Source organism: Rattus rattus, chromosome 2 (genome assembly GCF_011064425.1).
Source record: "Rattus rattus isolate New Zealand chromosome 2, Rrattus_CSIRO_v1, whole genome shotgun sequence".
Lineage (NCBI taxonomy): Eukaryota > Metazoa > Chordata > Mammalia > Rodentia > Muridae > Rattus > Rattus rattus.
Window position 1 is genome coordinate 33,389,554 of NC_046155.1, and position 72,089 is coordinate 33,461,642.

The window sequence follows — 72,089 nt, forward strand, 5'->3', positions numbered from 1 at the left end:
TTATAGCCAGTAAAGACCAACCATTTAGGTAAGGTGTGTGAACACATGGAAAACTTAATACACAGGGTATAGAGTTGTGGCACTGTCTTAGTTTGTTTCTTATTGTTTACTGCTGTACTAAACACAGCAATGTAATTTTAATGTAATTGCAATAATGGAAAGCTATTTGCTCTCCCTTGGCTATTAAGACATAGACAGTGAGTGTTTCTTGTTTGTTTACTTTTTTATCTTTAAAAACATTTTAAATTAAAAGAATTATATCATTTTCTTCCTTCCATTTCCTCCCTTCCACCGCTCCCAGGTACTCACCCTCCAAACTCTCATGGCCCCACCCACTCTCAAACTGAGAGCATCTTTTTCTTTGATTTATTATTATTATTATTATTATTACATGCATACATGCATACATATATGTATATATATGCACAAATATATAAATACAACCCAGTAAATCCCTTTTCGTTATTTGTATGTATATGATTTCAGAGCTGACCATTTGTCTAAAGGCAGTCCCCCCACTCCAGCTCAGTGTGTGTACTGATACTGGAATTGCTGCATTCTAAACCTTATGCCTCTAAGCACAAACACGTGTGGCTGCTATCTATCATCAGAGAAGCTTCTCTTTACAGAAAGCAAATGGATCAACCACAGAAAACTGCACGTGAACATGACAGAGACCAGCAGACCCTGCAAAACCCAGCCCTGATGGCTACACCTATATCATAGCACCTGCACCATGGCTCAGGGAACATTACAGAAGAAGGGGTGGAAAGAGTGTAAGAGTCAGGTACCAGAAAGTCCCATAGGAAGCAATCTCTGCTAGAAATGGTTACATAAACAAAATCTCATACTTTCCTGTTATATAGTTTACAATTTAGATGCATCAATAGGATATCTGGTAATTGAATTCACAATAAAAATTTATTATTTTTAAAATGACTTGTTACAGAAAGTAGAAAAGATTGATAAATGCCAATTTTCCAAACTGGTAGGACTTGGATGGAGAAGCTACTTATGATACATATCCCATTCTGCAGTGTATCTAGATGAATGATATGTTCCAGGCACACTACAGAATGCTCATTATCTAACAGATACAACTTTATATTTGGTTTTATACCTAATAATAAAGTCAACTGTAAATGCATCAAAATATTTTTAACATTGTCGCCCATTGGAGACACTTTCCAACAACTGTAAACAGTTGTAACTGTTTTGCTGGACTTTTCACCGGGTTGAACCAGAAACTAAAAGTCTAAGATTCTAAGCTTATGGCTGCTAACACTTCTGAACAGTTAACATAAGGACAGTTCAATGATGTATGCTGCAAGCCCCGAAGTGCAGGATGAGGTTCTGCCCTTTTCCCTCACCAGGAAGAGATGCTGTTTTCTGGCTTTCCTTTGTAAGCCATGGTTCAGCCACTGCAGACAGCAGCACGGAGGCCCTGCTGGTAATGATAAGGGTTAAAAATAGCCCCAATTACTGGCTTCAGGTAGGAAAAGAGAAATTGTGTGCTCTAATTTATGGTTCATAAAATTCCATGATGTCAGTGATAAATGGGAACTATCTAAGTGGGAAATGTTGAAAATCTTCCTTAATTATGTCATGTTATTATAGAGTATGTTAAATAAAATTTCTTGCTGTTAACTGTAAGAAAACCCAACAAAACCGCTTTAAACTTTAAAGGCTTTAAGTACTGACTTAATTAACTTCTCACCAAGAAACCAAAACAACGGTTAGATTATAGAGAGGACCAGGCAAACAACAAAAGCAGCAGCAGCAGCAGCAGCAGCAGCAACAACAACAACAACAACAACAACAACAAGATGCATGCCAGACCTACAGTGCACTCGGTGCTGGTGTGCAGCGAATGCTCGCAGAACTAGATTCATGCCTCACATCTGTGCCTATTATTATGTTGAAATGGAAGGTTACGGAGAAAGGAAGACCAAAGTGTGGATGCTTCAGTCCTACCTTGAAGGGGGAACAAATTAATCATGGGAGGTAGAGGGTGGGAGGAACTTGGGAGGAAGAGAGGAAGGGAGAGGGAAAAGAGAGAGGGCAGGATCAGGTGTGGGAGGAGATGGTGGGGGGTAGATGTACAGAGGGTCAGGAAATTGAACAGAGGTGTGTAGCAATGGGGGATGGGGAACTGAGGGTAGCCACCAGAAAGTCCCAGATGCCAGGAAAGCAAGAGGCTCCCAGGATTTAACAGGGATGACATTAGCTGAAACACCCAACAAAGGGGAGAGAGAACCTGTTGTGACCATATCCAGGGGTTAGGCAAGACCCCCGGTTGAGGGATGGGACCGCCCACCCTTCTCAAAATTTTAACCCAGAATTGCTCCTATCTAAAGGAAATGCAGGGACAAACAGTGGAGCAGACACTGAAGGAAAGGCCATCCGGAGACTGCTCCACCTGTGGACCCATCCCCTCTGCAGACACCAAACACAGACACTATTGCTGATGCCAAGAAGTGCGTGCTGACAGGAGCCTGATACAGCTGTCTCCTGAGAGGGTCTACCAGAGCATGACCAATCCAGAACTGGATGCTTGCAGCCACAGCACAGGGACCTTAATGAAGGAGTTAGGAGAAGGACTGAAGGAGCTGAAGGGGTTTGCAACCCCATAGAAAGAAGAACAATATCAACCAACCAGACCCCCAAGTGTTCCCAGGGTCTAAACCAACAACAAAAGAGTACACATGGAGGGACCCATGGCTCCAGCCACATATGTAGCAGAGGATAGCCTTATTTGGCATCAAAGGGAGGGGAGGCTCTTGGTCCTGTGAAGACTTGATGCCAGTATAGGGGGATGCTAGGGCGGTGGAGAAGGAATGGGTGGGTGAGTAGGGGAGCATCCTCATAGAACCAGGGGGGAGGGGATGGGATAGGGGGTTTTCAGAGGGGAAACTGGAAAGGGGGATTACATTTGAAATGTAAATAAATAAAATAACCAATAGGGTATGCGGGATAGAACAGCTAAGACATGGCTCATGGATTCATGTGGTCTGGATTCCACTTAGAAACCTCAGCTTCGTAACCTTAATCTGTAATCATCATCTTAAAATTCTTATACAGAGTAAATTCCTCACTGCATGTGGAATAAATTGTGTTTATTAGATTCAGAATAGAACATTTTATGATGTATATGTACATCAAAACACATTGTAAATCTTAAGTATAAATACTACTTTTTCAACCATACTTTTCTTAGTAAAGTAGATGAAAGACAATAAATCATTTTGATTAAAAAAATCATCATGACAGCCAAAGTATATTTAGGTTGATCATGGTGTCACATGTCTTTCTGCTCAGCACTCAGGAGGCCAAAACAAATATATTATGAATTCAGAGCTACTTTGTATTATATAATGAGCTCTACACTTCCCTGGCCTTCAGGGCAAGATCTCTCACAAAAGCATCATGTAAGTCATGTGTTACTTATAACACAGGGGTTGTGAGGACACAGATTCTTAGAAATCAACAGTCACCACTGTGAAAACATGCAGGAATACACACATACCTAGATAAGCTAGGTATGCGATACATGTATATATAATATACATGTAGCTAGGCTATGCAATACATGTATATATAATATACTTGCATATATATATATATATATATATATATATATATATATAGAGAGAGAGAGAGAGAGAGAGAGAATGTATTGTTCCTGGAGCCTTGAAGGACAAGACAATACAAGAGAAAGTCAAGAGTAAGAGAATAAAATGCAATCAATAGATGTAGAAAAGCCTAGAGATAGCAGATGATTGCAGTGCATTCAGTGCTCTGAGTTTAATCCCCAGCAATGTAGTACTGCAAATAATATGTGGTGGCAATGCATGCTTCCCTTTAAAAAGTTCTTTATTTTATGTGTATGGATATTTTGTCTGCATTTAGGCTTGCTAAAATTTATTTATATATATATTTTTTTTCTGGACCTGAGGACCGAACCCAGGGCCTTGTGCTTGTTAGGCAAGCGCTCTACCACTGAGCTAAATCCCCAACCCTATTTATATATTTTTGAATATGAATGTTTTGTTTACACACCAGATGAGGGGATCAGATCCCATTACAGATGGTTGTGAGCCACCATATAGATCCTGGGACTTAAACTCAGGACCTCTGGAAGAACAGCCAGTGTACACTCTTTAACTATTGAGCCATCTCTCTGGCCCACAAATGCATCCCTTTACTGCCAGCATTCTCGAGGCAAAGGCAGGATGATAGGCAGTTCAAGGCCATAGTGGGTTATAGAGCAAAAAACTATCTTAAAAAATAACTGGGGGCGGGGAGGGCAGAGGGAGAAAGAAAGGAAGGAGAGAAGGAAGGAGGGAAGAAAGCAAAAAGGAAAGAAGGGTTAAGAGAATGAGATAAAGGGGAAGGGGCAAAATAAGAGAGTGAGGTAAAAAGTGAGGTAAAGAGAGAGAATGAGAGAGAGAGAGAGAGAGAGAGAGAGAGAGAGAGAGAGAGAGAGAAGAGAGAGAGAGGGAGAAGAAGAGGGGGAGGAAGAGGGAGAAAGAGGGGAGGGAGGGAGAGGGAGGAGAGGAGAGGAGCGACAGAATGAGAGAGAGAGACAGAATGGGGGTGTGCAGTTAACATGTTTGAGGCAACTGCAACAACATCAAAATCCCACAAACCATAGCATACTACTTAGAGGAGAAAACTTACTTAGTTGAAGTACTTTCTCAAATAATCATATAAAGTATAGTTTAGAAAATAAATAAGACAGCAAGAGCTATTTATTATCATTACAAACATTGTTATTGTCTACAGCTATATGTTCTGTACTTTCACATGACTTAGAGAGGGGGTTTTGGGTTTATAATTGCCCCATCACCTACATGGTAGTAAGGTATGGAGATTAGCCTGGCTACAATGCTAGCAGTTTACAGAAACTATTCAGCTCCACTACAGTCCTGTGGAATATCATTACATATGCAGACAATTATCAATCAAAGGCACATGATTCTAATATGAAAATTGATATGTTATCTGTGGAACTCTGGATCAAACCTTCTCTCACCCTGCTAGGCAAACACTGTACTGAGCTACGACACCTTTGGTATATTTTACTATGAAACACTGCCATTTCAGGAGGTTTTAGCACTGTAGATCATAGTGGTTTGTTTCAATATTGGACAGTTTTGCTTATGCTGATGATATAAAATGTCTTGAGAAGTGCCTATATAGGACACCAGCATTATCACCCAATTTCAGTGCAATTTACCAATAACTATTATACTTTTTATGGATTCCAATAATGGAAGCAATAGATTTAAATGAAAATATACACAGCTATAATCTTGGCACTTGGTATAGACTCACTCAGGTAGCTTGCTGTGAATTTGAGGCCAGTCTTGTCTTCATAAATGAGTTCAAGCCAGCCTACTTGGTAAAACGCTACAACAAAGGAATATAAAGAAATAATCAAAGTAGTAGTAATGATAATAGTAAATAAAATTAATTGAGAAGCTTAATTGGAGAGTGATATTTATTTTCTTACTTCAATACTTTTAGCATAATACAGCCACAATGCTCTTCAAACTGACCGTGTTGTCTTCTAATGCATTTGAAAGACCAGTGGCTGTGAGGAAGACTTTGCTAAGACCTCATTAATGTTCACACAGTTCTGATTAATCACATCTTGTTGATCTAGTCTCCATTGGTTCTGTATTGTCTGCACGGTTCTGTTTTTAGGACAGACACTGTACCTAAATAAATAATATACCATGTGCTTCAGATGCAGGGCTTTTAACAGATACTAAATATTACATCAGTTTCCCCTGCTGAGAAGCTTATGCAGTGAATGTTATCATAACTTTTAAAATTTTTTTCTGACTAAGCTACTATAGACAAGGTGGAAATAAAAATCTGATCCTTTAAAAATGTCTCCCAAAGCTAACATGTATTTTTCAATACCTTCCTTAATTTCAGCACACTCTAACACTGCTGGAAATTATTCATGTGGCTTCCATTTCAGTTCAAGAGGCATCAAGTAAAATTATCTGTATTTTCTAATTCTCTTATAATTTCACTCATGGCCCTAAGCCAGTTTCATCTGGTTTTGTCTCCACTTTATTTTGTCACGTGTCTGAATGGATGTTTCCAGATACCAACAGGTGATTATTTGTTATATTGATATGAGCAGGCCAATCTCCAAATGTAGAACAAGCATTTGAGGTCAAGAATTTGAGGACTTGGTGTCATTTCGTAAATATAGGCTATTCAAACAGTTAGTTAAAGCAAGTTTAAAACATAGTAAACTTGGTGAGATAACCAGCTGTGTTCACTTTTAAAGAATTACACATATAATCAATCACACCACACACACACACACACACACACACACACACACACACACACACACACACACACACACACCCCTATGTATTGGGTTTTGTAGGAAGAGTCTTACTATGTAGCCCAGGCTAGCCTTGAACTAATAGCACTCTTGCTCAACGTCCTAAATGCTAAATAACAGGAAAGTCACTTGATGGCAACTTACACATTGTTCTCTATAACACGCATGGAAAGAACAACAGATTACAGAACTGCATTCATTACATAAGCATGTAGTATCTATCATTCTGCTGGTGGGTAGAAATGCAAACTTGAAGGACAGTTCCCTGATGTCAAAGTTCTATTGTCACCAGTGGTCTCTCCACTATTGATCCTATTTCTGGACTGGTGCTTCTAGGACCAATCCAAGCTCACTTGTCTGTGTTTGCTTTTGTTGTCTGTGCCTTTGGAATTCTAGCCAAGAAACTCTCCAGACTGACATCATAGGGTTTAAGTATTTCAAGTATTTTAACTGTTCTGAATTAGTGTCTATCTATGGATGAAGACAAAGAAGCAAAAGCAGCAGCAAACCTGGAGAAAATCCCTACCCTGCTTCCTCCTGTTTCTTAAGTGACTTTATTGAATAATAGTAACTGTATAGAAATGAAGGTTGTGCTGATAACACTTCAAAAATCACTCTGTCAGCCACCACAAAAGCAAACAGAACAACTTAGTTTCTTTTTTTCCCACATCTTTATTAACTTGGGTATTTATCATTTACATTTCGATTGTTATTCCCTTTCCAGGTTTCCAGGCCAATATCCCCCTAGCCCCTCCCCCTCCCCTTCAATATTGGTGTTCCCCTCCCCATCTGTAGGATTCTTGTATGTTTATGGGCATCTCTTTCTTTAGGTTAGGGAAATTTTCTTCCATGATTTTGTTGAAGATATTTACTGGTCCTTTGAGCTGGGAGTCTTCACTCTCTTCTATACCTATTATCCTTAGGTTTGATCTTCACATTGTGTCCTGGATTTCCTGTATGTTTTGGACCAGTAGTTTTTTCCGTTTCACATTATCTTTAACAGTTGTGTCGATAATTACTATGGAGTCTTGTGCTCCTGAGATTCTCTCTTCTATCTCTCGTATTCTGTTGGTGATGCTTGTATCTATGGCTCCTTGTCTCTTCCTTTGGTTTTCTATATCCAGGGTTGTCTCCCTTTGTGCTTTCTTTATTGCTTCTATTTCAATTTTTAATTTCTTCACCTGTTTGATTGTGTTTTCCTGGAATTCTTTCAGGGATTTTTGTGATTCCTCTCTATAGGCTTCTATTTGTTTATTTATGTTTTCCTGCATTTCTCTAAGGGAGTTCTTCATGTCTTTCTTGAAGTCCTCCATCATCATGATAAAATGTGACTTAAAATCAAGATCTTGCTTTTCTGGTGTGTTTGGATATTCAGTGTTTGCTTTGGTAGGAGAATTAGGCTCTGATGATGCCATGTAGTCTTAGTTTTTGTTGCTTGGGTTCCGGCGCTTGCCTCTCGCCATCAGGTTGTCTCTGGTGTTTCCTTGTTCTGCTATTTCTGACAGTGGCTAGACCATCCTATAAGCCTGTGTGTCAGGAGGGCTGTAGACCTGTTTTCCTGTTTTCTTTCACTCAGTTATGGGAACAGAGTGTTCTGCTTTCGGGCGTGTAGTCTTTCCTGTCTACAGGTCTTCAGCTGTTCCCGTGGGCCTGTGTCCTGAGTCCATCAGGCAGGTCACTTCAAGCAGAAAGGTTGGTCTTACCACTGGTCTCAGGCCTGAAGTCGCTCCTCGGGGCCTCCGTTTCAGCTCTCTGTGAGGGCAGCAACCAGAAGGGCCTGCCCTGTCTTTTCTCGGGTCTCTGTGCACAGGGGGTCCAGATGGCACTAGGTGTTTTCCTCTAGAGTCAGAAATCTGGGCAGAGAGTAGTCTCCTCTGGCTTCCAGGCGTGTCTGCTACTCTGAAGGTTTAACTCTCCCTCCCACGGGATTTGGGTGCAGGGAGCTGTTGACCGGGGCGATGTCTGGACTGCAGAGGACCTGCCGCTTGAGTGCCCCTATCTTCCTGTTTCCAGAGGCCCTATACAGTTTCCTCTTGGGCCAGGGATGTGGGCAAGGGTGGGCAGTGTTGGTGGTCTCTCCCGCCCTGCAGTCTCAGGAGTGCCCACCTCTCTGGGCGGTGAGCTCTCTCTCCCATGGGGTTTGGGAGCAGGGAGCTGTGGGCCGGGATCATCGAGGTTCAGGCTCCAGTTAAAAACTGGAAGTATCTGGTCAATTTAGTTTCTTTTTTAAAATAAGATCTCTTATTTTTTATGGATGTGTGTGAGTGTTGTGCCTGTGCACATGTATGTGCATTGCCCATGTGCTTGATGCCTCCAGAAGCCAAAAGAGTATATGGCATTCCCTGAAACTGGAGTTCCAGATGGTTGTAGGACACCATGTGTACTGGCAACAGATCAGAGATCCTCTGCAAGAGAATGTGTGCTCTTAACTGTTGAGCCATCTCTCCAGCCTTCACTGAGAGGTGAGTGAGGGCAGAATAAGAGGGTTGTGTCCTGGTTTTGCTCTTCTTCAACACAGTGTAAGTAAATGCTGGGTATGGGGTAGTCGAAAATAGAGGAAACACTATTTTCTCTGTTTTCTGACAACATGTAATATTAAAAGTTTTGCTATTTAAATAAAAAATCGTCTAAGAAATGTTTACTTAGGGCACTACCAGATAATAGGAATTCAAGAAACTCACATTTAGTGGATTAAAGAAACAGGATAATAATTATTTAAAAAATTCCAACTAAATCCTAATTTTGTTTCATCCTTCCAAACTTAGTTTTATCAAGAAAGGTATAAATTTATAACTAATGTGCTTATAATAACAATAAAATGTCTTCATCTACCTGATTGCAAACTGGTACAACCACTCTGGAAATCAGTCTGGAGGTTCCTCAGAAAATTGAACATTGCACTACTTGAGGACCCAGCTATACCTCTCCTGGGCATATACCCAAAAGATGCCCCAACATATAACAAAGACACGTGCTCCACTATGTTCATAGCAGCCCTATTTATAATAGCCAGAAGCTGGAAAGAACCCAGATGCCCTTCAACAGAGGAATGGATACAGGAAATGTGGTACATCTACACAATGGAATATTACTCAGCTATCAAAAACAGTGACTTTATGAAATTCATAGGCAAATGGAATGAACTAGAAAATATCATCCTAAGTGAGGTAACCCAACTACAGAAAAACACACATGGTATGCACTCATTGATAAGTGAATATTAGCCCAAAAGCTCGAATTACTGAAGATGAAATCCACAGACCACAGGAAGCTCAAGAAGAAGGATGACCAAAATGCGGATGCTCCCACTCCTTCTTAGAAGGGGGAAAATATGCATAGGAGGGGATATGGAAGCAAAGTTTAGAGCAGCAACTCAAGGAATGGCCATTCAGAGCCTGCCCCACATGTGGCCCATATATATATACAGCCACCAATACTAGATAAGATTGATGAAGCTAAAAAAATGCATGATGAAAGGGACTGGATATAGATCTCTCCTGAGAGACACATCCAGATCATGTCCAATACAGAGGTCAATGCTAGCAGCAAACCACCAAACTGAGAACAGGATCCCCTTGGGAATGAATTAGAGGAAGTATTGAAAGAGTTGAAAGAGCTTGTAACCCCATAAAAAAAATGCCAACCAACCAGAGCTTCCAGGGACTAAACCACTACTGAAAGACTATACATGGACTGAACCTGGGCTCCAACTGCATATGTAGCAGAGAATAGCCTTGTTGGGGCACCAGTGGAAGGGGAAGCCCTTGGTCCTGCCAAGGTTGGACCCCCAGTGCAGGGGAATATGTGGGGGGCAATAAGGGGATGTATGGGGGGAATACCCGTATGGGGGACGGGATGGGGGCTTATGAACAGGATTCCGGGAAGGGGTATAACATTTGAAATGTAAGTAAAGAAATATATCTAATAAAAAATATTAAAAAATACTTTTATGAATACACTTTCTCAACTTGTGCTCAAGTAACTCAATTATAATACTGATTACATGTGCGCACATGCGTGCGCATACACACACACACACACACACACACACACACACACACTTTAATTATTGCTCCTGAGCCATTACACAGTTCAGATGTTCATAACTGCTCCTGTAATTTACTCACGTTCTGAATTCCCATCTGACCATATAAGAATGGATAGCACCAATGGAGCAAATGGAACCAATTTGCTTCTAAGTAATTCAGTAGTGGGTGTTTGTGATCACAGCGAAGATAAAAAACAGAGGAGTAGAAAAAAGCACTTGCATGTAGTAACATAGAGCCTCAGGTGAGAAATTGCTCCCCACATGGACTTTCTTATAAGAGCTACTGAATTCCTAGTGTTTTCCCCAGCATGCCATTACATGAAATTCCAAAAACAGAATGATTTTACCCCAAAACCTGATGGTCAATGACAAGAATACATACACATGCACACAAACATACAATATTTACATACATACATACACACACACACACGTTCGAACACACATGTATATACAAAATATACCCTTGCATATATAAATAGGCACACACGCACACATAACATTCGTACGGCTTAAGTTTCCTTCTGTTGTCTTTGCTAGGTAGAGGAACTACACAGAAAGTTTCTCTATAGAAGTTGCTGGATATTGCCTCATTTTATTCAAATGATATCTGACGGTAAAAATCATAGGAAAATCAACCCACAGATTACTGAGTTTAATAGATGTAATGCTATGTATACACTGGAACCTTGGCAACTTGGCAGCTTACTTTTTTGGGGGAGGAATAATTATGAAAACAAACAGAGTCTTGATTTATCAGATTAAAAAACACTAACATTTGTCCAGCCAAAGTTCCCCATAGCAACAATCTACAGAGACAAACCATTAGCTAATTGTGTTGCTGCTTCTTGAGCGATGGAGTTTATTCTGACAATCTGACTGCTAAGAACTGAATTAGCAAACTGCTTATTCAGTCTCTGTATCTTGTTTGGCAAACAAAGCATGGCAAATAGCAATCTAAAGGGAAAACAGAATCCTGGGATGCACCTGCAGCCTTTGCAGGGAACCACTGTAAAGTGTCTGACGCCTGAGGGACTGGCTTTCAAAAGAACATGCTAGTGGTGCCACCTGCTGGTCAGCATTGGGTCATGCAGTCTAAAAGGACTGAGTCCTCCTAGCCTGGAAGGACGGACTAGGATGCCAGATTATGGAGCTGTTTATCTCCCCAGAGCATCGATTGATCTTGCAAAAGAGCAAAACAATTGTAATAATCTAATTACTTCTAATTTTAATTCTATGAAGTAGACAATCACATCAATGACAGAGCAGACCGTATGAGCAAATTGTCTATTAAAAACACAAATGCTCTATCCAGAAGATTTTCATATATTTTATGCTGAATTTGTCATGTTTTATCTCTTACTGCAAAACATTCTGTATTTTTAAGTGATAGTTTATATGATATCATATAGGAACCTAGTTTTCTAAAACATATTGAGTATTTATTTATATATTCTAAAGAAAATTGTATGTCTCCTCTAAATGACTTCCAGATGACTACAAAAGAACCTATAGGTAAGAGCCTTTCTTCACTTTGTCCCTCCTGTGACTGGGAAGAGACGGTAATCTAAGAATAAGCTGAGTAAATATAACAGACTTATGAGTGATTAGAGCTCAGAATGTTATAAATATATAAAGAAGGAATGTCACATTCTCCAAGAAGTTAACATTTTTTCTTCTTTCATTTACATGAATATATATGCATATATGGAAATATTCAATACTCAACTTCAGTTTTGCCTCAGAATGAACAATATCACCAATCCACAAAGGGCACTCAGAGCACTGTTGATCTTAATTATTGATTACAAGAACTACAAGAACACAAGTAGTGCTTTGTATAAGGCATTCCAACTAAAACCACATAAGTAGTAAATGGAAAAATATCTCAGACTCAAGCAGCACAAACAGCAATGACTTGCGTCTTGATTCTCCTATTTGTTCATTCAAACAGTTAAAGCATCTAAAGGCTAGAGGATAAAAAGGGACTCAGGACCTAGTCTGACACTGAGCTTAAACTCACAAGCGGGGTTTGTGTTGCCAATTATCCCAGTTCCATTCAGCTCATAGTGTGGACACACACACACACACACACACACACACACACACACTGCCTCTCTTCTCTCCACAAGCCTCACTATCTGCAGCCCCTCTTCAAGCCCAGCTAGTGGTTTTAGAAGACAAAGTAGTCAGTACAGGACTTCTACAGGCCTCGGGTCTCCTCCCCTGTGCTCCTGTCTCCTTTGCTTCCTGTTACGCAGCTTTCAGCACAGACCCATTCCTTGGTTTCTCCAGAACAGGTTGGTTGTCTGTGGCACCTCAAGTTTGCTGCTATATGATCTATTTCCCCCTTTTAATAGATTGCCTCCATTGACACACAAGCAACGCATCCATCTTAAAAATACTAGACAAGGCAAAGAGAGCAGGTCCCACTACACTTGCTAAGAACCAACCAAAGTCTGTGCACAAAGGTGGGCACAGATGCCTCTAAAGAGCCATCCATAGCACATCCTCCTCAGTAGGACTGGATGTCTCCCATGCCTCCCATACAATGCAAAATTCAGTTCCTGCAGGTAAAGTGGTCTTACTGTTTTACATACAAGGAATTCATATGTATTCAGTATGTGTTGGTAACAAAATTATGTCTGTGACAGAATTTTATAACAGAGCAAGGGTTATAAAATGTTTAAAAATTGGGATATATTATGATTTGATCATTCTATAATGTGAGTATATATTAAAGTGCTACACTGGCCCCATAATTTTAGTAATTACAGCAATACCTTCTAATTTTAAGTTAAACACATCTTAGTTGAATCATCAGAGACTTGCGCCAGAAAGCCAACATCTTAGTTCTCAAATTTGGTTTATCTCTAAAATGTCTTTGCCAATTCAAATAGGAAAAATGTTTAATTTGATTCAATGACTCAGTTGGTGGTAATGATGCAATTCACTGAATTATAGCTCTCCCCTCTTCCTTCTCACATTCACTCTAGTTTTGATAGCTTAAGGTCTTTTTGTTATTTAAAAAAATCTCTGACTGAGAAACAGAGTTTTGAATTGTAAGAAAAATACGTGGCAAGGTGGCGCCAAGGGCCTCTTCTTCTGTTAGGTAGTAGCTAGGCGTCCTAGTTTAAACCATCCTATGGCATTAACAGAAGGGACATTAAGAGTGCAGGTGTGAACATACTGCATCACAGATGCAGACATCTCAAGCAAGGGCCATTCCCACACATCAGTGCTGGATCCAAAGGCACACAGGTGAACCGATGCACTTACCAAAGCTTGGAGCAAAACTGGATGCAAACTTTCCAACAGCTATGCTAACTTGATTTCTCTACATATCTCTTTCCCCTGTCAAATGCGGACAGTACTTCTTACTGAGGTGGTTGTTAAAGAGTGACACAATGTACACAGTTTTACCTCATATTCCAAAAATGTGTTTGATGTTAGAACCATAACAGCCTTCCAGTCAGTCTCAGAGAGAACTTATGAAGGAAAGCTTCCTGTGTTCACTGGGACCAGGGAGGGGATTGAGTATAAGCAATGGTAAGTTGGGTCACCTGCAATGCTAAAATGAGGACAGTGTTATGTACTCTGTGGCTGTGCTGTGACCACATACCTGATGAGAGGTGAGCCTGAGAGAAAGGACTTATTTTGTTTGTGCTTGGAATGTACATGCCATCATAGCGAGGAAGGGCCTAGCAAGCGCAAGGCCCTGGGTTCGGTCCCCAACTCCGAAAAAAAAATTGTAACATCTCAGTGTGAAGGAAAAGAGAACAGACTGGAAACAACTTGTTCAGAAACCTGATGATTTGTCCCTGTGGGGCACTGGACCCAGAGAAACTCTATCCCCTAAAAGTGTCACCAGCTGCTCAATATCTCCACCAGCTGAGGACCTCCATATCAAATCATGAGCATTCAGTCGACATTTCACATTCAAACCATGCTTAACTACAACAATGGGCATTTCCTCTGTTTCTGGTGACTCCTGTGTTTGCAGAGTGTAGCAGAGAGAAAAAGTTAAACTTGGGCTGTTGCTCATTTAGAGATAGAAAAGCAAGTAGAAATTTATCCAAATCTGTTGTTTTGCAAACAATGTATTTTAAGAGTATAAAAGGTAAAAGTCAAATGGGATTACTGGTTGATGCTTGCTTCTTGTAAAATCGAGACCTCAGTTCAGAAGCTTCTAGGCAGCTAGGCACAGTAATTCACACCCACTGAGAAACTGAATTACTTTCCTTCCCATGGAGACCTTCAGGCAAAAATAGCAATGAAAAACGTTGCTGGGTCAACAAAAGTGCATGCTGAGAAACTTTTTCCACCAGATTGAAGCATTTACTTCTGGTGGGACAGTTAAACAAGAGACTCATAAAACAAAGCTAGGGAAATGTGGAAGGCACAGGAAGTTCAGAAAATTACAAGATTACAAGGCTCTCCTCAAGGTTATAAATGCAGTTAACAACAGCAAGGTGAACGCTCTGGTAGACCTGCCTGCAAGTTGGAAGGGGAGTTCCAGGAACGCAGCTTAGGGCCATGCTGAGATGGGCATTGGACAACGCAGCTGATTTCAGTCACTCATGCTCAAATTAATCAATGCACGAAGGTCTTGAGTTCATCAAGCTATGTTTAGGGGATTACACTCATTTGGTATGTTGTCAATGTCAATCTTACGGGAACAGACATTTGTTCATCTCTCTCCAGGAAAAGTCGCACAACAGCACCTGGACACCAAGGTCACAGATTTTGCAGTATATCTTACTAATGGTTCAGGTAATTACCATTCAATGTGCCTAACCAAGTTTTCAAAGATAGATTCAATATTCCTGATGAACTAAGATTTCTGCTTTTTTTCAACAAATGTTAAGATTCAAACCTCACCATGCACTCCTCCAAATCCATATTTACTTTCATTTCCTAAAATTCCCACTACAAAGTCCTTCCTGCCACACAATCTATTTCCAGTCAGTAGGTTTAAAAGGCATCTCTATTTCTAACTTCTTTTGCTAAGAACTGGTGCTTTCCAGAGCAGTCATTCTCTTCACCACTGATTGCCCTTCGTGTTGAAATTCCTAATTCCTTTTTACTTGTTTAGTCATTAAATATGGACTACTAGCCATGGTGTGCATGGCTCAGAGGAGAACCATAGAAAAATACAAGTGGGGAATACTCAACAAGCAAACGATTTTTATGTTGTTTTTAATTCTACCTAGGTACACAGTACAGCTAAGATAGACATCGTGTACTATATTCAGCCATTAATAAATCACTGTAACTTATGTGCTAAAATTATCATACAGAGAAAACACATAATGCAAGAAAATAGACTTGGAAGTAGGGAGACTTCCTTGAGGAAATAGTTTTCAATTGAGTTTTGGTGATAAGTAAAAACCTAAACTAAGGTAGAAGGGGTCAATAAGTCAATTTTCTTCAATGGGTCACAATTGTTACTAAATTATGATATATTAATAATGATGTCATTTGAAATGTAAATGAATAAAGTGATTAATTAAAAAGCAATATACTAGGAAAAAATTCAGATTTTCCATCCAGACAGTTAAACTTACCTGAGCTGGGTATAATGGTACATGTCACTTTGTGTACCACTTATGAGGTTGCAATAAATTGACTGCTTGAGTTTATGAGTTCCTTAACCAGCCTGAACAACTTGGTAGGAGAAAAACACTGAAGCCCTGAGGGCCAAAAGAAAGAATGGAAACAGGCAACCTCAGGGGGTAGGAGGTGCAGAGATCCTATAGAATGTACCAGAGGCCTAGGAGGTGAGAGACTTTAAGGACTCGAAGGGAGGGAACTTAGATAAAATGCCCTACAGTGGGGAGAGGGAACTTGTACATCCCACATCCAGCAGAAAGACAGGGCATCAAGTGAGGGATGGGGTTGCTATCCCACAGTCAAAACTCAGACCCATAATTCTTCCTGTCTGAAGGAACTACAGGGAAAGAAATAAAGAAGAGCCTGAGGGAAAGAAGATCCAGCAACAGGCCCAAAGTGGGGTCCAGCTCAAGGGGAGGGCCCAAGACCTGACATCATTATTGAAGCCCTACAAAGAATAATAGATGGAAAACTACAACAGAAGGAGGGAAACTACACCCTACAAAAAGCAAGAAAGTAATCTTCTTGCAACAAATCCAAAAGAAAATAGCCACACAAAAATAACAGGAAAGAACAATCACTATTCCTTAATATCTCTTAATATTAATGGAATCAATTCCCCAATAAAAAGACAGACTAACAGACTGGAGACATAAACAGGACCCAGCATTTTGCTGCATACAGGAAACTCACTCAATGACAAAGACAGACACTACCTAAGAGTAAATGGCTGGAAAAAAAAATCCAAGCAAATGGTCCCAAAAAACAGGCTAGAGTAGCCATTCTAATATCAAATAAAAACAACTTTCAACCAAAAGTTGTCAAAAAGGATAAGGAAGGACACTTCATACTCATCAAAGGAAAAATCTACTAAGATGAACTCTTAATTCTGAACATCTATGCTCTAATTGCAAGGGCACATACATTCATAAAAATAAAGTTTACTAAAGCTCAATGCATACATTGCACCACACATAAGAATAGTAGATTTCAACACCCTGCTCTCATCTGTGGACAGATCAGGGAAACAGAAACTAAACAGAGACACAGAGAAACTAGCAGAAGGTATGAACCAAATGGATTTAACAGACATCTATAGAACGTTTCATCCTAAAACAAAAGAATATACCTTCTTCTCAGACCCTCCTGGTACCTTCTCCAAAACTGGCAATATAATTGGTCAAACAGGCCTCAACAGATATAGGAAGATAGAAATAATCCCATGCGTTCTATCAGATCACCACGAATTAAGGCTGGTCTTCAATAATGACAAAAGCAATGGAGAGACCACATACACATGGAAGTTGAACAATGCTCTACGCAATGACACCTTGGTCAAGGAAGAAATAAAGAAAGAAATTAAAGACGTTTTAGAATTTAATGAAAATGAAGGCACAACATACCCAAACTTATGGGACACAATGAAAGCAGCGTACAAGGAAAACTCATAGCTCTGAGTACCTCCAAAAAAAAAAAAAAATTGGAGAGAGCATACACTAGCAGCTTGACAGCACATCTGAGAGCTCTAGAACAGAAAGAAGCAAATACACCCAGGAGGAGTAGAAGGCAGGAAATAATCGAACTCAGGGCTGAAATCAACCAAGTAGAAACAAAAAGAATTATACAAAGAATCAACAAAACTAGGAGCTGGTTCTTTGAGAAAAACAATAAGATAGATAAACCCTTAGCGAGACTAACCAGAAGGCACAGAGAGTGTGTTCAAATTAACAAAAACAGAAATGAAAAAGGAGACTTAACAACAGAAACTGAAGAAATTTAAAAAAAATATTGAATCCTACTGCAAAAGTACATACTCAACAAAACTGGAAAATCTGGATGAAATGTACATTTTTTTAGACAGATACCAGGTACCAAAGTTAAATCAGGATCAGTAAACCATCTAAACAGTCACACAAGCCCTAAAGAAATAGAAGCAGTCATTAAAAGTCTTTCAAACAAACAAACAAACAAACAAAAACAACAACAAAAAAAAACCCCAAAAAACCCACCAAAAACAAAAACAAAACAAAACAAAAACAAAAACAAAAACTAAAAACCTGGACCAGATGGGTTTAGTGCAGAATTCTATCAGACCTTCAAAGAAGACCTACTACCAATACTCCTCAAACTACTCTACAAAATTGAAACAGAAGGAACACTACCCAATTTGTTCTACAAAGCCACAATTACGCTACCTAAACCACACAAAGACCCAACAAAGAAAAGAGAACTTCAGACCAATTTCTGTTATAAATAACAATGCAAAAAAATACTCAATAAAATTCTTGTAAACTGAAACTAAGAACACATGAAAATGATCATTCATTATGATCATTATGCATCCTACGGATGCAGGGATGGTCCAATATTTGGAAATCCATCAATGTAATCTGCTACATAAACAACGAAAAATCCACATGGTCATCTCATTAGATGCTGAGAAAGTATTTGACAAAATTCAACATCCCTTCACGATAAAAGTCTTGGAAAGATCAGGAATTCAAGGCCCATACCTAAGCATAGTAAAAGCAATATACAACAAACAGTAGCCAACATCAAACAAATGGAAACCTGAAGCAATCCCACTAAAATCAAGGAGTAGAAAAGCTGCCCACTCTCTCCCTACCTATTTAATATAGTATTTGAAGCCCTAGACAGAGCATTTAAAGCACAAAAGGAGATCAAAGGGATACAAATTGAAAAAGAAGAAGTCAAAATATCACTATTTGCAGATGATATGATAGTATACTTAAGTGACCCCCAAAATTCCACCACAGAACACCTAAATCTGATAAACAACTTCAGCAAAGCAGCTGGATATAAAATTAACTCAAACAAATTAGTAGCCTTCCTCCACGCAAAGGATTAACAGACTGAGAAAGAAATTAGGGAAATGTCATCCACAATCTACAGATTCAATGCAATACCCATCAAAATCCAACTCAATTTTTCATAGAGTTAGAAAGAACAGTTTGCAAATTCATTTGGAATAACAAAAAACCCAGGATATTGAAAACTATTCTCAACAATAAAAGAACATTTGGGGGAACCACTATCCCTGACCTCAAGGTGGATTATAGAGCAATCTTGATAAAAACTGTATGGTATTGGTACAGAGACCTAGAAATGAACCCATATACCTATGGTCACTTGGTCTTTGACAAAGGTGCTAAAACTATCCAGTGGAACAAAAGAGTATTTTCCACAAATAGTACTGGTTCAACTGGCAGTCAGCATGTAGAAGAATACAAATTGATCCATTCTCATCACCCTTTACAAAGATCAAGTCCAAGTGGATCAAGGACCTCCATGTCAAACCAGATACACTGAAACTAACAGAAGAGAAAGTGGGGAAGAGCCTCAAACTCATGGGCACAGGGGAAAATTTCCTAAACAAAACATCAATGGCTTATGCTCTAAGATCAAGAATCAATAAACTGGAATTCATAAAATTGCAATGCTCTGTAAGGCAAAGGACACTGATATTAGGAAAAAATGGCAACCAACATATTGGGAAAAGATCTTTACCAATCATACACCTGATTAAAGGTGTAATATCCAATATATACAAATAACGAGTTGGACTCCAGAGAATCAAAAGGCCCTATTAAAAAAATGGGGAACCGAATTAAAGAAAGAATTCTTAACTGAGGAATATCGAATGCCCAAGAAGCACCTACAGAAATGCTCAATATTTTTAGTCATTTGTGAAATGCAAATCAGATCAACCCTGAGATTCCACCTCACACCACTCAGAATGGCTAAGGTCAAAAACTCAGGTGACAGCAGCTGCTGGCTAGGATGTGGAGAATGAGGAACACTCCTCCATTGTTGGTGGGATTGCAAGCTGGTACAACCATTCTGGAAATCAGTCTGGAGTTTCCTCAGAAAAACTGGACATAGTGCTACCTGAGGACCCAACTGTACCTGTCCTGGGTATATACCCAACAGATGCTCCAACATATAACAAGGACACATACTCCACTATGTTCATAGCAGCCTTATTTATAATAGCCAGAAGCTGGAAAGAACCCAGATGTCCTTCAACAGAGGAATGGTTACAGGAAATGTGGCACATTTATATAATGGAGTACTACTCTCCTATTTAAAACAATGACTTCATGAAATTCTCAGGCAAATGGATGGAACTAAAAATATTATCCTGAGTGAGGTAAACCAATCACAAAAGAACACACATGGTATTCACTCACTGATAAGTGGGTATTAGGCCAAAAGCTCGGAATACTTAAAATACAAGACTACATGCAGCTCAAGAAGAAGGAAGACCAAAGTGTAGATGCTTCAGTCCTTCTTAGAAGGGGGTACAAAATACTCACAGGAGGAAATAAGGAGACAAAATGTGGAGTAGAGACTGAAGGCAAGGCGATCCAGAGACTGCCCTTAGACACTAACTATCGCGGATGCCAAGAAGTACATGCTGAAAGGAGCCTGATATAGCTATCATCTGAAAGGTTCTGCCAAAGGCTGCCAAAACTGAGGTGGATGCTCGAAGCAGGGGGATTCCAACTGAGGAATTAGGGAAAGGACTGAGGTAGCTGAAGGAGTTTGCAATTCCATAGGAAGAACAACGGTATCAACCAACCAGACCCCCAAAGCTTCCAGAGACTAAACCACCAACAAAAGAGTACACGTGGAGCGACTAATAGCTTCAGCCGCATATGTCGCAGAGGATGGCCTTGTGGGTCATCAATGGGAGGAGAGGCCCTTGGTCCTATGCCCCAGTATTGGGGAATGCCAGGGCAGGGAGAAGGAAGGGACTGGGTGGGTAGGTAGGGGAACACCCTCATAGAAGCAGGGGAAGGGGGAGAGGATGGAGGTTGCTAGTGGGGAAACTGTGAAAGGGGAAAACATTTGAAATGTAAATAAAGAAAAGATCCAATGAAAGAAAAAAGAAAAAAAGCTGGAAGAAGCTGAGAAGTACTTACAACCCTGTAGGAGGACCAGCAGTCTCAATAAATCTGGACCCTGAGATCTCTCAGACACTGGATCACCAACCAGGCAGCATACATCAGCTGAGATGAGGCCCCCAATACATATACAGCAGAGGACTGCAGGGTCTTAGAGAAGATGCACCTAACCCTCAAGAGACCGGAAGCCCCAGGGAGTGGGGAGGTCTGTTGGTGTGGGGGGTGGGGACATCCTCCTGGAAACTGGCAGGGGGAGGAGTGGGATGTGGAACAGTTAGAGCGTGGACCAGGAAGGGGATAAATTCTGGAGTGAAAAAAAAAAGATTAAATAAGATTTAAAAAAAGTCACCTGAAAAAGAGGCAAACCAATTCCTCACAATGAGTTCTGGAAATGACCAATCAGAGTTAGTCTTACTGTCAGAGTACTACGGCCAGTCAAGACAAGAAGATCCAAAGAGGTGTGAAAGGTCAGGCCTCCAGGGGATACTATGCTTGTGGAAGGACACTCTATTCTCCAAACCCTACAAGTGGCAAAGGGAAGAATGACTCTGAACAACTGCAGAGGGAGTAACTAAGCCTTTATTTCTGATTTGGCACTTTCTGAACTATAGAGTCCCCAAGAGCTTTGCTGACATTCTGGTTGTAGTGCTCCTAGGCTAAAAGATAGATCTGTTGGCAAAAACCAAGAGAGTCATGTAAATTTGAGCTCTGCTCTTGAATCGCATAGTTAAATGACACACTGTCTACAGATAGACTATCAGTAAGCAAGGTGAGGGATGAAGCCATGCCCTCACAACAATCTTAGCCAGGAGCAAATAGAAGCTCAAAGAGGTATTTAAGAGGTATCTAACTAAGAAAAGACCACTTGATCATCACAAGCAGGTCTGTGAAATTAGGGTCACCAAGATGATTTCTAAGCTTTTACTAAAGTTTAAACCTAAACACATCTGAATCCTAAAAGGCAAGGTAGCACTGTCCAGTTAAAATAACTAGAAAGTGAAGTAAGTCCCAAATACATGAGCAAGCATCCCTTGCTAGAAAGATAGAGGGTATAAACATGAAGAATTTTGAGGGCAATTCTGGGTAAAATGAAGCTGTCTCCTACCTATCCTCTCAGACTCTAGACTCTTTAGACTCTAAAGTTGAACTATGATCACCAAGTGACTATAAAGAAAACAACAAAGAGAACAGAAAATGTGAAATAAATGGAACAGACTCGACATGCAGAGGAAACATGTGCATATGAGACCTAACATACAGAGTGAGGAATCTCGACCCAGAGGGATGAATCCCATATTAAATGAAAGGTGCCAATGTAGCTGACAGTCATTCTCAGGAGAAACAAATTCAGTCACCTGTTTTATTCCCTACATAAACACATATTTTAGGTGGGATAAATATTTAAACATAAAGTATAAAATTAAATTATTGGAATTAAGGATATGTGCTTGAATTCATAGTGGGGGAGTGACTTGTCATCACAGAGTCAGGAAGTCTATCATATATTACAGAAAAGAACATATCTGAGTAAATAAAAACCTCAAGAAATTATTATGACAATTGGCATAAACAAAAGTAGAAGGCAGGTGACAGTCTCCTAAACATTTGTAATAACACATGACAAACATCAGGACCCTTGTGTGCAAAATGTTCTCAGAGAACAGAGCCTGAGAAACAAAGTGAAGAGATGACCTTGCTATTCACAGAGGAGGAAACCTAGTGACCAATAACATGTCCATGAAAAAAGGCTGAATTTTACTTTAAGTAATGGACAATACAAGTTAAAGCTAATGTTGTCTATGCTTTTATTCCTTTGGTAGAAATTTAAAAAGTGATATGAGATGAAATATATTTAGTGCTAGTATATGTACAGAAAAACACATTACCCAACATTAAGAAGACTAGCTACAAACATATGGCTAAGCCTACTAAGACATTGCGATACTTGGACCTACAAATTACACTCAGGAGATATCTATCACACAATATAGTAATAAAGTCATGAGGACATACACTATGTAGACAAGTATGACTATTGATACACAGCTTTCTGTAGGGAAAGGGCTGCTAACCACACGAATGCCTCTCAGTAAACAACAGACAAAAAACCTAAAGAGTGGAATTTTCAGACACTGGAAAAGTTTTTGTGGCTGGTAATGACGTATCTGAAGGGATGTTGAATGACAGTCTACTCTCAGAGCAGTGCTAGAGATGATGACCAGTGCCGTGATCATGAGGGATGCGGCTTTAGCAAATGTGCAACACACTCAGTCCAGAGGGAAGGCAAGGCACTTCAATCCATTTGACTATGGAAAACATTTTAATAGGAAGAATATAAAAATCATAAAGAAAAATGTTTATCCAATGACCACATATACAACTCAATGTAAACATAGGAATGTGAAAAAGAGAGTACAATTGTGCCCAAAATAGCCAGTTCCATAGTAACAGCATTCAATAAGAGTTAACTGGATACAATATTAAGGATTCAAAGAATAAAGTCAAATAGGACGAGAAGCTAAAGTTCTAGAAAACATAATAAAACTATAGCACCAAACTCACTTTATCTAGAGAATGAAATATCCACCTAGATATAAGCAACAGAGGGCCAAAATGAACTATATATGTCACATTATAGTTAAAATAAAGTAAGAATATGAAAAGCTCCAAGAAAGAAGAACCAAGTCACATACAAGGCAGAAGAACCATTAGAACCAGGGCAGGTTTAAAAACATAAGGACATGGAATGATGCATTTTAAACTCTATAAGACAGTAATTTTCCAACCCAGATTACTACATACCATTTAGCAATAACTCTGAATGTTAATGACCTCAAGTATTCAATTAAAAATTACAGATTAGTAGCCTGAATTAAAACACAAGGCCTACATATTTATTGCCTGCAAGAACTATACCTTGTGGAAAAAGGATGAAAATTGGCATTCCAAGCAAACAAGACACTTTTTTAAAAAAAGAAAGTATTTGCTATACTGATATTCAGCAATTTATATCTTAAATCACTTTCACATTGATTATAGAAACAGTTCATCACGAGGATATAACAACAATATACTGGACATTAACACACCCATCGGGGACATCCAATTTCAAAAGTAGCAACCTGCTGCAGAACCCTACTGGGTTCAATGGGACAGATCAGCATCGTCACACCTGCAGTGGGTGTTTTCAGTACTCCATTGCTATTGGCTTTGTGGCCACACAATTCTGGGGGTTCACACGTCACATTCCCTAAGAATGGAGTTGATAATAATGTCTCGGTTTGCTTCCGGGTTTGTCTTAGCATGGCTATAGAGAAGTAAGCTCCAAGAGGCTAGTCACATGGTCCTTGAAACCTCCCTATTCTCTCAGTTGGGAGAAGGAATAAATATAATTAATAATTTTCAGTAGACAGTACTTCTGTTTTATAAAACACAAAATAGAAAAGAAGATGATTAATTGTAATTCACACTACACTGAAATGATAGCCAAAAACTTCAGGTAAAATGTAGTATTATGCTGATTCTACAGCCTAGACATGATTTAGAGAGAGACAGAAAATGAGAAAGAAAAAAATGTCATCAAGCTGCTCACAATTAATAAATATATCATGGGCCTGGTAGCACACTCTGATTTCTGTACAAACTTTTCACATTTGGGTCTTAGTAAATGCATTCGCGTGGGTCTAGATGAATGTCTTGTGGTGAGTGATTTATACTATAGTCACAGTAGTTGTCTACATTCTAGGCATTGTCTAGCCTAATCTGGGGAACTGCAATATATATCTGTGCCGATAGGTGGCAATATTTGACTTTGAAAGTAGATCTCTCCTACCATTTTAATATATCCAAAAAAATATTAGGTATCCAATTTTCCCCAGCTACTAACGAGGGCATATAACAGTTGCCAACTAGAAAAGCTATCTGCACCTAAATCACATTCCTCCATTGCCTATTTTTAGAATAGAGTCTGGAAAAATACAGGAAATTCAATTCTACATGCGTACATATTCTATCCCTTGCACATTTTATTTTAAAAACCAAATAGCAAAGATAGCTATCTAACGTCAATAACTCTATCCCAACTCACACACTTAAACGCCGTTTCGAAAGAAAAAACGAGACTTGAATATTAAGGCTTTTCAGTAATTTGTGAAAAATCCAATAACACTATAATCAGACATAACACACTCATGTACAAGCAAAGTTGGTAGTGGTGACGTGTGTGCACGTGCGTGTGTGTGTGTGCGTGTGTGTGTGCATGTGTGCGTGTCTGCGTGTGTGTGTGTGTGTGTGTGTGTGTGTGTGTGTGTGTGTGTGTGTGTGTGTGTGTGTGTGTGTGAGCCAGTACCTTACTATGTATTCCACTCAGGCCTCAGATTTGCAGTGCTCCTGGTCCTGAAAGGGACACCATGATGCCTGGTTTAAAGCAGCCTATACAGTCCTGAGAAAACTTACATGAACACCACCAATGACAGTCCTTACTCATATTTTATTTCAACTCCTGCATCTGTATACAGTACTTCCTATGAGTTGGTTCATGTGAAATTGCCATTTTTGACCATTTTGCTTGATAAAAATCACAATCCTGTGTATGTCAACTAAACTAGCCACTTTCATTGTGGCTGAGGTAAAAGTACCTGACATTTGTTCTCAGAGCACTGAAGGAGGGTTTATTTGGCTCACAATGAGGTTACAGTTTATCATGTAGTAGGAGCATGGATCTGAAGGACAGCCAGGAGCTCAGAGCCATCTTGAGTTAGTTCCAGGCAAAGCAGTGCATTCTGGTTTCCTGACCCTTCTTCCGAACACACCTGTGTGGTCTGGGAAATACTGAATTCCTCAGCCATTTACCATCTTGGTTCTATGGAAATGGAAACTCACAGTGAAACCTCTCTAAGAAGCGGGAAACAGTGGCACACGGGGTCAGGCTTCAACCCTGGAGAGAACATTTCTGAGGAGACCTCCCACTTGTCATTTCTCAGGTAGATAAAGAAAAGAAAAACTGGCCACTAAGCTAGGTGTACCAAAACTTCCCAGGTTCACAATGAATTTTTACTTTATCCAACAAAATCTTTATAATGCTTTAATAGTTTCTTTGCATATGAAAAAAGAATATAAACACAATACTGGATTTGTTTACTCAGATAGAGTATTCTGCTTATTGATGGCTCACCATATTCCTCCTTAAAATATATTAATTTTGGTAAAAAAAAAAGTACCTTTTCCTTTTCTTTTTCTTTCTTTCTGTTTTTTGTTTTTTTTTTTCGGAGCTGGGGACTGAACCCCGCTCTACCACTGAGCTAAATCCCCAACCCCACCTTTTCCTTATTCAAAGAAATGTCTTTACCATTTCTCTTTTAAGTATGGCTCTTTAACGTGATTTTAGCTCCATCAGGATGTTATGCTCATGACACCCACCTACGCATCAGTAAGGCTAAGTAACTTCATTCCATAGCAGTAAACACACAGCAGTAACCCAGAGAAGGCAGGAAATGAGGCAGCCATGAGGCAGCCATGACGAACAGCTTTTCTTCAGGACGGCCACAGAGACACTGCTCTTTTGGGCCACACTACGGTACATCAGAAACAACACTGACTTGTTTGTAAACCAAGAGCATTAAGAGAACCATTCGATTTTAACGAGTTACACACCATCCTGTGAGCTCCGTGTATGTCGGGGACTAACTTCAGGAAGTAGACCATAATCAGTTTTGACAAGAACAGGTCTTCCACTCAAAGAGAAAAGCCGATCTGCGTCCCTTCAACCCTCCCTGAGCAGTAAACAGCAAAGCTACTCACGGTTCACAATGTCACCTTGAAGACCCAGTATCTGAGGAGCTGGCATAGTAAGGATGACAAGGTCAAACTGCTCGGTGGAGCCTGTGTCCGTGGAGACTTCCCACTTGTTGTCTCTTAGACTGATCTGAGTCACACACTGCTTGAGGAAGACTTCAGCACCTGCTCCGAGGGCAAAAGAAGGCTCCTGTTATCAGGATTTCCCGTGAGAATGAAGAAGAAATGAAAAGTCAACCTGGACCCATTCAAGTGAACCAAGCCTCCTCACCCTTATCTTCTGTACTGGGGTCTCCAATTCTAATCTAATCTAATCTAATCTAATCTAATCTAATCTAACCTTCCTATTCATCAGTAATTCTTCCATCTAATACGTGTACTCCTGGGCCTCCAACCAAAGTTTTTATAAAGGAAACAATTATAAAATACTGTTATAATTACTACCCTCAAGACTACGATTAGTTCTATGTCATAGCTGTCTTCCATTAAAAATGTATTAGCTTTCTCTTAATCAACTGAGAAATGCTCATATGAACTCATAGACACTGAGGCAGCATGCACAAGACCTGCACAGGTCTGTACCATGTCATACACACACACACACACACACACACACACACACACACACACACACACACACACACACACACTAAGGCTTTAAGTTTACTGTATTTGTAGGACCCCTGAGTATGTGAATCAGGACATACTGAATGAGAAAAGACTACTTTCAATAAAAGGGGAAATATTTATTATCTCTCCTAGTTATTTATTTCATTGCTGTAAAGAGACACCATGATCAGGCAACTTACAAACAAGAGCATTTCATCAGGAGGGGGCTTGTTTATAGTTTCAGAGAGTAAGTCTATACTTATCACGGTGAGCATCGTGGCAGCAGGCAGGCAGGTACAGTACTGAAGACATAGCTAAGAGCTTACATGCTGAGACCACCAAGATGCAGGGTGAGGACTAAGTGGGAATGGTGTGGTTCTGAAACTTTAGCCTACCTCCAGGGCCCACACCCTCTGACAAGGCCACACCTCCTAATCCCACTCAAGCAGTCCTACTAACTGGGGAAGCACTTAACCACACGGGTCTATGTATAACACAGGGGTCAGCTGCACTCAAGCAACCACACTCACCAGCCATTTGTTACATATTATACTAATGTATTTCAAAATTAAAGAAGAGCTCAACCTGTTAAATCATGATCTGAAATATAAACAATAACTAGGAAGCTTTTTATCTTTGCTGAATAGTATGCATACATTTCAGCAAATGCATTAGAAATTGATTATCACTAGTAATATCTAAGAAGAGCCCCATAAACAATTTTAAAACATGTCTATAGGGCAGATTTAGTCCTCATTAAGAATCAGAACTAAGAAAATCATTAGCTACCTTTTCATTCTTCTTCCTTTCTTAGAATATACCACAAAATTATTATAATCATTTGCTTATTTGTTTATGTTGTACTCCTTTTAATTTTAGAGCCAGTGAATAATCTTAATGACTACTTTGTTTCTATGTATAGTATATGCCATGGTTGGCATGGACTGTTACTGATAGTAATAACCTAGGACCCAAGCTTTGGGCATGCTTTGAGGAATTACCTACATGACATTAACTGAGGAAGGGCCACTGTACTTAATATAGGTGGCACCATCTCCTAGGCTAGGATTCCAAAATGCATAAAAAGGAGAATTCTGCTGAGATCAGAATTCATTGTCTGTTTCCTGACTGCAGATGTGGTATAACCAGTTACACAGGCTCCGGCTGCCAGGATTGCCCACCATGATGGACTGTACTTCTGAATAGCGAGCCAAAATAAATCCACTCTCTCCTAAGTTGCTTTGCCTGGACATCTTTATACAGCAATAGGTAAAGTAACTATGACAGAATATAACATACAAATTACAGTGCTCGAAACAACATGGTTTTAGTCATTATATAAGACAATAAATCACTTACCAAAAAGTAAAAGAAATTCCAATTGGATTATTAATTCTTAATATGCTGAAATCTCAAACTTCAGATTCTGTGAAAACTTTTAGAAACAAATCTGGGGCTGGAAAGATGGCTCAGTATGAGAACAGGAGTTTGAATCTCCTAAATTAACATAAATGCAGGTAGGGAATGATGTCCTGTCTAAAATTCCAGTCCTCGGAGGGCAGAAACAGGAAGTCCTGGGGGAAAGCTGGCCAGGAAACCAGGAAACAAGGAATTAGCTGAATCCCAATCCATGAACTCTGGGTTCAAGAGAAGGACACTGGCCCAATCAGTATGTACTAAGTAGTTGAAGAAGACTCCAGATGTCAGCCTCAGGCCTAGACATGCTGATATGTACATCCTCTACATAAACCAACACACGTACCAGCATGAATACATACACAGATGTACCATACTCTTATACACCAGAAAAAAGGACTTTTATCCAGTCTCGGCTATACGGAAAGATGACAACACAAGGGGAAGATTAAAAGCACAGGGAAAGTCGTTGCTCATCCTCATGCAGACATTTCACGTTTCCAGTCACTAAAACTCCAGCTTCCCTGTGCAGTTCCTGCTCTGCAGAAGCCCAGCTCAATCTGATCCTTCTTGCCTATGACGTCCTTCAGTATCACTACCCTTGACACTGATCTAACATCAAAATATCTGGATGCTTTGCTGTGTCTCATCTACCCACTAGTACTTTTCCATCTTCATGCCACAGATCTAATTCCAAATACCTCATGTATTTCATTGTCCCTTGAAGAACACTTCACTACAGTAAATGTTGTAAGATCCCAAAGTGGTCTTACCCCAGGAGCGCAACCCACAGATCACAAATTGACCAAGGGAACGATGCAATAGCAAGAGGTTTAATACTCCAGGTACATGGGGTTGCTCATCCATGCAGGGACAGGCAATCCTAAACCCAAAAAGCACACAACTTTTATTCTTTAAAGAGGGCTGACTTCAGCAACAGAGTTAGTTGGCTTATTCTCATTGGTGGGATACAGGACAAAGGATCTGGTCAGGTATTGGCTGGCCTGTTCAAGGGGCTATTCTTGGCTCAGGTAGATACTTTCCTTACCCAGCCCTACACCTGGCCTTGGAGAATCACTGGGAAAGGGCTAAGTTGGCAAGTTCCTCAGAAGGGGGGAGGAACTGGGTGGTCGGGCACGGTCAGGATGGCATCTTGTGATTGTTCTTGAAATCTACCACAGGGAGGGGTAGGGAGAACAGTTGTTTTTGTTTTGGCTAGTTTCCATTAAGCCTGGTCACTCTGATCACCAAGACCTTTTTCCTGTATTCCCAAAACTTCATTCTTACAGTTTTGTTTCTTGCATCTATGAAACATTTCTTCAAAAGCAACTAAATCTTCTAAGTCAAATGTAAACGTTAGAGGGAATATGCTGCCAACTGGGTCAAGGGTCAATCTCTGTTTGAAATAGCACCAATCCTTTCAAACATGAAGGCAAGGGAGTGTCAACCGTATGCAATGCATAGTATTCAAGGCCTCTGCATAGTGTGTAATTATAAAAAATCAATCCACGCTATGTCTGGCTATACATGGTAATGGTGGTCTCACCACCCACATGGGGATCCACAAGCAGCTGTCTTCCCAGGTTCCCATAGTTAGCTATTGTCCTTCATACTTCCCAAGTCATCTGCCCTGCTGAGGCTTGTAATTTATCAGCCAGTAAATTATAATTTATAACAGTAAATCTTCAACCCCCAAAATGCCCACACAAAGAAATCAAAACTCAATTGATAGATACAAGCTACACAACTAGATTAGCCAAATTTGCCCCACATAACTCAATCGTCCATCTGTGAAACCCCGTTACTTATGGCTCCTAGGACCATGTGATTCCAGCTCATCATCCTCTCATACAGATTCCATCTTGTCTCTCCCTTCTTCATCTCGTGTTTCTCTCCTTCTCTCCCTCTTTCTCCCCATCCCTCTCTCCTCTTTCTCCCCATCTGTCTCCCTCTCTGTCCCTGTCTCTCCTCTCTCCCCACCCCTGTCTCTCCTCTTTCCCTCCCTCTCCGCTCCCTCCCTTCTCTCTCTCTCTCTCTCTCTCTCTCTCTCTCTCTCTCTCTCTCTCTCTCCCCCGCCTCCCTCTTTTATTTACCCCTTGACAGGCTCTAGCCTTATCTGACTAATAAGATTTCACCTGCATGCAGGCACCCCTATTAAGGGGACAGAAAAAACAGACAGTAATCTACAATTCCTCTGCTTTGGGAAGGTACAAATGATGTTCAATTTTAATCTACTCCCACCAATTATTTTACCGCAACAGTGCAACTCTGCCGAGCTTCTGATTCATCTGGAAAGTCTTGCTCTGCTTACCTTCTGTACCCTATGGTATCGTCCAGACTGATTATATTTTGATTACATTTTTCCTACAAATAATCCTTTGAAAAGAGAATTGTTACTGTTTTCTCTGTCACTCTGTCTTTTTCCCTCCCATCCCCTCCTCCTCAGGTGTGTGTGTGTGTGTGTGTGTGTGTGTGTGTGTGTGTGTGTGTGTAAAGGGGGATAAAATCTACTAGCCTATAAATCTCTGCCTGCCTCAGCTAAAGTTCTCGGACATCAGTTCTGATGTCTCAAGGTTTTGTGTAAGTTAAACATCAGAAGTGCTGTAAGTGTGGATGGGAGATGAGCTGCACCAGGAGTACACACACATATTCCAGGCTCCAAGCAAGTTACCAAATCATAAACTCCAAGGATTAGGCCTACAAAGCCTCGTTTACAGGCTCCCTTATTTAACAGGAAGAGTAAAGAATGAGACATGAAAACAGGTAAAGCCACTGCAGTAGATGAGCTTACCCAAAGCTAATATGACTCCTGCAAAATCCACCACATGGTTAGGATTTACAAAGAAGTTACGAACAATTTTCATTTCTATTGCTAGGATTAAAGTCTTCAGGAACAGGATTTTCCTTTAGAAGTAATTAATAACTCTCATAAGACATCACACATTAAAATTACAAATGCTCTGGAAACCTTACTTGAAAACAGGGAACAACAGACATTTTCTCAAGGCTCTTTGAGCTTAGGAAATTTGATCATGCATCGATTTTACACACAAACTTCTCAAAGACTCCCTATTGCACTTGAGATAAAGTGTAAAATCTTCTAATACGGTGTACAAAGCACTTATTCTGGAGCCCAGGTTACTCTTGTATTCACCTTGCCACTTTCTCTCTCCTTCAAACTACTCTCCAGTCAGTGAACTTTTAATTTCTTGTCTGTGCTTTGCTGTGTCTACTTGGTGACAGCTCTGGTCCCTGCTCTCTTGAACTCTGATCACTTGGCTCCTGCCTTAATTCACATTTGTTGACTTTTAAAGTATCCATGAAATGTCATAGTCTCTGTGGCATTTTCCCTGACATATCTTTTCAGCTCACCTCTCTGAAATCTATGCCACGTTAGGTATTTTTACCAAATATCTGTTCATGATACTCAATCCTTCTTAGCATTTGCTGTATGTATTATTATTAAAGGTAAAGTTGAATGTTTCTCTCCTTAACCACTACACTCTCTACATTAACAGGCAGGAATTATGTCTCTGCTTTCTAGTTTCTCAAGGGGACCCTCTTCCTATTCAATCAAGAGCAGATAAGAATACACCAAGAAACAGTTTGATCAAAGTCTAGGTTGGCAAACTAACGAGTTTAATTAGGGTAATTATGAGGATGGGAAACATGCAGGTAGCTACACTAACCACTTAAACATCCTCAGGGATGCTTCACAATGCCTTTACCGTCAGTTCCATGAAGAAGTGTTCCTGGAAACCGCCTTGTGCAGTGTCTTGGGCAAGTAATCATATCTTGCTAACATTTGAAAGACTGAACATCCAAGTCATGTCCAGAGGACAGAAGTCTACAACATTCTGTACATGCTATTTAGTGAGAACTTTTAATTTTGCACATAACTATATATAAAGAAAACTAATAAGGATTAAATATTTTACAAAAGTTAATGTATTATATAGTTATTACATTTCATCCCCAGCTTCCCTTCCTCCGTGTGTGTGTGTGTGTGTGTGTGTTCAGACATACCTATTTGTGCTTAAGCATGTAGAGGCCAAAAGAGGAGTCTATCAGATGTTCTTTACCTAGTGTTTTGGGGGAAGTTCTCACTGAACTGGAAGCTGGCTATTTCAGCTGGACTGGCTGTCAAAGTGCTGAGATCTCCCTGCCTCTACTTGGAGTGCAGGCATTTGTTGCCCCATCGAGCTTTTACCTGGGCTTTGGGAATTTAAATGTAGGTCATCTTGCTTTCATGGCAAACTTCTTACCCACTAAGCTATTTTCCTATCCATTTTCCTACATTTTAAAAGGAAAATATGAGCAAATTTTTTCTTGTATCATTTCCCAAAGATTTGCATCTAGTAAGCAGCACCTGGAAATGCTTTAATGAGACCTTAAGACATAGGAAAGAAATGTAAATGTAATGATTAAAGTAGACATATATGAATCAATATTGCTACTTTCTAGCATTCCTTGAAAGAACACTGTACTGGAAAATAAATGTAATAATTACTCAGCAGGGAGAGCTGTGAGAAAGAACTACACAGGCTCACTAACGTTCTTCACATCAATTTTAGAAAAGAGTAAACAAATGAACAGGAAAGAGAATGGTAAAAGTAAATATTACTATGCAAAAGCAGTTAGAACTAGGGTCTGCAAACGAAACAAACCATCTTTTAAAAAGAAATCCTATTTCAAGAAACCAAACAGGCAAAAGAAAACAGTTACTTAATAATAGCTACAGTCCTTTTGTTACTTTGAATTATCCCACTCTAGTAAGTAACAATGACAACTGAAAAAAACAAAACAAAACAAAACAGAACAATAGAAAAGCAGGGCTGTGAGGGTTTTTTCAGTGTTTTAACTTGAAAAATTTGAGGTCCAGAAACAAAAAATTAATTATGTTGACAATTCTATTGCTTTCTTTCCCCCCTTTTTTAATTGGATATTTATTTACATTTCAAATATTATTCCCTTTCCTGGTTTCCTATCCATAAGTCCCTGACCCCCTTCCCCTCCCTTTCTTCTATTAGGGTGTTCCCCTCTCCACCCCCTCCCCCACATTTCCTTACACTGGGAGTCCAACCTTGGCAGAACCAAGGGCTTCTCCTTCCTTTGGTGCCCAATAAGGCCTTCTTCTGCTACATATGCAGCTGGAGCCATGGGTCAGTCCATGTGTACTCTTTGAGTAGTGCTTTATAGTCCCTGGGAACTCTTGGCATTGTTGTTCTTATGGAGTTGCAAGTCTCTTGAGCTCTTTAAATCCTTTCTCTAATTCCTCCAACAGGGGTCCCATTCTCAGTTCAATGGTTTGCTACTAGCATTTGCCTCTGTATTTGACATGCTCTGGCTATGTCTCTCAGGAGTGACCTATATCCGGTTCTTGTCAGCATGCACTTCTTAGCTTCATCAATCTTATCTAGTTTGGTGGCTGTGAATGTATGTATATATGTATGGGTCACATGTGGGGCAGGCTCTGAACTGCTTCTATTTCTTTAGGAGTTATGGGGCTGTTTAGATGGTTTATTTGTTCCTGATTTAACTTTGGTATGTGTTATTTGTCTAGAAAACTATCCATTTCCTCAAGATTTTCCAGTTTTGTTGAATATAGACTTTTGTAGTAGGATCTGATGTTTTTTTTTCAATTTCCTCAGGCTCTGTTGTTATGTCTCCCTTTTCTGATTTTTTTAATTTGGATACTGTGTCTGTGCCATCTGGTAAGTCTGGCTAAGGGTTTATCTATTTGTTGATTTTCTCAAGAACCAGCTCCTGGTTTTGTTGATTCTTTGTATAGTCCTTTTTGTTTCTACTTGGTTGATTTCAGCCCTGAGTTCAACTATTTCCTGTATTATATACTCTTTTCAGGTGTATTTGTTTCTTTTTGTTCTAGAGCTTTTAGGTATGCTGTCAAGTTGCTAATATATGCTCTCTTCCATTTCTTTTTGGAAGTACTCAGAGATGTGATTTTTCCTCTTAGCACTGCTTTAATTGTGTCCCATAAGTTTGGGTATGTTGTGCCTTCATTAAATTCTAAGAAGTCTTTAATTTCTTTCTTTATTTCTTTCTTGACCAAGGTATCATTGAGTAGAGCATTGTTCAACTTCCATGTGTATGTGGTCTTTCTGTTGTTTTTGTCGTTATTGAAGACCAGCCATGGTGATCTGACAGGTTGCATGGGATTATTTCTATCTTCTTGTATCTGTTGAGGCCTGTTTTATGTCCGATTACATGGTCAATTTGGAAGAAGGTACCATGAGGTGCTGAGAAGAAGGTATATCCTTTTGTTCTAGGATGGAATGTTCTATAAATATTTGTTAAATCCATTTGGTTCATAACTTCTGTTAGTTTCTCAATGTCTCTGTTCAATTTCTGTTTCCCTGATCTGTCCATTGATGGCAGTGGGGTGTTGAAATCTCCTACTATTATTGTGTGAGGTACAATGTGTGCTTTGCGCTTTAGTAAGCTTTCTTTAATGAATGTAGGTGCCCTTTTATTTGGAGCATAGATATTTAGGATTGAGCCTTCATCTTGGTGGATTTTTCCTTTGATGAATATGAAGTGTCCTTCTTTAACTTTTTGCTGAAAGTCAATTTTATTCAATATTACAATGGCTACTCCAGCTTGTTTCTTCGGACCATTCATTTGAAAGTTGTGTTTCCTGTATGCAGCAAAATGCTGGATCCTCTTTACATATCCAATCTGTTAGTCTATGTCTTTTTATTGGGGAATTGAGTCCATTGATGTTGACATATTAAGGAATGGTGATTGTTGCTTCCTTTTATTTTTGTTGTTACAGTTGGAATTCTGTTTGTGTGTCTGTCTTCTTTTGGTATCCTTCAAGGAGATTACTTTCTTGCTTTTTCTAGGGTATAGTTTCCCTCCTTGTGTTGGAATTTTTCATCTATTATCCTTTATAGAGCTGTATTTGTAGAAAGATATTGTGTAAATATTGTTTTGTCATTGAGTATCTTGGTTTCTCCATCTATGTTAATGGAGAGTTTTGCTGGATATACTAGTCTGTGCTGGCATTTATGTTCTCTCAAGGTCTGTATGACATCTGCCTGGGATCTTCTGGCTTTCAGCCTGTGGTGAGATGTCTAGTGTAATTCTGACATTTCTGCATTTATACGTTACTTGACATTTTTCCCTTGCTGCTTTTAAAATTCTTTCTTTGGTTTGGGCATTTGGTGTTTTGACTACTATGTGACTAGAGGAATTTCTTTTCTGGCCCAATCTATTTGGAGTTCTGTAGGCTTCTTGTATGTTTATGGGCATCTCTTTCTTTATTTCTTTTATAATTTTGTTGAAGATATTTACTGGCCCTTTAAGTTGGGAGTCTTCATTCTCTTCGATATCTATTATCCTTAGGTTTGATCTTCTCATTGTGTCCTTAATTTCCTGGATGTTTTGCGCTAGGAATTTTTTGCATTTTACATTATCTTTGATGGTTTACCAATGTTTTCTACGGTATCTCTGCCCCTGAGATTCTCTCTTCTATCTCTTGTATTCCATTTGTGATGCTTGCCTCTATGACTCCTGATCTCTTCCTTCGGTTTTCTATCTCCAGGGTTGTCTCCCTTTGTGCTTTCTTTATTGTTTCTATTTCCTTTTTTAATTCCTGGATGGTTTTGTCCATTTCCTTCACCTGTTTGGTTGTGTTTTCCTGTAATTCTTTAAGGGATTTTTGGAGGGATTTTTGTGTTTCCCCTTTAAGGGCTTCTATTTGTTTACTTGTGCTGTCCTGTATTTCTTTAAGGGAGTTATTTATGTCCCTCTTAAAGTCCTCCATCATCCTCATAAAAATGTGATTTTAAACCCAAATCTTGCTTTTCTGGTGTGGTTGGATATCCAGTATTTGCTTTGGTGGGAGACCTGGGCTCTGATGATACCAAGTAGTCTTGGTTTCTGTTGCTTAGGTTCCTGTGCTTGCCTCTCACCATCAGGTTGTCTCTGGTCTTGGCTTGGCTTGCTGATTCTGAAAGAGGCTTGGTCCTCCTGTAGGCCTGTGTGTCAGCACTCCTGTAGACCTGTTTTCTTTCAGCCGGGTCTTGGAACAGAGAGCTCTGCTCTCAGGTGTGTAGGCATTTCTGGCAACTGGCTTTCAGCTCTAGGCCCAAGCAGAAATCCAAAGGGTCCTGCCCTGACTGCTCCTAGGTCCCTGTGCCCAGGGTTCACAGATGACACTAGGCAATTTCCTCTTGGGTCAGGAATGTGGGCAGAAAGCTTTTGTCGATTCTGGGTTCTCAGGAGTGTGTGCACTTCTGAGAGTCCAGCTCTCTACCCCACAGGATTTGGGTGCAGGGAGCTTTGTTACCAGTTCAGTTCAGTTCAGGAAGCAGCCAGAAACCAGCTGGTTCTGCTGCTGACTGTCAATCCTATTGCTTTCATTGTGTATATATACAAAATACATCTCTGATTATGAATTAACTAAATGCTTTCAAAAATAAAAATATAAACAACAACAAAAGCCTCCATAAAACCCAGCTATAGCTTAATTATTGATTGATGGGGTAAGAGCCCAGCCTATTGTGGGTGGTACAATATTCATGTGAGAAATGTTGTTACTCACTACTAATGAGTTGGTCTTTACATGCAGCAAAGCCTATTGGATACAATCCATCCCTACTGTTATACCAAGGTGAGGGTTAGAAAAGTGTTTTGTATACTTAAAAACCAAGACAATGTCCCAATCCGCAGAATATAAATATACACAAGAAAGTTGAATAAATGATTATACACATTATAATATTTTGGATATCATTAAAGAAAAAAAAAGCAAATTAAATTTGTTGATACAAAAAAAACAACGCGCCGAAAGATATGAAACAAAAAGATAGTGAATAGTTTCTATAAAATAATCCCCTTTGCTCATATTTTAAGGAAATGAGTATAAACAGATTAATAGTAAATAGTCACAGAGATTTATTTTCATACATAAGAAAACAATCATCTGCAAAAGAGCACACACTCTAAACTGAAACCAAGTTTATTTGGAGGAAGGAAAGGCTGAACGAGAGTTTAATTCCTTTTTCTTTTTGTGTTTCAAGACATAACATTTATTTAAGACAGTTTATTTAAAGGGACATAAACTTTAAGGTCAAATTTAAAGATTTAAGGCAGCAGGCTACACTACCAAAAAACACAAGTCAAGCTGATCTTATCGAAAATAGAATTCCATCAAGCAGATAAGCATAACTGGTCGCATCACTGGTCATTCTCTGTGGCACACTGCTGGATGGCAACTGACATTCACCTGTCTCTCAATCTCCTGTCATTAGTGCTCACTGCAACAATACTGTGGCCAATGAAGAGTTATGAGCAGTGTTCAGGGGACGCGACATGTAGCTCAAGAAGATGCCTGCTTTGTGTTTTTTATTGGATACTTTATTTATTTACATTTCAAATGTTATTCCCTTTCCGGAAAATGTTCTATGCCATCCCCCCTCCCTGTGCTTCTACAAAGGTGCTCCCCCATCCACCCTCCCACCCCTCCCACCACCACACCCTGGCATTCTCCTACACTGGGACATCAAGCCTTCACAGGACCTTCCTCCTATTGATGCAGGACAATCCATCCTCTGCTACATATGTGGCTGGAGCTCTGGGTTGCTCCATGTGTACTCTTTGGTGGTTTAGTCCCTGGAAACTCTGGGGGCAGGGGGTAGGTCTGGTTGGTTGATACTATTGATCTTCCTATGGGGTTGCAAACCCCTTCAGCTCCTTCAGTTCTTTTCCTAACTCCTCCATCGGGATCCCTGTAACTATTTTCATAATCTATATAATACTAGCACTTAACCCACAACTTTTATTCTGAGAGCCAGAGAAAATCCAATTCCCACCTGATTCTTTCAAGTAGTACTTGATAATGGAAGAAACTCCGTGAGGTGCCACAAAGTTGCTTTCTCCTTCCTTCACTTTCATTCCTTCAATGGGAGATGTCAGAGGCTCCAAAATTCCATGAGCTAAAAGCTCCTCATAAAAACTGAAACAATCATTAAATGTAAATGTATAGTTCAGTTAGCTTTGCAACTACCTTGCCCTCTCTAACCATTAGACATTAAAAATCCAATCACACTATAAATCCTCATAAGATCAACTCAGTGTATAGGATGTTAGACAAAGCTTGAAGAATAGAAATGCTTAAAGAATCTGTAAATCTGCCAATATTAGCCAAACCCTATTTCACTCTATATACAAGAAGAGTACATCGAAAATTATTATATGCCCCATTTTAAACATGCTTAGAAATAATGACTTTCATTACTATCTGTCCTCTTCCACACCAACAATTAATTATAATTTATTGAGCTTCCTTCTTCTTGTTTCATATGTACTCTTACCCAATCTTCATATGGACAACATGAACATTTCATTGTCATAAGAGGAAAAGTTTAAAATGTTTTAGAAGGGGTGATTTGTATCATTTTACACCACATATGTATCTACTAAGACTTCTGGTGACTAACTTACTTTTGGTGCTTTTTGGCATAATGAGGAGTACAGGTGATGTACTGAGCTCCCAAGTCAGCGGTGCATCGGGGATTATGAGGACTGTTGGCAGTAGTCATTCTTCCCCCTTAAAATAATTCATGCAATTGTCAGTCATAAATGAACCTTTTGAAATTATACAACTCACCCTAGTTTGGTTGCTTTATTTTGTCTTTGTCCAAATACATTAAACACATTAACATGAGTTAAGGACATTATATTGCTCATTGTCCTGGGTATTTGGTCATGATTTTTTCTTTATCTTGAATATAAAAGACTCATGAAACTCATGAATAATAAACCACAGCTTTACAATGTTACTAGTACATATCGTGTTAATCTGAACAAATGAATGAAGTAATGGATGAATAAAATGAAATGGATGGAACGCCAGAATGAGCAAAAACGTCTTCTGTCAGGATGTACAAGAAGGATTCTTATTCTAGACATCTGGAAAGTCTTGGTCTAGATGGATTTGGGGATCGAGAGACTGGAGAAAGCTGCAATGGCACAAAGCGGCCTAACCCACAGGGCTAAGGTGGGCGGACGCTTACCAGGCACAAGCCTCCCTGGGCAGTGCTGAGATCCAGCCCTCTTGCACCGCCAGGAGCGGCCTTCCCGCTGCTGCAGCCTCGAGTCACGTGACAGCGCGCACAAGCAAAGAGCGCTGCAGCGGCAAGGGAAAAGCTGCGGCTGGGCTTTTCTCCTCAGAGCTATTGGGTGGCCGGCCTACTTCACCGAGGAGAGTCCTGTCACGCTCTGGCTGACCCACAACTCACCTATGTCCCCAGCCTTGTCCCACAGGGCGAGGTACAGGGGAGCGGTTATCTCCTTCCTCAGCAGCGCGGCACACAAACTTCCGGTTAGCCCGGCGCCCACCACCAGTACCCGGAACATGGCGGCGGGCCTTCAGCTAGGCCGCTGGCAGAGGCTCAGAGCGGCGCTAGCCCACTTAGCCACCGTGTCCCCGCGAGGGTCAGGGCCGTGCCCTGGGCGGGACATCTGCTCCTGAGAGGGCGGGGAACCCTGCAGCGGTGACTGAAACCCAGACAAGGGCCCGCCCCAGCCTCCACAGAGCAGCTTGCCTACCGGGCGAGCCCCAATCCCATCAGCCCCTGGAGGAAAACCAGAAAGTCACAGCAAGCTGGCCTCAGGAGGATGACTGAAGTGAGGAGAGGAGACAGCAGCAATGCCACAACTGGATTTCATCTGGGGTTTTATAGGCCACTTCAGGTGGCAGGGGTTTTGAAGTGTAAAATAATACATCCTTTCCAAAGTTGTGTAGAATACAGATATTTGAGTCATCAGGACATTTTGGTTCACTGTGAACCAAGGGATATTCTGTGAAATGGAATCTGCCATCACCATTGCCGTCTTCAACTTCGTCCTGAGAAGTTCTCAATAAAACAACAAAAGCAATGAAAAATGGGAGCCATTAAAAATAATTACCTGAAAAATGCCGTGGAACTTTGACAATAGTAGCCAATAATAAAAACATTTAAAAGTCAAGTTTTGCTCAATGTCTCCTGGTGACAAAAATTCCCATCATCAGCTTTCTGCTTGATCAGTTTTTGTTTATCTAAGAGCTTGAGGAAAACCCTAAGAATACGTGTAAGCATGGCAGTCAAAGAATAGGAAAAGCAGTGAATGCATAATGATTTGCAGATTTTTTTTTAGAGAGTCGTTCAGTTTCCATGAGTATGTGGGCTTTCTGTTGCTTTTGTTGTTATTGAAGTCCAGCTGTAGTCCCTGGGGATCTAATAGAATGCATGGGATTATAACAATCTCCTTGTGTATGTTGAAGCTTGTTTTGTGTTCAAGTACATGGTCAGTTTTTGAGAAGGTTCCATGAGGTGATGAGAACAGGGTTTTATTTATTTATTTTTTGGTTGTGGGATGAAATGTTCTATAGATATCTGTTAAATCCATTTGATTCAAACTTCTGTTACTTTCACTGTGTCTCTGTTTAGTTTTTATTTTAATGACCTGTTCATTGGTGCAAGTGGGGTATTGAAGACCCCCACTATTATTGTATGAGGTTCAATGTGTATTTGAGCTTTAGTCAAGTTTCTTTTACGAATGTGGGTGCCCTTGCATCCAGGGCATAGATGTTCAAGTTTGATACTTCATCCTGGTGAATTTTTCCTTTGATGGGTATGAAGTGTCCTTCCCCATCTATTTTGATTAACTTTGGTTGAATGTGTATTTTATTGGATATTAGGATGGTGACTCCAGCTTGTTTCTTGGGACCCTTTTGCTTGGAAAACTTCTTTCTAGCCCCTTACTATTGAGGTAGTGTCTGTCTTTGTTGCTGAGGTATGTTTCTTGTATGCAGCAAAATAATGGATCCTGTTTGCATTGTTAGTGAGTTAGCCTATGACTTTTTATTTTTGAATTAAGTCTATTGATGTTGAAAGATAGTAAAGATCAATGAAGGAAAATGGAAGAGAAGTGGAACTGGGGGAGAAGGGAGATGGGAGCAGGAAGAAGTATAGGGAGGGGAAACTGCAGATACTGTGTAATGTATTAAAAAGAGAATAAAAATACATTTAAGAAACAGACCATCACTTTTATTAATAATTTGGCTTTATTCCAGAAATATTGCATGGATGATTTGACATATTCCAAACCAATAAATGTAATACATAATCCAATAAATGAACCAAGACAGTAATCATGTGAACATCAATAGATGGGAAAAGGCCTTTCACAGAGGTCCAATATTTAATCAAGTAAAAGTCCTGCAGAAACCTGGAACAGAAGGAACTTAACACACACACACACACACACACACACACACACACACACACACACACACACATTTCCTTATAATCATGGAAAAGATTTTGAGAAAAATACTTTTGAGACTGGCCATGGTTACTCTTTATATTCTCCAACCTTTGCCCAGAATTATTAGTTTACAATTAAAAATCTGAATTAGATTGAAATTTTAATAATAAAATTAAAATTGTGTGTTTGAAATTGTGGTCACTTTGTGTTGCAAGGAAAGTTCAAAATACCATACATATTATACAAGGCATCAAGAATGATCTATCCCATGAATTACTTTTAATATCCCAAATCACTTTAAATATTTCCTCTTTCACTCATACCATCGAATACTGACATAAGTGACTTATTCAAACAGTGCCTGGTCCACACAGGTAGTGTGACCTGGGGGCAGGGGGGTGGTGTGCAATGAGACTAGTGACTAAGACTTGTGAGATTGACTCGTTGAAGAAACAAGATTAATTGCCCTTAGTTCTAATGTATGAAACCTGTTATAATCTGTTCTTCAGGTAGCATTATATGTGATACCACACTATGGGCTTGGCCTCTTCCTTTATCAGTATATTAGGATTTCATTGCTGCAAGTTAAAAGTGGGTCTTTTCTTCAGGAACAATCGTGTGGAAACATATATAAACTTACATTAATTGAAAACAGCCACAAGACAAAGTATTCTCGCGATGGCCATAAATTTCACTAATGCAAATGATCCAACAAATCTAACAATAGCTTAAAGAAACAAAGATAATTAAGGAGGAAAATGCCAAGCAAGAAAATATTCCACTTTTATAAGCAAGAGACTTTCAGAAAGGTTTAAAAACACGCAAAAAGCTAAAGCTAAACATAACTGTCATATTCCCCAAGAATTGTTAAAATTTCATCGGAAACCTCAGTTTTAGCATTTAATCCCACTAGCAAATCAAGGTGGCTGAACTCAGGAATAGTTTTATGGTATATGAGGTTGCGGATTTTGGGTACCAAATTTGCAACATCTTTTGGGTCAGCCAAAAAATCTTTTAAACCAGTAAACATGACAGTTGGAACCTTCATGTTTTCCACGCTGTATAACGGAGGAGTAGTCTGACGGAAAAGAGCAATGTATTAACAAAACAGTTAACAAAAGTTCAACCAAACACTAACAAAAATAGCAAACTTTTTATGGTCTATTTTCATCTGTGACAGGATAATTGTAATTAGTGTGTCCACAGAAATCGTTGATCTTGGCCTTTGCGAGGTAAAACTTAGTTTTACTTTTATATCTTTATTTAGTTTTGTCACAGCTACTGTCTATGAAGTCTATGCAGCTTTCTTGCCAGAATCCTCCCCTCTCAATATCCTTAATCCTGAGGTTACTGCTATGTGCCACCACCCTATTATAATGCCTTGTCATCCAAGCTTGAAGTCACACAAGCCCCCAGTTCTCTGATCCTGGATCTCTACAAGTGAAATGACTGCATCGATAAATGTCTGACAAATCCCACATAACTTCATGAGGTTCAAATGATGTGTTAGACAGAACATTGTCATAGATACACCACACAAAAGATAATGGTGTTTGTTTTGACTCCTCCCAAAGTTCTTAGCTGTCCGTCTTGCCAAGAAAAATCAAATATTCTGAAGTCTTATTTAAAATCAAAGGTTAGATTTCTTAGACTGTGTGGCTTTTGTAAGGGCCAGATCATTAAGTCTGGAGAAAGAGACTTACCTGATTGTAGTGTTGCATGTTCAGAGATGGACTTCCCCAGTCGTAAGCCTGAAACACACCACTTCTAATGGCCTTAAACAGAGAGAAAACGTGCCATCAACTACAAAGTCTTATATCATGACAGGATCAACATTTACTGAGTTCCTTTGCCTCTTTTTACAGCAGTGACACCCTGGCCCAGATAAATCCAGTACATTTTCTATCATAATGATATGTACTGCCTGGTCAATGGCTACTAAAGTCCTAGGTAGAATATTATACACTTTATGAATATGTATAAAAAGGACCCTGAACATATTTTTACTTTTATAACAACTCAAACAAAATTTTACAACCATTTTAATAACACTTAAACTGTATCAATCACTATGTATTCGGCAGCAAGGAAAGTCAATAAGAAGCTGAAAAATATTCATGAATGATGAAAGCTTAGATATTTATGCAAAGTGATGTATCATTTTATGCTATATTTAGTTTTAGTAGTATGCAGCAAATCTCAGCTTATATTTATTTTTAACTATCAAATGTGTTTAGCTACAAGAATCTAAATTAATGCTTATAAGAAGAATAAATTGTAAAATCTCAAATTAGTACTGGTAAAAGTCACTTTACTACTCTATAACTCAAATGAATTCAAAATATACTTCAGAAATAATTGTTGGCTCTTTGAATTAATATTTTCATAATAAAATTTGTACCCTTCATGTATAATTTCATTTATGCAACTGTTCTTTAATTTTACACAACACAAGAATTTTCAAAAGATATTAAGGCAATGTTAAGTTGAACTTTTTTTTTGTATCTAAAAATAGAAAAACCTAAGAAATTATAATGATCAGAAGTAAATAACAGAAACCAACTTTAAGGGAGTTGCAGAATCCAGAATAGAGTTTTGTCAGGAAAGCAATATCAAGCAGAATATCTTAGGGTGAGAAATGTTATCATTTATTGATAATGGGATAATAGAATAAAAGTTTTCATACCATTAAGACACATGATAAGCAATTTATAGGATTAAGTGGTTTATCTTCTTACAGAATTTAAAAACAAAACAAAACAAAACAAACAAAACAGTAAAACCTTCTAAGATGACTTGCTCCCTGTCTAGGCAACAATCTCTCTCCTGTCCAATGACATTAGTAGGATCACCTGGATTCTATCCACAGTGTTTTGGCTGACACATAGGAGACTAAGTAGGTATAAAATTATCACAGTTTACTCATAGACCTGAAGGGCACCTACAATTTTCATCTTGTATCAGTTCTGTGAAGCTATTTACTATATTTGTTGCTAATTGGATGAATAAAACCTGTACCCAAAATTGCTGATTGGAATAGAAAGCCATTCTCTTTTAGAATTAAATGGCCATTCTGCCTTTTCACATTCTTTTGACAAAGCTTCTATGTACCAATAAATTGCTTGTAATCTATCACTTGTTCATTTGGGATGGAATACCCTGAGCACAAAGCCAACTGGAGAAAGATTTTCTGAAACTTACAAAGCAGAGTCTCAAAAGTAGACGGAAGGAAAGAGGCATATTTGTACCTGTCCATAATGTATAAGAATTTGAGTTGATGTTCCTGCTAGACTGTGTGTTATGTACACATCAATACGGCTCTAGGAGAAAATAAGATACAACATACATTGGTCAGTATTTTATTTCCTTCCACAGAAACAAATCTTTCAAAAGAGTGAGGCTGTATTACTTCCATATAAAAAGAACAGTGGTTCTTGCAAAGGGCCCACATTCAATCCCAGAACCCTATTGGTGACTCAACAGCAACCTAGAGCTCCAGTTCATGGGTATTCAATGCCCCCTATGTGCATCAGAATGTGAACAAACATACATATAAGTAAAACACTCATGCACACGTAATAAAAAGATACAAGCTATATATCTTCAATCATTTTATAATGAATGTCTTGATTTTTGACTGAAGTAAGGAATCTAAACATTCTTGTTATAATGAGAAAGTTTTCCATTTTTAATTTTTTGAAACAAAAATACGATTACACCATTTCTCCACTTTCTCTACCCTCCATCACCCTCCCACCTACACTCCTTTACTCTCTCTAAACTTTGTGACCCATAAAATATTTTTTCTTTAATCTTTGTTACATATTCCTAAATACATAAACATAACATTCTCAAGACATATAATATTACTTGCATGTCTATGATTTCAGAGCTCACCACTGAGTTTTGTTAAGAAGAAATAGTTCTCCCATCAAAAGTTTGGTGTGAGCATCTCACGAGAGTTGACTCTAATTTCTTTTTAACAACACATATGTATTTTGTATGTTTTGATGTTAAATTGTTCAAAGGATGTGATGATTTGCTATGAGGGTAAAAGATTTAGCAAAGATTAGATATTATCAAAATCTAAACCAGTTCATTTACTTTACATGTCTTAAAGAATTTCTTTTTGTTAATGATTCATTTTTTATGTGGTAGTTTAGATGGAACCATCCTTAGTTCTGGAAAAAAAAATAGTGAACTGGGTGATCAGTTACCTAATGAATGACAGCAGATGCATGACTGGATGACTGAACCGAGTAGAAGGAAAGATAAAACTCATCCATAAACGACATCTAGTTATTCATTTATAATGGTTGACAACAGATCTGTGTTCCCATGCGGAGAACTTGGAATTATATGCAAAACATACCTTGATTTTCATATGTACGATACTAAATGAAATTACCAGATACAGTTGTTATCTTAGCCACACACACACACACACACACACACACACACACACACACACACACACACACACACACACGATGAATTTGGAAGAGAACGAAGCCACCGATTTAACTGATCTTCAGAAAATCCAGTCAGTGTTCCCAGTACACCAGCACATCCAGCATCAACCAACTTAATGTTGCATACATATTTAGAATACTCACTGAAAACTACAGTAGGTAAAAATTCTTTTTTGCCAAAAGCAAGCTGAAATTGACAAAGGTAAAGAGCAGCTTTTAGTGTGAGAAAATGTTTTGTCTGATAGAAGCATAAGACATAAGACAAAGCTACTGTGTGTTACTAAAGGGTGGAATGGCTTAGTTCATTGATGACGACATTCATTACACAATTCGATAAACATGTGCTGGATTTATTTTCAATCAGTTTAAATTGAATGAAAAATTCTGAGAATCATGAACATAGTGGGGTGACAGCAATCTTTCTGTTTCTTTTATTGGGGAGGCTGGACTTGGTGAACTAAGCACTAGAAATAGCTATATTTGGAAGGATATTTGGCATGAAATGAAAAAAAAAATCCACACAAGCTTGCAAATGAGCAGGTCAGGAAAATACTGAAAACTCTGTCAGTAGTCTTATGCAGATTAATGTGTTACATTTACACGAGAGTTATTATTCTTTCACAGAAGATGTCCCTGCAATGCTACACCATAGATGAACCAACAACATTTACATCAACTCAGATAGCCAAGAGAGAGTACCGCAAAGCACATGATTCCACCTAGATGAAATGATTAAGATCAACAACCTTAATAGACACACAGGTGATTAGAGATGCTGGCGGAAGGAGACAGTGTCAGCTTCATTTAGAAATGATATCAGATAATGTTAATTGAAAAAACGCACAAAATACATACAAGACAAGAGTTCTCAAACACTGCATATTAGGCTGTGAGAGAGTGTAACACAAAAAATAATGACTCTGTGTAGCTAAGTGTTACATTGCACATCTGTTACACAAAGAGAATTCCAAGCTATGTAATCTTTATAAACAAATGAGACTTGGAAAAGGCCAAGACAGTAGGGTTTCCATCCAAGGAGAAGGAAGTGAAATTCAGAGATTCTTATAGATTCTACTCTGAGTTTCAACTCTCTATGAACTGCACGTCTTGCTGAGGAAACAAACTCAAGGCCAGGCAATAGAACTGAAAGACTCAGGAATGCTGAAGGTTTGGAAGAAGGCTGTCTCCAAGCAGCACAATAATTAAATGTTTTAGTAGTGCTTAGACTAACTAGCCAACCTGAAATTCTGACATTCTGTATTTATTCATAGAATGTTATGGGGACATTTTGTTGTTCTAAAGCCAGTGACACAAATAAAATAGGAACATAGATTTTAGACAAATTGTATCTTTACTAATTTAAAGATGAATGATCTAAGTAGTTCTGTCTCTGTTTGAAGACAGTGATAGAAAAACTTGAAAGTGAAATACTAGGTAAGATAAACTACATTAGGAAACACTTCAAAAGATTATCTGATACAGAGTGATTAACCTTAAAATTATGTACATACATACAGGCAACATTGAATGGTCTTAGTAGGTATGTATACGTATGTGTAATGGTGATACTTAAAGAGATAGTCATGGATTTGCGAGGAAGGGGGCACAGAGGAGTTGAAAGAATATAGGGAGGGATGGAATGATGCAGACATAGTACTAACATATAAAATTATCAAAAATATAAAAATAAATTAATACAAAGCAGATCGCATACTAAAAAACATAGATAAAAGAAAAATACATCCATGCTACAGAAAATGCATGGGACAAAATACAGGCTGCCCAACTTGGAGGTGAGATTCACTGTAGCCATTGAGGGAGGCCATATGGGTGAGTGAGCCCTAGACTGTACTTGTAGATCACTTCTTTCACAATCTTATTTTGAAAAGTTTAAATATAGCAGCACTTTGAGTTCATCACAAACCTTGAAAGCCTCTGGAGAGAAATAAGCTGGAAAGCGTCCAGAACCTTCTACATATTTAAGAGTATGAACTGGAGCTATTAAAATGCTGAGTTTGATCTTCTCAGCCAGTTCTTGATTTGTTGAAAATGCCCCCAGAGCTGAAAGAAATAGTACATATGTATGTATGTATGTATATGTATGTACACACACACACACACACACACACAGAGTGAGTTATTAGTCTCAAAGTTCTAGGTATAGAGAACCCTAGGAGTACCCCACATATGTACTTCATTTAAATGTTTTTGCATTAGAGACTATGATTTCAACATTTGACATTTTAAAGCAGGCTGCAGTCGTTATCATCTGTCAGAGCTTCTCTGTGTTTTACAAAGAGCTGAAAATTATATGTATACATTTGTGTTCTTCAGGATAAAGTTTCAACATCGTTCCTTTTCACCTACCAATAAGAGTTCCCTGAGAATGGCCAATATAGTAAATCTGCTCTTGTCCTGTTGTGTTCAGAATGAAATTAATGGTGGCCGGAATGTCATATGCTATCATTTGATCAAAACTGCAAGAAAACAAAATGGAAAGAAGGTGATTTAGTTACTAACCAATAACTAATTCATTTCTGGTTTAAATGAGGTCTCTATGTTATCTATGTGAAGAGAGACATGGTTCACAAAGTAGGGGAAATTATCAATTACTACCAACATTCTCATTATGTTACCACCTTATGATTACGATTTCTCTGTGACCACAAATTTCCCATGACATTTGTCCACAATTCCACACATTGCACAGAATTAAGCTAGCATTGTCATGTCCATAGTGAATGAATTGTCAGACATAATTCAGAGCACTTTTGCTCTAAATCCAAATTTCCAAAAATTCTAGGTTCTCCAAGTGAGCATTAGATGATTTAAGATTTGAAAATAGGAAATCTCCCCCAAGTTCCCACTGGAGGGAGAGAGGGAGAGGGAGAGAGAGAGAGAGAGAGGAAAGAGAGAGAGAGAGAGAGAGAGAGAGAGAGAGAGAGAGAGAGAGAGAGAGAGATTGCTAGAGGTACAAAGAGGAATGTATAAAGGAAGTTGATTAAACAAATTAATGAGATAATATTCTACTTCTCTGTGACATAAAGTAATCATATGTACAATTAACCTTATCTCTTCTCACATGCCTGTCAGTCCTTCCTCGATCAAAATAACAACAGTATCAGCTGAGAAGGCAGTTCATTGGAAAACATTAAGAAGTTAGTTTGATCCGCAGGACCCACCTTAAGAAAAATAAAAAAGCCAGGTATGCTGTTGCTTACCTGAAATCCCAGCAATGCAGGAGCAGAAATAGATAATTTGGCTGTGCACTCAGCCTATCCTACTTAGAGATTCCCAAGCCAGACAGATAAATCGTGTCTATGGGATGACACTTGGATTTGTGCTCTGATTCTCACATGAACATCTGTACATGAATATATACATAATTCATACACACAGGCATAATTATTCACACACACACACACACACAAATCAGAATACACACTTAAATGAAAAGTAATTGAGAATGGTTGTATGTGAATGTCTATGTTTTCCAAATCATTGCTTAAAATATATTAAATTTACTCCAGTGAAACCATTTTATACAGACATGGGTGATCCCTGGGAGAAGACTCAGTGAGCAAAGGTACTTGTAACCCACCCAGTTGTATTTCCTTTATCCCCAGGACACCAACAGGATAAAGGATGTAGTCTAGTTTCTTAAGTTGTTTCCTGGCCTCCAAACATATACTAAATTATACACACACACACACACACACACACACACACACACACACACACACACACAATTGGATTAATTAGAAGACTATTTAGTATTTCAAGAAGAGAAAATAGTGTATAATGAGAATTTTATTATAATTATTATGTGTAGTAATCATAATACAAAAGCCCAAACTGTGTCACCCAAATCAGTCTTCTAAAATCCCTCTAAGTGAAATGCCTTCAATGTTGCTCCACAAACTTATTTAACCATTAAGATATTTGACACTCTTTTAAGGCAAATGTAGAAATCACATGGAATTGTTCCCTACCTAAAAGCCCAGAATTCTTCAGAATCTGGGCTTAGGGTCACGTGTTTCTTTGCCCAGGTACTTCCTCTGCTGCTTCCCAGCCACACATCATACCCAGCTTCTGCTAGGATGAAAGCCAGGCTGTTGTCGGGAGGATTGGCAACCCACACACCAGGAGTTGAAAACAAGCCATGCTGACAAAACACTACCATCTTGGGGGCTGCGAAAGCAATCATGAAAATGCTTTACAACATTAGCGTCTACTGAAAATGTAACCAACAACCTCAAATACTCACAATGGAGACAAAAGATTTTGAAACTAGCACACAGGATGTGCTAAGACTTCCTTGTACTTATGTCAGTCAACGTTAGTCAGTATGGAACTGTGCAGAAGAATAGTCATTTCTACAGAATCTTGGTCTCTCTTCTATCTCACCTTCCTCAACCATTTATTTCCTTAGTACTTCTACTATTCTTTTATATTTTATCGTTTGTAGTTATTTAAAAGGAATGGTTCATACCTTATAAAATCCAAGAGACAAATGTACAGAAATATTAATGATGAAATATTAATGTGCAGATTCTTCTAATACTCACTGGACCCTAAGAACATCCAGGGTTTCTAGGTGAATATGAGGAAGGAGCCCCATCTCGTGTATTTTCATCTGGAGCATGAACTATGAATACTCACAACAGGAAACTAAGGGATCTTCCAGATGTAGTGTGACTGAAAATTTACTTCGGGGCCCAGCACCATCTCTAGAAACACATCCTTGTCCTCATAGTGACCAATGAAAGCTAGGGTCCTTTAAGCTCCAGCTTTAGTCATGGGAGTAAGGGAACTCCATTTGCTCTTTTGAAATTACTCAATTTGGAGGGAACTATTTAGTAAGTTGTTGTTTAGCACAGCATTGCCTCAGGTTGCTGCCAGCTTCAGTTTTTTACCTCATTGGGATCTTACCTGAACTATTAGCATTATTCTTCCCATGAGGAATTCGATTAATTGGAAGAATGTAACCATCATCAGTCACGACCTCATATTCTAAACTTGGATAGTTCCGGTATTTAATAATCTCACTCTGCAAGACAAAACACACAATGATTTTCATAATTTTTTAATGCTTACTTATTTCTCATAATTCTTAAAATAGAATTATTTCTTCTTGGTATTAAGTCATCATGCTGGTACCTATTCAGATCGTAAGAGGTGCAACAATTTAGAAAGGATGAAATTAATAGAGATAAAGCAAATGCATTTAATTTTATTAGTGGTAGAATAGCTTAGAAAATTGGAAATAGATCTATCTGAAGGCCCTGCTATATCTCTTGAGTGTATACCCAAAAGATGCCCCACCATGCCCCAAGGGCACATGTTTCCCTATGTTCATAGCAACCTTATTTGTGTTAGGCAGAAGCTGGAAACAACCCAGATATCCCACCACGGAAGAATGCATACAGAAAATGTGGTTTGTTTACACAATGGAATACTAATCAGCTGTGAAGAACGAGGACATTATGACCATTGAGGGCAAATGGATGAAACTAGAAAATATCATCCTGAGTTAGGTAACTCAGACCCAAAAGGACATGCATGGTGTGTACTCACTAATAAGTGGATATTAGCCAAAATAGTACAGAATACCCAGGACATGTTCCATAGGACTCAAGAAGGTTAATAAGCCGAAGGACCCAAGTGAGGTTGCCTCGATCCCAGTTGGGAGGAAGAAGAAAACTGTCATGAGGGTACAGGGAGGGAGGGACCTGAATGAGAGAAGGGGGGGAGGGGAACATGATCAGGTATTGGGGGGGCAGGACTGAAACCCTAAGGGCCAGCAGATAGAATGGAAATAGACAACCTTAGGAGGTAGGAGATGGAGGAAACCTGTAGAATGTACCAGAGACCTGGAAGGTGAAAGACTTTGGATGAGGTACTCTACAGTGGGGAGAGGGAACTTGTAGAGCCCACCTCCAGTGAAGAGATAGGATATCAAGTGGACACATGGTGTTGCCACCCCATAGTCAAAAGCTCAGACCCAGAACTGTTCCTATCTGAAGGGACAAAAATGGAGAAGAGCATGAGAGAAAGGAGGTCCAGTGACAGGTCCAAATCGGGATCGACCTCAAGGGGAGACCCAGTGCTCTGACACTGTCATTGATGCTGTCGCGTGCTTGCCAACAGGAGCCTAGCATGTCTGCCCTCTGAGATCCCCAACAAGCAGCTGAAAAGGCCAGATGCAGATACCAGAACCCAAACAATGGACTGGATGGAGGCCGGGGACTCCTGTGGTTGAATTGGGGAAAAGCTGGAAGAAGCCAAGGAGGAGGGCAGCTCCATGGGAAGACCAGCAGTCTCAACTAACCTGGACCCCTGAGATCTCTCCAACACCGAGACACCAACCAGGCAGCCACACCAGCTGGTAAGAGGTCCCTGACGCATGTACAGCAGAAGTTTGCCTGGTCTGGCCTCAGTGAGAGAAGAAGCACCTAACCCTCAAGAGACTTGAGTCTCCAGGGAACGGGGAGGCCTGGTGGGGTGGGGGGGGGTGGGGTAGGGTGGGGTGGGGTAGGGTGAGGGAATGGGTTAGGGTGGGGTTCGGGACATCCTCTTGAAGATGGAGAAGGGTTATAGGATGGAGAGTGGTCGGGGTGCAGACCAGGAAGGGGACGATGTCTGGACTGTAAAGAAAAATAACTAAAGAACAAAATGATAATAATAAAAACCAATAGCTTACAACATTCATGTGAGATTCAGGATTCTTGTTTGGCTCAAGTAAACAAAATATTTTTCCAAATACATGGATAAGGCACAGTGTTCTCAGTAGCCACCACATTTTAAACCTGCAGGGAAACAGTTATTGTCATGAAGGAGCTAAAGACACAGTTCTACCTATCTCCACATACCGCACATCTATTATCTCCACATGTAACCTTCCATAACTGAAAATGTCATATTATTTAATAAGAATCTTAGATGAACTTCAAAAAACTTTCAAATACTCCCGTCAATAAACTACGGGACAAAGAACAGTTTAGATATAAATAAAAGATCAACTTAGATAAAATTAAAATTGACAATATTCTTTTTTTATAAAACTCTATCTGTCTGTCCCTTAGCTGTTCTGAGAAACGAAATAATTCTAACTTATTTGTTGATAAAGCCTCACTGATGACTATTTGAGATTTATCCTGAAGGACTAAGATTAGTACACAATTTATTGATTAATGATTTCAGGATGTTGCTTAATTCAAAGCCCTTCAGATTATTGGCATCAGAATGAGGAGAGGAGGAAAGGTTAAAAAATGATAGCAGAGATGGATCAAAAGCCAGGTTCATGAATTTCCACATGGAGAAGGTATGCCTTCCAAGGCATTTTGTCTAGCCACCATATCTTCCCTTGCCTTCTTTTATGACTACATGTAGCATATGTGTTCCATCATTGCTCTTTGAATTTCTAAAATATGTGCTTTTAGAAAAACACAATCATGAGCCATAAATATCTCTTTTCCATAACCTGTAACCTACGCCTTATTTTAAAGTGCTATTTGAGCACACAGTTGTAACAATCACAAATTTGTCAATTTAGGTGGACCCCACAGATACTGTCCTGGTTCCTGTCCCAAGCACAGGATATGGCTTTCTGTCTTTCTTTCATTTTACCTCATTTTATTTTATTCTTCAATGTCCTAATATCAAGATACCAAGTAAGTTGAGAGACAGAGAGAGAGAGAGATTGGAGAGAGAGAATATTGAGAAACAAAATAAATCAGTACTGTAAATGCCAGCCTTCATGTTGTGCCCACTGTCTGAATACCATCTAAGCAACACCTAACTAACATCTTTCTGTTTTAATATTGAACCTAAAGCAAAACATTTTGCAATCTTAAAGTATCATACTCACTGTTACCAAATATTATTTTAATTTCTTGTATTCCAAATGAAATTTGAATTCTCTTTTCTTTCCATCCTGCTCACTATAAATACAGCATGAATGTATTTTTTGGATGACCTTTCCTAGAAATGGACAGTGCCAACTTTAAACATGAACTTGGATGCTTGTCATATCAGATGTCAAATATTGCAAAGCTCTCAAAATTTACATGGTTTCTCAGCTCTGGGCTCATCGCCTGGCAGTACCCTCCCTTAGTGTGAATTCTGAAGATTTCTTTAGATTTTAAGATAGACACCAACTCATCAGGCTGTATTTTCCTCAAAACAGTAATTGTAACCATTTTTCCTTACTGAATGATTTGAGAGCTGCTCTATACAGAATTACAAAATGAGTCAAGATATAGATTGCAACTGCCAACAATGACTCTTTAAAGACATTTCCCCCTGTGACTGGCTTAAGAGCGACATGTGGATAAATTTGGGAGATGATATCCTCAGAACATAAACATGACAAAATATGTGTAGCAAGGATGTTTTAAAACAACCAGGTATACATAAAAATTTCAATAGGACAAAAACAAACCACTATCACAAAAAGGTTGTGAAAATATCTGCAAGCATATACTCACGTTAGATGAGAGTAAAGTGGAATAGTATCTTGGGAACATAAATTTCATTGTCCAGCAAAATTAATATATAAATTTGTTACTTTATAAATTTCTACCCCTATGCTCCCAGGGGAAAGAATCTGGCATATTGATAGCAGGAAATGATAGCAGGAAATGATAGCCGGAAATGATAGCAGGAAATGATAGCCGGAAATGATAGCAGGAAATGATAGCAGGAAATGATAGCAGGAAACGCATATGTTATACTACTACTTGAATGTGACCTGTGTCCCAGGGTCTATGGCTGGTAGGCTGGTGTTCACAGTTACAGCACAGACATAGTGGAAACTTTTGGAAGGAAATAATTTTGAGATCTTGCACAAGGAGTCTATTCTTCAGAGTTCTGATATTCTTTTAAGATAAAAATATTTTAAGAAAAATAATTTCTCAGATGATAAAGGCGATTATGATGACAATTGATTCTACTTCTGCTGTAGTAACCGTCATCTCTGCCTTTGCTCTATCCTCTTCATACATGTATTGGTAGGGAGCTGTTCCGATAATGACTTACTTAATCCTGAAGAGAATTTATCTGGCTTGTAAAGTTGCTTTTCTGTCTTTTTTTCCCCCAGAACTTTGGGTTAATACAGTACACATCCCATCCTATGTTACAAAGAGGCTGATAGTAGCTCATTATTCGATTATCAGCATTTCATGTTTAGTTTAAAGTGTTTCAGCAAACCATAGAGTCCAATAAAACTTAAAATGCTGTTGGCTGAACTAACTATATCTTTAAAATAATCTATGAAGAAATATTGGAGGACAAAAAGTAGAGCTGATCATGGTAGCTCATGAGACACTCAGGAGGTAAAGATAGAGGATTACCCCTAGGTTCATTGAGGGTCACTATGCAGTGAGTTCCTGGGTAACTATGATCACGTACACTTATTCCTGCAAATAAGACGTAGAAGATCTGAGACCCAAACTTTATTGGGCCACAGGGCTCATAGTGTTTCTTGTTAAAATCATCCTTTCTCAAGAGTTCTTTCCAATAGTTAGATTTTTTTCCAATAGAATTTGACCATGTCTATATGACTGTGCCTAGTTCTTATATACAGAGCTCTCTATGTTTTAATATATATGCCTAACTTCACCAAACACTAGTTCTATATACATATTGATGGTTAATATTTATCAAGAAAAGAATGGCATATAAGAAATATTACAGTAAGTCATGTCAAAGTTCTTTCTCCTGTTCCCATAATCTGGTTTATAAAGAAAGGTTTGAAGACAGCCAAAATAAGCCATGTATTCATCCATAAAATGACACAATCTGTCTTCCTTGGTAGAAAATCTAGTACTCTGGCCTGTCAGTATGAAGATTAAACTGGTCATCGTATGTGGCATATTTTTAAGCTACTCTGGCCTTGGATATCTGTGGCTGTTCATGGACATTATTCATAGCAAAGGCACTTTACATAAGTGAAAATGCCATATTTTTGTGCAGTTTGGACTTTTAGACTTTCAGAATACAGCAACTGGAATTTTTATTAAAGATAAAGACTTAAAATTTAAAGAATATTAGCAATTCGGTCTAATTAACAAGGTAATAATTTTTATTTCCTGCCATAAATCATCTTACAGAATTTGTTCTATTTCTTTCTACGCTACCCTGCTCACACCTCAAAGATAAACACAGCGCTTAATCACAGAGGCAGTCTTTGGCTTCCCCAGTGAGACTGAAAGGTTTCATCCTCCCTTTGGGTTTGTCGAAACCCAACTGTCACCCTTCAAATAATCTACCAGGGTTGTAGTGAGGGAGCTCCTATGCTGCAGCACCAGAGAGAGAACATGTCTGCATGAGCTCAGATCTAACCATAGCTGCCAGCACACTGCTCAGTGGGCGGTGGTGGGAAATATGGAACACGAAGAATGGACATCCTAATCAATGTAGTTATCACAGACTGACTTCATCCTAAGTCTTCCTAATCATTTCCAAGATATTTCTCTAAGTGTACATTCTAAAAACTTGTCTTTAATCTTCAATAATGGTCTAGGTAAAACAAAAAGAATTGGAAATTTTCAGTATGTAGCACAATTTTCATATTTTTCAGAAATTTAGAAAGAACGAAATTATATGTCAGAGGTAGTTCACCAATTCTTTGTCTATATTGCAGATTAGAAAATGAATTCATTTAAGTATTGATCATCGTTTAGATTGTGGAGATTTACCAACATTGTCTTCTAAAATCAAAGGTTAACACACTCAAAGAAGCTTATCAATATATAGGGGAATTTTATATATGTTCAAAATAACCCCATGAGGAATGAAAGATACTGCCACAATGCTTCTGTGGGACTATGTATCAACAGAAGTGATGCCAGAGTCTTGTATGACAGAGATAGGAATAGGGAGATTGTGAGAAATGTGAATAATGAAATAAAATTCCCCACATACCTTCAGCCAGGGTCAGGCATGGTACAATGCCATGCTCTTGGCTAACTTAGTTAAATATAACTAAAGTGAGGGAGTGATACAGGATAATGTTGCCACTCTTATAACAACTGAGATATATAGATTGATATATGTAAGACTTAAACTTATCAAAGAGCAAAGTTTACTGTCTTCAGAGCCATATGCAGAGTCTAGAACTCATCATTCTCCTGCCTCGACTTTCTGAATACTGGGATGACAAGTGTGCCACAGTAGCTTGTTTGCTTTTATTATGAATGTCTCCATTAAATGGAATTAATTTATTTAGTGTTGAAGTGTATTTAATATTTCCAGGTATGCATAGGTGATGAAAATGAGTTAAATGAGTAGATTAAAGAGAGCCTTCTGTGTTTTTCTCTAAAGTCTGAGAGGTCACTGTTTAGCATGGCTGACACTGGAGCTAAGAATGTCCGACACCAATTTGCTAGTTTATTGATATAGAACTATAGTATGGTGAATAAAGAAGTATGTGACAAGACTGTCTTGTATGGCTTCAATGGGAGAGTTTCCTGTAAAACTTAATACCTCATGGAAGAGGAATCCTGGTGGCGGCGAGGCGAGGGAGCGCTCTCTCAGAGGTGCAGGGGAGCAGGAATGCGGTGAAGAACTCGGTGAGTAGGGGCCAAGAAGGAGGGCAACTTCTGGAATGCAATAAATAAATAAATAAATAAATAATTTAATAAAAAGAGGGAAAACAATACAGTGAGGTCCCATTGAGGAAGTAGCACCGTGCCACTCATTCTAATGAGCAGAATATCTTAGTTCTATTTTTTTTTTAAAGAACTAGGATTTCAATGTTAAGTAAGTTTGTTGTCATGAAATTATTTTTCATCTATCCAGAAAAAAATCAAAGCAACAAGAATGTGCTTTCTATTACTGCCAGTAAACCACAGAACTCTTCTTTTGAGAAGACTTAATGTCTCCTGCCTCTTCAATAATACTAGTTTTACGACTGACAGGTACATTTTGCTTCCTGGTTATTCTAAGAGGCAGGCACAACAGAACTGCTGCAGGGTCCAGTTCTCTGCCTCTCTGATGAATGCTCTCAATTTCTCTACTTCTTATCTTCCTTTAAACAATTATTACTCTGGTTCATGTTGTTAAGATTTGTACCTGCACCTATGTTTATTTTTATGTGATGTAACAGATGGGTGATTTTCAACTAAATGAACAAATGTCATCAATTAAATGTGAGTATTTGGGTCTGGAGAGATGGCTTTGCAAGTAAAAATTCTTTGAAAGGACCTGAGTTTGGTTCCCATCATTCTCATGATGGATTCCAAATACGCATGCCTCAGTTCCAGGGTACCAAACACCTTCTTCTGGAATTAGTGAGCACCATGATTTCATGAGACTCACATACAAAGATATAGGCAAAATATTAAGACTCATAAAATAAAAACAAGTATTTAAATTATTAATGAAGTATGTGGTTCTCATATGTTATGTGTAGTTATTCATTAATGCTTATGTGGACAAGTTCTTTTGTATTCTGGCATATTTTAAAACAATTTTAAGGGAATACAAATAATAACATTTATTGTAAGCCAGTGAAATATAGAAAATAATAATTCACATGCTCAAAAACTAAAGATAATTTATTACCAACAGACAATAAGAAGTACTGGAAGAAATGAGAAAAAGGAGAGAGTAAATTTCAATTAAATGGATTGATAACAGATAATTAATGAAGTGAACATAAAAGAAATTTAAGCTTCTTGCCATGTCTCCATTTCTGTTTATTTATTTAGAGCAGAGGACACATTTTATTTAACCCATTTTGCCCAATATGTCACTTAAACATTGTCATTATATATCCTGAATCATTTTCTCTAACATGATTTTTAACACAAGCGTGCTTTTCCTGTAGCACATCTCAACTTGACCTTGTCATGTTTTGAGGACTCAGTAGCCTCCAAAGATTAGTTTCTACCAATGACAACCATTTTTGAATTTTCAAAAGTGAGGGGAGGACCCAGTAATTGAGATTCTCTGATTCTGTTTTTGCTCTGAAGAACAGAAGATAGAGTGAGGCATATGTATTTAGGTCACATGTGTCTATACAGGAAGACATGTGAGATTAAATAACCATGGTACATTTCCAAGTCCTAGAGTAAATATTGGTTGTTGGGTGACATAATATATCACCATTTCTCATAACTTTGGAGTTGACGCAACTGGTGTTCTTTAACGTCTGTTGGATTGTTTTCCCACCAGCCTGAGCTTCATATTACATTTCTCCTGTTGCTGAATTGCTCATTTCACACTGCTCAGAACAACTTGAAAGAGACTAATGTCTATAACTTTCTCAAATATGCATCCGAAAAATTTAAATCCATTTATCAACATTGAAAATTTTAGTATTATCAAAATTGTCAACCAATTCAAAACATGCTTGTTTATTCTTCAGACAGACAATGCCTAGTAGGCTATCAGTGCGTGTGTCGAAACCAAAGCCAATACCCTCCTTACACTGTAACAAACTTGCTCTAATCCATCTTCAGCTCAGTCCAACATAAGCAACCTGAATGGTCCTAAGGATAAGTTCATGGCACTATGAAAATAAATCTGTCAACAAAACAGTTCCCAATACTCTTTTTGAAAAGCATTGTTAATTATCCAGTTAATTAATGAAATAAACTATTTTAAATCATAAAAATATGGTTCTATTTCCCTCCCCTACTAATGTTAAGTACTCAAAATATTGAAATTTTAAATGTGAATATTCACATATTTTTTGAAATGGGTGAAATACTTATTTTCCTTAGAGTGAAAATATTTTCTCCATCACTACTGAAGGCATCACTGTGAAATCTGCAAGTTCTGATCTACCTGAAATTTTTTGAGGTCATTCCTACATATTTTAAATATGCACATTTCAATAATACTAAGTACAAGATGTTATTTCAATATAATACAACTAACTATATCAACTAATTCTGTATTATGTCTTTGTTATTCAAATTGTCATGTAAGGGAAATAGCAAGGTTCGCATGCTGAAGCAGAGGTGTTTAATTCAATAAACTGTTAAACAGGTAACTGGAATATTATCCAACTGTGTGCAGTTGTCTTTAATCTCATGAATCTTTCACATATCCAGGAAGGAGATATGGGAGGGGGTGGTAAAATGTCATCCTTAAACATTGCTCTGCTCACTAATATTGATGATGGCAATAAAGTCAGGTGAGGAACATTCGCAGAAAGCTAATAGAAGGTTGTAGCTTAAGGCATTGTTGAGAGATTACTTAGGGTAATTTTTCCTGTTTGCATGTCCATCAAGTTCTGTAAAATACATGGAGACTTCAATTCTAATTAAGTTGGAGTGAAATTAATCTCTCCCAGTATACCACAACAACTTCCGCCACTACCAACAAAACAAAGAACCATTCTTCCACTTTAATATGGAATTATCCCATTGTTACTTCTCTTTTTTGAGAGGCCTTTAATCTCTCTGCTCAAACGTATCATATATACTAACCTATTCTGATGATTTCCTTCTAATGTTCTTAATGGGCCGGGAGAAATGAACTGGGAGAGAGAGTCTTCTTTTTTTTCCCCCATCATGTGGTCTGGTTAATACTGACATCTTTGATTGATAGCTTTTTACTTTTCCTCAGTCACATAAAAATATAAATACAAAAGATTATAATTCTCTGAATACATACACAAATGGCCTTTATAACCTGGAGCATAAAAAAATGCAACTGGCTTGAACAAACAGCTACTCGTCACAGAATCAACTGTAACAGAAAGGGTTCTCATAGGCCACATTGGCTGATTGAGAAATGTTTACCCAAATAAGGGTACTAGCTACTGTCATGGAATAGTTAAATGAAATAAAATTTTAGAACAATGAGAAAATTAAAAATTGAGAAAGGATGAAAATAAAGACAAGAAATATGGTCAACAAAACTAGAAATTCCTAATCACACACAACACAACTGCTGTGGAGTTCTGGGAAGGTGGTCACAAGGACTAGGAAGGAGCGGATGATCTGTAGAGCATGTGTTTTAGATTTTAAAAAAAAATCTAGAACAGAAACAGAAAAAGTCACTTAAGAGACTTAATGACTTTCCATTTATTTATTTAATTTATGTTACATATAAGTTACTTATGTATATTTTAGTACATGTATATTAACTTAAAATCTATGCATGGTTAGTTTAAACTAATGTTTCTTTTTTTTTTTTTTTTGCCCTTAAATAGAATTGTTTGTAATATTGTCTGTGTGGTTTTCAGACTTTTCTAGGTATTTTGCTATGTTTTCTTAGATCCAAGTTTTGGTGGTTATTTTTAAAGGTCTACACCAAAATTGATGGGGGAATTTTATCTACATTGTAATAAACTAAGATGTAGGATATATACAAGTTAATGAGGTCATGGGAGTTCTACTGTCTTGAATAGACTTTTCCTATCATGAGTTAATGGATAGGCTGATCAGACCTGGATTATAAACTCCAGCTGGCTTCTTTCTTTGCCCTGTACCTATTTTACTGAGGAATCTGCCTTTTCTTAGAACCTGGTAAGAACTACCACCACCCGGGGACCGGTGGTATCATAGCAGCATAAAAATGATTCTATGCTTAAATCTCTTACCAAACAGCAGCAGCAACACTAAAAACAAAATCTCTCTGTTCATCTGTCCATTTTTCTATCTCTCTCTCTCAGTCTGTTTCCCACCACCATCTCTCTCTCTCTCTCTCTCTCTCTCTCTCTCTCTCTCTCTCTCTCTCTCTCTCTGTGTGTGTGTGTGTGTGTGTGTGTGTACACATAACAATCATCAATAAAATAGAGACTATATATTTGAAAAAGATAAAACAGTTATGTGAGTGGGTTTGGAGGTTGAAAGGGAAAGAGGGAGTGAAGTATTTATTTTAATCTCAAAAGTAAAGAAAATAAATAGAAAATAAAACAAAATAATTGACTCCAATCCCTTGTGCAGACACAGGAAATCATGGTCCTTTCACTATCTGTAAAGAGAGCACTTGAGTGGAACACACTGGAGATTTTCAGCTCAGGACACAACTACTTTCCAGATCTTTCCCCTAGGCTTTCACATGAAGATAGAACTAAGGGAGACATGCTGGTGTGTAGAGTAACCCTTCTCAAACGTAAGTGTCCCTACACCCACCAGGATCAAAGCACACAAGCCTACAGTTGTCTGAGTGAAGTCAAGAGCTGAGAGCTCCTATCAGCGAAATGAGCAGTCTTTTATTTCTCTCCTATTCCCACACCAAGCCAGAAGCAGCTTTCTAGAGCCGAGCAGTGAACTCAAACAATGTGTTTCAAGCACCATGGGGCTCTTTCTTCTGGTTTCATTCCTGTCTTTGTCTTGAACACGGAAACTTGGAAGATGAAAAATTTTGTAATAAAAACATCAAGATTCTCTGATAAGCTCTGAGAACATTTGCCAAACACCCATAAACAAGACTGAAGGACAGGTGCAGTATCAGTCACCTGCAGATTTCGGTGAAATTTTGAGCAGATATGTCCGTAAGACTTATCTCCAAATAATAGGATGGTTTTTAAGCTTGTTGAATGATGCAGTGTTTGATTTTATAAGATTTTCAAATTGGTAGGTTTGATTTTATTCTTCCACTTTGTTTCATGCTTAAACTGGTAATAGCTTTGCCTATTATTTCTTCAATACAGTCATTAGAAAGCTCGTCTTAGGTTGCCCTCAATGAGTCTGTGGTCCAGTCTAGCCTGTCTGGAATCCACATTCGATTATTACAGATTGGCAGCACAAAATCAAGACTATTTCCCAGAATGTTTCCTTCCTTCCTTCCCTCTTTTTTTCTTTCCTTCCTTCCTTCCTTCCTTCCTTCCTTCCTTCCTTCCTTCCTTCCTTCCTTTCTTTATCATAGAAACTACTCAGAGGTTACTATCACCTATGGTTACAAAACAAAACTAAAGCTGTCTTCAAGGTTTGATTGGTTTATTCTATTCCATGATGAAATAAATTCAGGGCAAACAAAATCAAATGACTATATAGTAATGTCCTGATAGCTATAAAATACTTATATCAATAGAGCACTGTAACAAAGTCATTGGTGGAGAATACTGGAGGTTGCCCATTGTTTTTTCCTGTATAACATACTTCCATTCCATCTACACATTGTTGGGAATTAAATTCCCTAATGAGTATAAATCCATATCAACTGTCGTAAAAATATAATTTAAAAACCCTCTAGTTAATAAACTATATCTTTGTATAATGAAAAGGGAAAAGATTGAAATGATTTCCACATGGAGAGTAAGCCATCTCCCTGCAAGTCATGTATCTAGAGACCTATTTTTTAGTTTGTCTAAATTTCATTTTGTATCATTCATATATATTCAAACAATGCATTTAAAGCTATAAAGTAGAATACATATAACTATTTAAATAGAATATATGTCAAAATGTCAAAATGAAATAACACAGGAGATAACACACACAGGCAGTAATGTGTTTATTGGATATTAATAAAACTGAATGACCTTTAAAGTCTCACTGAAGGGATGCCTCAGGAATGCGATGACACCACTCAATTATGTATGTAATGGATAGTCTCTACCATGTCGCCCTTTCACAAGCTCCATTTCATTCACGGTGCATAAAATATTTTTTTTCTTTCTGATTTTTCTTTATTTTTCAGTTAACTATATTATTTATTTGGATTCCAAACATTGCTCCCCTCCTGATTCCCTTCCCAGAGTTCTTCATCAATTTCCCCTCCCCTTTGCCTTTGAGAGGCTGTTCCCCCAGCCCCTCACTCTTACCACTTCTACCCCTGGCATCACTCTTTCTCAGGATACCAGGTGTCTATATGATTTGGTCCATCCTCTCCCACTGAGACAAGGCAGTTCTTGGCTACATATGTGCCAGGGGCCATGGAAGAGCCCTTGTATGCTCGTTAGTTAGTGGCTTAGACTCTAGGAGCTCCCAGGGATCCAGGTTAGTTGACACTTGGCCTTCCTATGGGGTTGTCATCCCCTTTAGCTCCTTCAATCCCCTCCTGTAACTCTTCCATAGAGGTCCCTGACCTCAGTCCAATGCTTGGCTATATCTGCACCTGTCTCAGTCAGCCGGTGGCAGAGCCTCTCAGAGGACAACCATGCTGGGCTCCTGTCTGCAAGCACAGCATGGCATCAATAACAGTGAAAGGGGTTGGTGGTTTCCCATGGAATGGATCCCAAGTTGGCCCAGTCACTGGATAGCCTTTCCTTCAGTCTCTGCTCCATTTTTTTGTCCTGGCATTTCTTTTATACAGAAACAATTCTGGGTCAAAATTTTGAAGGTGGGCGGGGTGCCCCATCCCTCCACTGGGGACCCTGTTACCCTACTGGAGGTGGTCTCTTCAGGTTCCACCTCCCCATTGTTGGCTATGTTGACTCATCCCCATTGAGTCCCTGTAGACTCTCACATCTGAGGTCTTTGAGGCCCCTAGAAAAGAGGTTCCTGCCTCTGCTCCTAGCCCCCACTGCTCCTGGGCCTCTGGGCTTCCCTCTTATCTCCCCCCATATCTAACCCTGCCCCCATTTCTTCCCACTTCATTCTCCCACCCAGATTCCTCCCTCCTTCTGCCTCACATGATTATTTTGTTCCCCCTTCTAAGTGGTATTGGTGTATCCTCACTCGGGCCTTCCTTTTTGTTAAACTTCATATGGTTTGTGAGTTGTATCATGGGTATTGTGTACTTTTGGGCTCATGTCCACTTATCAGCGAGTACATACCATGCATGTCCTGAATCTGCATTATCTCACTCAGGATGATATTTTCTACTTCCATCCATTTGCTTGCAAAACTCATGATTTCATTGTTTTTAGTAGCTGCATAGTATTCCATTGTGAAAATGAGCCACATTTTCTGTATCCATTCTTCTGTTGTGGAGACATCTGGGTTGTTTCCAGCTTCTGGCTAATATGAATAAGGCTGCTGTGAACATAGTGGAACACATGCTCTTTGTGGTATGGTGGGGTATCTTTTGGGTATATGCCCAGAAGTGGTACAGCTGGGTCTTCAGGTAGAACCATTTTCAATTTTCTGAGGAACTGCCGGATTGATTTCCAGAGTGGTTGTACCAGCTTGCAATCCCACCAGCAATGGAGGAGTGCTCCTCTTTCTACATATTCTTACCAGCATGTGCTGTCATTTGAATTTTTTTATCATAGCCATTCTGATTGGTATAAGGTAGAATCTCAAGGTCCTATGGTTCAAGTTGTTAACATTTTCAAGAGGTAGCATCTGCCTATGTTTCTTTTTTTATATGATGCAGCAGATGGACAGATTTCAACTAAATGAACAAATCTCAATTAAGATCTCTTCTAAAGGACCTGAGTTTGGGTCCCATCATTCAGATGGTTGATTACAAACACCTGTAATTCCAGATCCAGGGTCCCAAATACCTTCTTCTCGCCTTAGTAAGCACCATGAATCCATGTGGAACACATACAAAGATGTAGGCAAAATATTAACACAAAAAATAAGCATTTAAAATATTAATAATGTGATTCTCATATGGTATATGTAGTTCTTCATTAATGACTATGTGGGAAAGTTCATTTGTATTCCAGTATAATTTAAAACAATTTTAAAGAGAATAAAAATAATAACATAAATTTAAATCAGTAAAATATTGAAAATGATAATTCATATGCTCAAAAACTAAAGGTATTATTATAAACACACAGTAAAAAGTACTGAAAGAAATGGGAACAAAAGTGAGAGAGAAATTTCAATTAAATGAATTGATAAAAGTAATTAAAGAAATGGACATAAAAGAAATTTAAGTTTCTTGTCATGTTTCCGTCTGTGTTCATTTAATTTATAGTTGAGGGACATATTTTATTTATTTATTTAACCATTTTTCCAATATATCATTTCCATAGCAATTGTTATATATTCTATATCATTTTCTATAAAGTGACTTTTAATATGAGTGTGCTTTTTCTGTAGTACATCACAACTTGACCTTGTCATGTTTTGGTAACTCAATAACCACTGAGATTAGTTTTTACCAAAAATAACAAGTTTTGAATTTCCAAAAGTGAGGAGAGCATGTAATAATTGATTCTTTGATTCTTTTCTTGCCACCTCTGAAGAACAGAGGATACAGTGAGACACATGTAGCTTAGGTGCCATGTGTCTATGAAGGAAGACACATGAGATTACATAACCATGGTACATTTCCAAGTCTCAGAGTAAATATTGGGTAACTTTGAAACTGGCACACTTGAACTTAGTACCCTTTCCCACCAGCTAGAGCTTACTTATACATTTCTCCGGTTGAATGAATTGTTCATTTCACACTGCTTATGCCAACTTGAAAGAGACTAATGTCTATAGCTTTCTCAAATACGCATCTTAAAATGTTAAGTTAGCATATAAACATTAAAACTTTATTATTGCCACAATTTCCAACCAATAGAGAACATGCTGGACAATTCCTCAGAAAGACTGTCTGGTTGGCTATCAATGAATGTCTTGTTGAAAGCAAAACCAATATCCCCCCTCTGATGGTTTGCATATGCTTGGCCCAGGGAGTTCAGAAATGCCCATCATAGACTTTGTTTTCTGGGTAAGTCTCATGATGAGCATTTTAATGAAAAAAGGGAAGTTGAAAAAGGAAAAATACAAAATATATGGTTCAAGTATTAAAGGGACACCAGGATGTTTAATGGAGCTGAATCCTGTGTTCAAGGATATTAAATTGAATTAAGGGAGTAATGACCTTGGGGCAAGATCTCACACAGCTCAATTAGCTCCAGTCAATTTAGTACAAACCTTTGCTCCCAGGAGACAGGCACACAGATCTAAATTCAAGAGGAGAAGGAGACGACTGGGACAATCAATGCTGGTTAGCTGGAGATAAGAAAGAGATGAGCGTCACTGAGGTGAAATCTTCTGGGAAGTGTTTTTGAAAGTGTCAGAGTTGGGGGTCAATCTAAGGCCAGTGAGAAAGTTCTACCACAAACCTCCAAGCACAAAGACCCTCCCTTCCAGGGAGTAGTTAGTTCCTGGAGCAACTGCAAACCAAACTGTCAAACATTGGTCATGGTGTCTGCTCGCAGCAAGAAGATCCTAACTAAGACACTCCCTTACATTGTAATAACCCTGTTCTATTCCGTCTTCAACCCAGTCCGACACAAGCAATCTAAATTTTCCTAAGTAAAAGCTCATGGCAATTATGAAAAAAAAAATCTCTGTCAAGAAAACAGTTGCCAAAGCCATTGCTGAAATGCAAGTTGAATTATTCATGTTATTAATGAAATAAAATATTTCAAGAGACAAAAAGCTGTGCTTCAGATGAGCTCCATTATAAATTTCTTAGGTCATAAAAGGGAATTAACGATCCACACCAAGGTAAACAAGGCAGGAGCATTATGCCAAGGCTGAGAAATTAATTGGTAACACAATATAAGTTAGCTAGTATAAAAATGAGCAAAAGCATTAGGACTCATGGTAAAATTATGCAATTAGTCTCATAGCATTCAGATGGGAAGTGATACATACAGGTTTATATGTAACAATTTTATATTTCCCTAAATATAGAATTAAAAGTACTATCAGATGCAATCAGAATCGTGTCTTTGGTGTCTGCTTTTGATAGGGTTTCTGGCATGGGTGGAAGGCCTGGGGAAGGACATGACTGAAGTGGGCATGAAGGAGGTGGCCGGTGTGGAAGTCTGTGTCCGCGGGAGAAGCCTGGAGCTATAGAGTCTTCTAAATATCCAAACAGATTCTCCTGGGAAAACATTGATTTTTTTTTTAAATTATCCAGTTAGTAGGACTTTATTTTATTAGAGGCATAAAAAGGCTTTTATTTCATTCTATAAAATATGACAAGGAGATGAACAATCATAATCTTATTTCGTGATTTAGATGTTTGTGACTTTTAAGGTCGGATGAGCTCATTTTATAATTGTCCCTGTTAACTACAGGGAATGCCAGTGGAGTATGGGAAGTTAAGAGTCAAACACCATTTCTTTTTTAAAAAAGCATCTGAAGATTAAAAAAGGGCATGGTCTGTTAATAAAGCCCTTGGCATATCCAAGAGTATAAAATAATGAAACAAATGCTGTATCATATCTCTGAAAGCTTCTCCAGATGAGGCAGAGGCAGAAATAACAATGAGAAAAGAATGTCCATACATACAAGAATAAGGGCCAACCTTCCAAAAGACAGGACGTAATGTAGCATTTGTCTCTCTTAAGTCACAAGGAAACAAGCTCAGGAGGGATTAACTCCCAAGAGGAGACGCCGGCTCTGCTGGACCGCAAGAGCGGTTTGCTGAGTGCTATAACATTCTGCTAAGTTGTCTTTGTCAGAAAAGCAACGTTTTGTCAAGGATTTAAATTTTATCCTCACCTCACCTTCATGCGCAGGACCAGGAAGCATAAAATGAACTTGAACATGTCCAATAGAGAAAAGGCAGTTTCTGAATTGAAACAAGATTTATAATCTTGAACTTGGGGTGGGTGGGGGGAGCTAGAATCGTGAAACAGCTGTAGAAAGAACATTGAAGCGGGTTTCAAAAATGGGCTTGTCCTTGGTTTCGCAAAGACAGTAAGTACTGTCATTAGCTCTATTTGTTATGCGAAGGTTTTCTGTGTGAGGAAGATCTCTTTATGATTGTTAATAGTTAAGGTAGACTATTGGAGGGGTCGTCATGAGTAAACGTTGGTGTGGCACTGCCTGGGGTTGTCTGCTGCAGCTGTCAGACAGCCCTCCATTGACTAACTGATTGGTCACTTGACACTGTTGAATCTCATCTATTGTTTGAAGGCCCTGGGCTAGATCCTTCACCCAATTTTTCTGGTTTGATAATATTCCTGTATTATTAGGGATTAGAGTAGCACCAGATAAGTAGTGCCATTTTTTAAAAAAAAATTTTTGGATATGTTTTATTTACATTTCAAATGTTATTCCCTTTCCCGGTTTCCCCGGCATAAGCTCCCTATTTCATCCCCCTTCCCTTCTTCTATAAGGGTGTTCCCCCTTCCCAACCATTCCCCCTTCTATACCCCCTGACATTCTCCTTCATTGGGGTACCCAGCCTTGGGAAGATCAAGGGCTTCTCCTCCCATTGGCACCCAACAAGGCTGTCTTCTGCTACATATGCAGCAGGAACCATGGGCCTGTCCATGTGTACTCTTTGGAAGGTGGTTTAGTATCTGGGAGCTCTGGTTGGTTGGTATTGCTGTTCTTATGAGGTTGTAAGCTGCTTCAGCTCCTTCAATCCTTTCTCTAACTCCTCCAACAGGGACCCTGTTCTCAGTTCAGTGGTTTGCTGCTAACATTTGCCTCTGTATTTGTCATGCTCTGACTGAGCCTCTCAGGAGACAGCTATATCAGGCTCCTGTCCGAATGCACTTCTTGGCTTCATCAATCTTATCTAGTTTTGGTGGCTGTATATATATGAGCTGTATACCCAGGTGGGGCAGGCTCTGAATGGCCATTCCTTCAGTCTCTGGTCCAAACTTTGTCTCCATATCCCCTCCTATGAGTATTTTTGTTCTCCCTTTTAAGAAGACTGAAGCATCCACACTTTATTCATCCTTCTTCTGGAGCTTCATATGGTCTGTGGATTGTAGCTTGGGTAATCTGAGATTTGGGGCTAATACTCACTTCTTAGTGAGTGCATACCATGTGCAATTTTTTATGATTGGGCTACCTCACTCAGAATTATATTTTCTAGTTCAATCCATTTGCCTATGAATTTTATAAAGTCATTGTTTTTGATAGCTGAGTAGTACTCCATTGTGTAAATGCACCACATTTTCTGTATCCATTCCTCTGTTGAAGGACATCTGAGTTCTTTCCAGCTTCTGGCTATTATAAATAAGGCTGCCATCTTTATGAAGACTAGTTTGACACTCTTTTTGCCAATGATACCCTTTTGACAGTGAAGACAAAATGTACCAGGACCATTTGGATTTCTGTTCTGCTTGTGGGCAACAATAAAATTTATGGCTCCTCTGCCCTATTGGGACATTGCTTGTGGATATGTCCAGCCTTGTTACATGAATTAACATTAGCAAGCCAAGCATGCTTTATTAATGTTTTTCCTTGATAAGCAAAACTCTGAGTAGGACTCTGTCCTTGTGAGATTGTTGAAGACGAAGTAGCAACCTCAACAACACTTTAATAAAATCAGAAACATGTTCGGATATTTAAAACTGTCTTTAGAAGTGACTAACCAAGGAGGTTTGGCATTCTCAAAGGCCAATTGTTTTGAAACGATCACTTTTGCTTCAGAGGTGAGAAACAGTTTTTCTATAGCCTCTGCTAGTTGAATAACGGATTCCTCAAAATGTTTCTCTGATTTCCCTATTATATTAGTAAGCCTTTTGGTATTTTTATCTCTATTAGGCAAGTGCCTCCATGCTGGTAGGGCTCTAACACATTTTTGAAATTGGATATTTTATTTATTTACATTTCAAATGTTATCCTTTTTCCCAGTTTCTCCTCTGCAAACCCCCTATCCTGTACTCCTTTCCCCTGCTTCTATGAAGTGTAGGATGATCATGGTGGGCCATAATTCTGTAATCAGAAGGATGACATATGAGATCCCTGGAGCAAACTGAGTAGTTATACTCCCTGGATCATCTAGCTCTGGGATAAAGTGAGAAGCAACTTCATTATACAAGGTGGGAAAATCAAGGAAGATACCTGATATTAACCTCTGTCTCCATAGCACCTGCACAAGCACACATGCATATCCACACCAGTATATGTGACCCACATGCATTAGATCACACATGCATGCACTACACACAAGAGAGTTGGCTCCTTGGAATCTGTCTCTGCCTCTGTCTGTCCCCCTCTTCCACCAAGGGACACAGGTTAGTGTGTTGTGGAGTCACACCAATTCAGCTTATTGAGTGCCAGGACTATTTTTGTAATGATTTTTTAAGCCTCTTTACCTTACCTATAACCAGAGACACCCCATACCCTCTCCTTGTCTTTATTGTTTAACTCTTCTGTTTGCTTTTCTCACTTCTGACTTTTTGCAGTTGATCAAAAGTTAATCAGTAATCTTACTTGGTTTATTTTCTTTTCCTTTGTACCCTGTGCTGGCTGGTTTTCTGCGTCAATAGATCAAAAGTTAGAGTCATCAGAGAGGAAGAATCCTCAGTTGAGAAAATTACTTCATGAGATCCAGCTGTAAGGGATTTTCTCAATTAGTAATCAGTGGGGAGGGCAAGTTTATGATGCCACACCTGGGCTGGTGTCTTGAATTCTATAAGCAGGCTGAATAATCCATGGGAATCAAGCCAGTAAGTAGCAATTCTCCATGTCTTCTGCATCAGATCCTGTCTCTGGGTTTAAGCCCAGCTTGAGTTCCTGTCCTGACTTCCTGCAATGACGGACCATGACCATGAAGCCAAATAAACCCCTTTCTCCCCAACGTGCTGTTTGATTATGGTGTTTCATTGCAGCAACAGGAACCCAAACTGAGACAAGTTTAACCCAACAGCCAGTGTCTTAGCACAGATAAGACCATTAATGTTCACCTACTCTTTCAAACGTTCTGAAGTTTAAAGGATATTGTAATTTAATTATTTCTAATATATTTTCATAATGAGCTTTAAAACTTATTATTGTTTGCAT

The 72,089-nt window shown here is 38.8% G+C and overlaps 2 protein-coding genes across 2 annotated transcripts; both read right to left on the minus strand.

Annotated features, from left to right (window-relative positions):
- Window positions 1-37,675: 37,675 nt before the first annotated feature.
- LOC116891098 (renalase) lies at window positions 37,676-40,379 on the minus strand. Its single transcript, XM_032891812.1, has 4 exons — window positions 40,045-40,379; window positions 39,248-39,353; window positions 38,617-38,759; window positions 37,676-38,072 (listed from the first exon to the last, which is right to left on the minus strand). The coding sequence occupies exons 1-4, from the start codon at window positions 40,160-40,162 to the stop codon at window positions 38,059-38,061; spliced, it is 381 nt and encodes a 126-aa protein (XP_032747703.1). The 5' UTR covers window positions 40,163-40,379; the 3' UTR covers window positions 37,676-38,058.
- Window positions 40,380-42,890: 2,511 nt separating this feature from the next.
- LOC116893776 (tear acid lipase-like protein) lies at window positions 42,891-53,329 on the minus strand. The gene is made up of 9 exons (XM_032895475.1): window positions 53,231-53,329; window positions 51,460-51,577; window positions 50,520-50,718; window positions 48,895-49,004; window positions 48,452-48,588; window positions 46,569-46,714; window positions 45,304-45,373; window positions 43,759-43,830; window positions 42,891-43,133 (listed from the first exon to the last, which is right to left on the minus strand). Exons 1-9 carry the CDS (start codon window positions 53,327-53,329, stop codon window positions 42,891-42,893), a joined length of 1,194 nt encoding a protein of 397 aa, XP_032751366.1.
- Window positions 53,330-72,089: the final 18,760 nt, after the last annotated feature.

Coding starts and splice junctions, on each gene's coding strand:
- LOC116893776 (XM_032895475.1), bottom strand. CDS start 53,329: ATGTGGTGGCTACTGAGAACACTGTGCCTTATCCATGTATTTGGAAAA. Junction 45,374..46,568: donor GAAGATCAGTTAAATCGGTG/GCTTCGTTCTCT, acceptor TTTCTCCTAGAG/CCGTATTGATGTGTACATAA. Junction 43,831..45,303: donor TTCTTATACATTATGGACAG/GTACAAATATGC, acceptor TCTCTGTTTAAG/GCCATTAGAAGTGGTGTGTT.
- LOC116891098 (XM_032891812.1), bottom strand. CDS start 40,162: ATGTTCCGGGTACTGGTGGTGGGCGCCGGGCTAACCGGAAGTTTGTGT. Junction 39,354..40,044: donor GGACAAGGCTGGGGACATAG/GTGAGTTGTGGG, acceptor AATTATTTTAAG/GGGGAAGAATGACTACTGCC. Junction 38,760..39,247: donor TATGCCAAAAAGCACCAAAA/GTAAGTTAGTCA, acceptor TGATTGTTTCAG/TTTTTATGAGGAGCTTTTAG.